We start from the raw sequence: 72,089 nt of genomic DNA on the forward strand, positions 1-72,089 counted from the left end.
ACAACTGCGCAAGCGTGAAATGACACGGAAATTGCTGATCTCTCACTCAGCTCACGGAGGACGCAGAAGATGGATGCGTGCAACTCCGCTGGAAGAATCTGAATATATTCCTATATTCTGAATATATATAACTCCGCTGAAGAATCTGAGTATAAATATTTACATTGTAAATACCCCTTGGGGTCCGTTTACTAAAGCGCGATAAAAATATTCGCACAAAATATAAATTTGCAAATTTTCTTGCGCAAAAATATTTTTTTGCCAGTTATCGCATTCGCTGAAAATAACGATACGTTAACGCCTGGTTTACTATACAGCGAAATGTGCAAAAGACTAAATTTACGCAAGAATATTCACAACCTATGTAGTGGCGTAAAAGTATTTTTTCGCCAGAAAATTCTCAAGGGGCAGGAAATATCCCATAATACTTTTTTTTACCCATCATTCTTTGCTGACAGGAGAGAGATCTGTAGCTATTGCTGACAGGATGTTTTGGCTTCTGCTTCTATCTGTTGCAACAGCAGCAGTTTCAGCTCAGAGTTTTATTATTGGCAGTGGGCATCACAGTCCAAGGACTCTACGCTTTTTTGGTTTCATTGTGATTGGCTTCATTAAACTGTGCATTTCTATGAAGCATAGACATTGCCTGGTATGATTTCTTGTTCATATGATTCTATTGGCAGAAGGGTTTACAGTATATGATGCATACATGTTTCATTGGTGTTACTCTGGTAATGTTGTTGGATAGTATAATCATCAGTCAATAAAGTTTATGAGTTTGAAGATGCATTTCTGGCCATAAATGTCACAGTAAAAATTGCCATAATAACCACCATAAAACAAGACTATTTTATAGCATAAATATTCGCAAAAACGTAATTTGTTGCCAGAAAATTCTCAACTCGCTAAAATTACCGCTAACGTAAGATGGTTTGTTAACGTAGTTACCGCAAGTGATCGCAATGACTTCTGAGCGTATCGCTGTTTAGTAAACGTAATCAATGCGAATATTCTGTCGGAAAAATATTCTCAGTTATAACATGCGGAAACTTAAAGTTAGATTTACCGCACTTTAGTAAACGGATCCCAAGGTGACGTTTGCTATTGTAAATGTAGCATGCAAAGTGCAAAAATTACTGTGTTAAAAACCGAAAAGATTGATTGCACTACTTTGCTGTAGGCATAATTTAGTTTGACTGACCTAATTGCTTAGTTGAGTTCTACCTGCTTTTGTATTCATCAGCACTTCATTTGCATTACACTACCACCAAAATGATGTGTTTGAGACAAGAGTCTATTCTTTTATTTTTCAGATCCCATTTGTGGGTTATGCTTGAGCTGCCTAGTCATACAATCTGTCCCAGACATCTCCACAGTGATAATGAGCATGCTGTACAGAATAAAGATGTCGAAATTCTCAGCACACTAAAAAACTGAAATTATTGCATAAAGATGCAGAGTAGCTGCGCCATAATAAAATGAACATCAGCATCGGATGGTATCCATGCTACACTACAATCTATTGTTGTTTTGTGCTGATCAGGCAAATGTTGGATTGTTAACTTAGCAGAGCTGCTCTACCATTAGTTCCACATTTCTATAATTATTAAGTACAAAACCATCCTCAGCATACTGCTTTACATAATAATTATCCTTTATTTATATAGTAATCACATATTTTGAAGTGCATTACAGCAATTATACATCTTTCACATCAGTCTCTGCCCAGTAGTGCTTACAATCTAAGTTCCCTATTACATCCACACATGCTCAGTAGGAATCAGGTAACCTACCAGTACAGGTATGGGACCTGTTATCCAGAATGCTCGAGGCCTGGGATTTTTCAGATAATGGATCTTTCTGTAATTTGGATCTTCATACCATCAGTCTACTAGAAAATCATGTAGACATTAAATAAACCCAATAGACTGACCCTACTTCCAATAAGGATTTGTTTTATCTTAGTTTGGATCAAGTACAAGCTACTGTTTCCTTATTACAGAGAAAAAGGAAAACATTTTTACAAATTTGGATTATTTGGATAAAATGGAGCCTATGGGAGACTGACATTCCATAATTCAGAGCTTTCTATATGGCGGGTTTCTGGATAAAGGATCCAATACCTGTATGACTTTGAAACATAGGTGCAGGATGATGCATTCCTCTACAGTGATCCTTCTTCCGTTACTTTTCAGCCTTTGCATGATTTTGTCTTTTACCTGTTTTATACAAGTTCCTTTTGTTAAGGATATATTGATAAATATTTTCTGTGTACCTACTGCCAGTCACTATTTAATAGTTACAGGTATATACATACCAGAAAACAGCCAATGTATTCATATTTAAGCTGCAGTTATTTGACTTTAACTAAGTGCAGTAACCCATAGAAACCAATAAGTGATGATAGCTAATGGGTTGCTAATGGGTCACTGTACTGGTGCACAATAACTCAGTTTGAAGTGTGCAAATGAGCTCCATTAGTATATTGACCCATTTATGTAAATACTTTATTCTACAGCACTTTATCCAACTTAATTTTAATGCAGAACAAAGGCTTTGAATAACAAGAAAAGATAAATTCCCTGGGGCGAATTAAATCATTACATTTTTATTCCTGAGTCGGTGCTCCATGATAGCCCTGTTTTGTCAAGACAAATTTAAACTTGACAAAATGGCAATATGAGCAGATGAGACTGCACTAGGCAAATCCATAATGGAAAAGGACCAAGCAATGTCGGGCAGTAGCTGCAAGGGCAAACAAGGTTTTGAGTTGTATTAAAAGGGACATCGATTTGCAGAAAGAGGGGGTTATTCGTCCACTGTACAGAGCACTGGTATAGCCCCATCTAGAATATGCCATACAGTTTTGGTCTCTAGTGCTCAAACAGGACATTATTGAATTGGAGAGGGTCCAAAGAAGGGCAACTAAGCTGATGAAGGGGATATAAAATCTCAGTTATGAGGAAAGACTGGCCAAGTTGGGGTTTATGCTGGAGTAAGGAGTAATATGATAAATAGTGATGAGCAAAATGTTTTACCAGGTTTCTCTGCAAAAAACTGCCATAGATGCCAATGGGTGAAAAAAATTGATGCACATCAAAAAATAAATTTTTTGGGTGTCAAAAAAAATGTTGCCCATATACTTAAATTCATTTGGCGAATATTTTGCTGTTTCGCAAATTTTAGCGAAGCGGGTCAGATTCACCCATCATTAATGATAACCATTAATGGTAACTATGTTTAAATATATCATTATAAATCATATAATAATTGTTTCATTTTCAAGCAGGTCCTTCCAGCAGACATGTGGGCACCCATTCCGATTAGAAGGAGGTTTTGGAAATATATTTTTTTTCCAAAAAAGTGAGAGCTGTGAAGTTGTGGAATTCTCTTCCTGAAGCAGTCGTACAGGCTGATAAATTGGATAGCTTCAAAAGGTGGTTGGATGGCTTTTTAGCAAGTGGCTGGTGCTGTCTGAGTATACTGGTTCAAGAGAACAGTGTAATGTGGACATTGTATGACTTGCACCTAATTGAAACTAAAGCTGAATTCATGGAGCGTGCTGACTAAACTACTTGCAGTAAAGATCGGTGCCTCCAAAGATGCCGCAGTAGCTCCACATCTACTTTTGTGTTGATTTATTGCACATGATCTATGCTGCACACATAAATATAAATGCTACACTATAAGGCTGATTAGTAATTAATACAGATAATTACTACGTGGCAGCACAGAAACCAGTGCAATTAGCCTTGTAGCATCAGCTTATATTACAGACAAACCTCATTTTCTGCTGGATTTGTGACAACCCCTAAGCTTAGCTTCTCAACAGCTGCTCAGAGCCCACTGAGCATGTTAGTGTCGCAGACACTTTCCAAGATGGTGACCCCCTGTGACAAGTTTGAAGTCCTTGATCATTGCTGCTATTGACAAGCTGAAACTTTAGGCTGGTGCAATAAATACAGTATATAAAATATGGAATTTTTAGCCATATTCATTTTAAGGGCTTAGTTCTCCTTTAACGCTCTGAATGCCTGAACCTGAAAGGTGCATATCTCTCAAATTTATACATACAAATTAGAACTTGGATCCAGTTTGGTATTTGGCCATTTCTTTTGTCAAGGATTTAGTATTAGTGAAACAACTACAGGAAGATGTGGTTCCAATCATCTGGTATCTAAGCTGCACAGGTCCATATTTGTGGCAAAACAAATTATATTAGGTTTATTGAAGTTTTAAAAGATTTTTTAGCAAACTTGAGATACAGCGATCCAAATTACAGAAAGATCCGGATATGGAAAACACCAGGTCCCAAACATTCTGGATAATAGATCCCATTTATATAAACTACAGCATAAACTATGGAAACTGCCATTGAATCCCCACGTGGGCTGTAAGGCAACACATTTGCGTTGCAGATAAACTGGATGGAAACAATATTCTTAATATTTAGATGAAGATAAACAATAGTCAAATCTGTCATCACTCTTTGTTTTGGAAACACCTACAGGATGAAACACGCCTTCTAAAAAAACATTATTCGCAGTTTCTTAAAACAAACAGATGCAACACTTTTCAATGGATTATTTTCCCGTCACGAAGCTACTGGTCCTTTAATTGATACTGCGCACCCCAGTCCCCCACCCACCAAACATTGCAGTTTTTGTTTGCGATGAGCCCAAGGCTGAAGGGTTGTTGTGTGCTGATTCCCATTCTTCGCTCGCAGCCAGTCGTATATAGGATGAAAGGCAGGGTCAGGGAGACTTAAGGCGAAAATTGTCCGTCTTGATCATTGGAACGTCTGTAAATAACTACTACCAAAGAAACGTGGGCATTTTCGCTCCCTCCCTTCTCTCTCCCAGAGTCCTTTGCGCCCAGAATATGACATCAGAGCAGCTCTGACAGCGCACCCGGGCTGCTGATGCGAGTGTCTCTCTCTCTCTGCTTGGGCATCCTCGGGCACCTGGATCTGACTATAAAAGCCTGGCAGCATGGGGGCACCTGAACACTGGAGCTGCGACCTCAGCCTACTCCTTTCCCTCTTAGTGATTGTATCTGCGGTGTCTGCGGCGGATCCTTTTGACTCCCAACTGGGGGACATCACCTCCTGCAGCAAGCAGTGTCAGCTCATCGTCCAGCAGCAGCAGCAGAGCTCAGTCCAAGTAAGTGAATGTGGCAGTCCTCACGTGCCCAGTCCGCTCCTTACAATTCCCACCGTATTTCCATCCGTCAGGCTGTGGGGAGGCGGGAGCCGTCATTTGTAATCAGCAGACAACTGCGTGTGCCATGCCATCATCCGCACGATACTCTATTGCAGGGGTGTCCAAACTGCGGCCCGAGGGCCAAATGCGGCCCAGGATGCATATGAATGCGGCCCAGCTTTGTTCCAGAGGAAACGTCATGTTGCAAAGGATATAGGAGGAGGGGGGACTCTGCCCATTGCCCAGTTAGCAATAATAATATAATAATACGTCTATTTAATATCCAGGTGTCCCATATTCCAGTGTATAGCTGGTTATCCAACTGGCATTGTAGTTCTTTTCTGTGTATTTCCTTTTCTTTTACAAATCAAATGTGTTTGTGTATTTCATGTGTGGCCCCAGACAATTTTTCTTTTTCCAATGTGGCCCTGTGAGCCAAAAGTTTGGACACCCCTGCTCTATTGTATGTGACAAGCAGCACAGCTTCCTATTCTCCCTATAGTATTCCATATGGCTATGGTCAGACTTCACAGATCATACAGACACTCATTTGAGAGTAGATAAGGTCTATGTAAAGTTACACATGGTGTCAGGGGAGCCATTGTGCCATAGTCTATAGCAGCCTATCCACTGGCTCCATCTTTTTCTTTTTACACATTCCCCCATCTTTATCCCTCTTCTGCCTCGTTCCTTTATTGTTAGTGCTTGTGTCATTGCACATCTATAGATATGCAATCTCAGCCTTCAGTCACTACATGAAAACCATGCTGCCATTGCATTATCACATAGGCAACAGCTTTTTATCTATCATCTGTTCCTCATCTATGTATCTAACTAGCTTTCATATATCTATCTTTCCAGTGTCGGACTGGCCCACTGGGATACCAGGAAAACTCCCAGTGGGCCCAGGTGTCAGTGGGCGTCTTGTTTCTAAACATTTGGCCTATTTCATGGCCATTTCCAGTGTTGGACTGGGACCACCAAAACCCCAACCAAAAACCTAAGGGGCCCACCAAAAACCATTAGACCCGGGGCCCACCAAAAAACCTTTAGACCAGGGGCCCACGCTAAGTATTAATTTCCTCCTCTCCTCAATCGACCTCTTTTCTTTACATACTATAACCTATTATTCCATCTATTTAGCCTCTTTATTCTGATAGAAAAGGGAATGGCCATGAAATAAGCAAAATGGTTAGAAGCAGAAGGGCCCACTGACACCTGGGCTCTGCGGGAGTTTTCCTGGTATCCCGGTGGGCCAGTTCGACACTGGTCATTTCCTATTTCTTTATGGGGAAAAAGAGGCTTAATAATGGAATTATAGTAAGTAGTAGTGATGTGCAGCCCCAGGAGCACCATCAGAAATCGAAGGGCCCCATACGACAAAATTTCCTGGGCCCCCTGGGCTGCACCCACCGCAACCCCATTACAAAATATTGGTGGCTAGGACTCCACATAAGAAAAGAAAAATTGGTGTCCAGGGCCCCCCCCGCACATTATGAGAAAATTGGTGGCCAGGGCCCCTTAAACGTCCATGCCTTCCCGAAGTCAGCAGCTCTCAGAAAGAAAGGGGTCCCAGCTAATCAAGTAAGTGTGGTGTGGCAGGGCCCCCCTTACCCCCTGTCCCCCCCTGATGGCTGCCCTGTGTGCGGGTCAGGGTTTTGATCCGCACCCGACCCTAACCCACCTTGCTGCAGCCCGCACCCGCGCTTCCGGGGTCCTTTTATAGACCCACCCACCAATGACGTCACAAAAGGGGCAGGGCGAGCAGACGCGAAACTACGAAACTATAAAACCGGAAGTCGGATGCTGGCATTTGAAGGTGGCGGGTCCCGCGGGTATCGGGTCGGCCCTCACTAGTAATTAGATATAAAAGTCTAGGAGAATAAATAGGTTAATTGAGGTAAGGAAAAATAATAGTTTGGAAAGTGGGTACACAGTCTAAGATTTTCTGGTGGGCCCCTGGCATCCCAGTCTGACACTGTATCTGTCAGGGGCTTACGGCTCCACTCACGGAGTAGTCCGGACCAAGGAGGCTTCTTTTAGGGTGAAAGTCCAAGTACACAATAACCAAGGGATAAGGAACAAACGTAGTCAGCAAAACAAGCAATAGTTCAATAGGCAGGCAGCGAAGAATCAGTCCAGAGTTAAGGCAAAGGTCAAAGTCCAGTAATAATTATAGCACACAGGAACTCCAAGGCAAAGCGACCTATATTCAAGCATTGAACCCATGACCCTGGCATCCCTTTATTTTGAATTTTCGCGTAGCGCTGGGCACAGCCATCTTGGGTCCAAAGTGGAGTGCTCCGTGACGGAACATTCACAGCCCTCTTGACACTATCTTTGTCTATCATCTATTTATATCTGTTTTCTGTCTATCCACCTATCATCTATTTATCTATCATCTACAGTATCTATGTTCTATTTCTCATCTATGTATCTTACTATCTATTTGTATCTATCCAACTATCTATTTATTTATATATCATCTATTTATCTATCGTCTGTCTATCTCTCTCTATCATCTATCTACATTTCATTACTCTGTCTAGTCTTGTAGCTTAACTTTGGCTCCTGCACACCCTCTGCTAATTAGTAGAATGATACCTAGTGCACAAAGGTAGAGGATCGGCCGCCTCACAAACAGTCTTAGCAAAAAGAATCCAAAGGCACCCTAGTCTTGTAGCTTATACACACCCACAAACAAACACAAGCATGCACAATTATATAGTAGGGCGATCATGTCTATTTTTTCCTTTGTCAGAGATGGATATGTATATTCCTTCTCATAACAGTTCCACCATGCATAAATTATCTAAGAACTTGCCTCTGCTTTGTACGATATCCAGTTAAAGGTTATGCAGTGAGGAGGTCTCGAAGGCAACATATATATCCACCATTTCCATATTATGAAACTGCAGAATAATTCCCTGCATTTTATCAGATGTGCTTTACAAGCCAGGAGTGAGGTACACATATATACACTGTAGCTAAGGTACAGGTATGATGCTGTCATTGGATAGAAATGTGGTTAAAGCCAATTCAAGAAACGGGAATAATAAGTGGATAATTAGGAGTAGCTAAATGGATACAGGAATGGAAATCTTAGGTAAAACTATAATTGACAAGTTACAGATGTTAGCCAGAGTGCATACTCTTACCATGATTTCTATAGAGTTGCCTGTAAGGCAAAAAACAAGTGTATACAACTCTGTATCAGGTGTCTGCTACAGTCACTTTTATAGGGTGTATGAGAAGCTCCACAGAACATGATACAGTTGATTGTTGAACACAAGCCCTTTTATGAGTAAAATTATCCAAAGAAGATGCCTACAAAATTTCCTAGTCAGACCACAGATTGTTCAGAATAAAGTTGTTAGTTCATGTAGTAAAGTTTGTTCTGTTATTGTGCAGGGTAAAACTTCAATAATGCAATTACAGTCTATGATCACCATCGGCCAGCGTTTGTGGTGTATTTGCAGTATTTCAAGATTAAATATAAAAATTCAACTTAACTTGGCTTAGGTAGCTGTATTCACCACAGTTTTAAGTGATTTTACCCCGAGGGCTGTAGGTCTAAAGTACTTGATCACACACAGGTCTAAATGAATGCATTACTTCTTATTTCACCAGGCTTGATATATGTGATCATAGCTCACAGGGGAAGATATACAGTATGTAAGTCTTTATTTATTTAGTACTATATATCTTATCTAGAGCAGTGCAGCTGCCAAAATTCCGACATTTGTATCAGACTCAGTACAGCAGCAATAAATGTTCTTTGTAGAAAGCAAAGAAGAAATACTATACAAAAAGCTATAAATCTGTTGGGTTCTGGCTATTATGTTAGACATCCAGTCACCCCAGTCTTTATACATTACATTTCTGGCTACATAACTATATTGGAAACATATTTTGCAAAGCCTATCTATTTAAACTGTTTCTTTAAGTCCTTCCCATTCCCCCCACCTGTTTGTTTGCCACCATCCCAAGCAATTCCAGCATTTTAGCCTGTTTCAGTGGCAGTTCTTCCACAATGTTTCAGGGATGGCTTCCCTCAGTGTCTTCTGAACTTAGCAGCTTGACAGTAATGTGCCGATTGTGCAAAACCTGGCAGAAAGGCTCCTGAACTCCCCTTGGGGGTAATGCAATGACGCAACAGTTTTTTCTGCATGATGTGATTATTAAACATTTGTACATAATTTATAACACACATGTACACAACCTACATCTCATTTACTTATGTTATGCATTTAATAAGCTCGTACACAGTTTTAGGATAGTAAACTACAATGTGTGGAGTCCATTTAACACTTTTTATATCTGCAAATATATGTAGCATAACAAAATGAAGGCACCAGCAAAATCATTTAACTACCTTGGTGGTAAATTGTATTTGTACACAAACAAAAATTATAATTCCAGCACTCGCAGGCTTTGTGTAAAAAATCTTTTTTTGGGGGAGATTTAGGTTTCATTCTGTATACCAGACCTTTATCAAGACTTTTATGTTGTGGCCCTGTGCCAGTTTCAACTTGCCTCAGACAGTAGCGCCGAACAAGTTTCCGATTTGATAAAAAGCCACTCCCAACTTTAAAAGCTTTTTTTAAACTGGTACATGAAAGATAAGTGCTAGGGGGTGCGGGGGGGCAGCATTACAGCAGCCATCTCAGGCAGTGGCTTAACTACCAGGGGAGCAGGGGGTGCAATTGGGCCAGGGCCCCTGGCAGCTCGCGTGCTAGATTCCGGACGGAAAATCGCATACAGAGGGGGGTGGGGGGCCCGGCTGCACGTCCCGCGCCAGGACCCGCTCCCCTCTAGTTATGTTACTGACCTCAGGTGGCTCCTACCCTAGAGACGGCTCTTCCTTTATGTACAGTATACATTGGCAGAACACATTACCGTTCATGAAGAAATTAACAGAGGAAAAATAGTTATGGGCAACAGAAAACATTTTAGTTTAGAATTAAGTGATGCTTAAGAAGCAAAAGAATGAACATAACCTTACCATGAACGCATATTCAAGATACTACATTCATCCATAATATTCATTCGTAAAACCTGAAGACAATATTCAGGGTCAATAAATGAATATAAAATGCTGAGTTTTTATTGCTTTTCAGTTTTTTGAACTAAAAAGTAAGTCTCTTGACAGTGTATTTAAGTTTATATAACAGAAAACACTGTACATGTATAGGATCAAGAAAACCATTATCCACGACACTCTGAAAAGACCATCTCCCATAGGCTCCATTTTAACCAAATAATTTTAATTTTAAAAATGATTTCCTTTTCTCTCTACTAATATAACAGAACCTTGTGCTTGTTCCCAACCAAAAATAATGAATCCAAATTTTAAGTAAAACAATACTACCTTTTTTAGACTCCAAATTACAGAAAAATACATTATCTGGAAAACCCCAGGTCCCCAGCATTCTGAATAACAGGTTCCATATTTGTAGTATGTTTCTTTATCAGTCTGCACAGTGGATGATTACTCCTGTTACTGTGGTCACAAAAGAAATCAATAATGTAGCAATTACAGCATAGGCACTGCACTTAATTATGTGAATAACTATATAATTTACTGGTATAAATCTGGGTATACAGAGCTGCTGTGCCCTTACAGAATGTGTATTTACACTTGAGTCCAACTAAAATTCTTTTTGTAAGGGTTTATTATGTTGACAAGACTTACCACAGTCTTCTTGATAAGTATAACAGGAAAGCATTAAAAGTAGTGCATATTCCCTTTACTGTTTTCAAGCACGCCAGACAGCTGTCTGCTATCTAGTGTGTATATATATATATATATATATATATATATTTTAATATTACAAAACACGAGCCTGCTCGGACTTGGAGAACAAGCTCAATTGCAATACATTGAATACATGATGTGCCTTTAGAGACCTTTAGGCTTGAACTACACAATGGGTCTTCCGGAGATCCGACGGGATGAGAGGAAACAGATGCGACGAGACGGATGTGATGAAAATAAGGCAAGTAATAGAAATGTTGGACCTTGTCACTGCGTGCATCCAACACGACTGTCTGATGCGAACGCTGCACATTGCATCTTCGTCTGACTGTCGTGTCGGATGCTCGCAGAGCCAAGGTCTGACATTTCTATTACTTGCCTTATTTTCGTCACATCTGTCTCTTCGCAATACTCTCATCGTGTCGGATCAGACCAAGCCGCGCCGTGCGTTTCAGCCCTTAGTGGTAGAGACCTCTTTTATCTAGGAGCAATGCTTGTAGTACAAATTGAGGAAATGGCAACTTCACATACTTCTGCCAATTAGGACAGAAAGCAAGCTTGATCTTCAAAGCTACAAGAAGTGATGGTTACCTAAATTAGTGCCACATGTCACAAATGCAGTGAAATACCATAAAAATCAAAGCATGAAAAGTAGAGAAAAATAGAAGTGTGGTATGTCAGCACAAGTTTGTCAACAAATGTCAGTTTTGACCTTTAGGTCAGATTAAAATTGTGGTTAAAAAAAAATGGAAAAGCGTGTGGCAATATACAGTATAAATCAGATATCAAAATAAACATAGTAAGCAAAATAATATACAGTAGTCAATTCAGTAGACACAGAAATAAGAGAAAGGCTGCTCAGTTTCCCATAACCACATGGATTAAAATGCTTGTTGAGTCCATAAAACCTGATTCTAATATAGGGAACAATTTTTTCCACTCTCTCATTTTTCCTTCTATCTGTGTCTCCCCAGGAATCTGGCAAACTCAATTCCACTCCTGCAGTCTAAACATTAAACTGTCAACCCCCTATGTTCATTACACTTACTTTATTAGAGAATTAATTCAGAAGCAGCAAGTCTGATGCAACCCAGAAGTGCATATGTTTGTTCCAGGTGCCAGTTTATTATGCTTTTGAATTATCCATAGATCTTTAGAACCGACTTAATGTTTAGAACCACTTTGCTTGTGATAAATTGTCAACAGTTGCAATGATTATTATTATTGATATGGGGCCATAATTCCCTGCAGTACTTTACATTATAGGGATAGAAAGGGTGTCTCCAGGCTTATAAAGACAAGTGTTGGTCCCCCCAGGCAGCAAAAGATGTGCCTGATTTTATCATAAGGCTTTTCAACTTTCTTGATGTAGTCAATACTTCTATGTAAACATCATTTTGTGCACTGCATTGCTTATTTGTCTGGTGTCTCAGTTATAGAGCACTAGCATTTAGCATTGCTGCTCACTGGACCTTGCACCAAATTGAAAATCTGGCGCGAGGCGCATAGTGCAGTGCTGTCGGGGTCAAGGAAGTCCAATACTTAAAGTTGAACTGAACCCTAAAAATGAAAATGGCTAAAAATGCCATAATTTATTTACTGAACTTTACCCCAGCCTTAAAGCAACAGTAACACAAAAAATGAAAGTGTTTTAATGGAATGACAATATAATGTGCGTTTGTCCTGCAGTTGTACAACTGGTGTGTTTGCTTTAGAAAGACTACTATAGTTATATAAACAAGTTGCTGTGTAGACACGGGGCAGCCATTAAAGCACAGGATACACAATAGATCACAGATATGTTTTGAAGAATCCCATTTTATACTACAGAGTTTAACTGTAATCTGTTGAGTATCCAGTGCCTTTTCTCAGCTTTGAATGGCTGCCCCCATGGCCACACAGCAGCTTTTTTATATAACATTGTAAGGTTTACAACAAACAGGGGACCGCTGTAAGGTATTCAGGTATCAAGGTTTTCAGGTATCAAGGTTCAGATCGGCAGGTAAGGAACAAACAAAATACATTCAATGACTCAGCCCTGAGCAAGGTTTTGTGCTGGGATTATAAAGGGAAGGTGATTGGGAATAGGAAACACAAAAGGTTAATGAGAAGGGAAGAGACAAGGGAATAGACAAACTGGGAACAGGCAGATAAACAGGAACATCAAAGACAAAAGTTCAGGATCAGCCCCAAGAGCCCCCAATGACTCCTAAAGGTAAATGCAGCAAACTGGGAACATGCAGATAAACAAGAGTTTGAGTCCCGGGCTGATCCTGACAATGTTGTAGAGTTTCTGAAGTAAACACACCAGTTGTACCAGTGCAGCACAATCAGTACATTATATTTTCAATTACTTTAATACACTTCCATTTTTTGGTGTTATTGTTCCTTTAAGTTTAAGCTTCTCAATAGAAGCAATGATCCGGGACTTCAAACTTGTCATAGGGGGGTCACCATCTTGGAAAGTGTCTTTAACACTCACATGCTCAGTGGGCTCTGAGCAGCTGTTGAGAGGCTAGAGTTATCAAGCAGAAAATTAGGTTGGCCTGTACTATAAGTTAATGTTACAAGGCTGATTATTAAATTCTGATGCTAGTTGCACTGGTTTCTGAGCTGCCATGTAGTAATTATCTGTATTAATTATCAGCCTTATATTGTGACATTTATATTCTATGTGTACTGTATATTGTGAGTCAATCCCTAAATTCAGTAACTGACAGAAGCACAGAGCATGTGCATTGAATCAGCTGGGCAGATTCAGGGAGCTACTGGGGCATCTTTGGAGGAACAGCTGTGGTTGTTGGGCTGGTACAGAAGCCCAAAACATAATTTATAGCCTACTCCTTTAGTTAAGCTTTAGTTCTGTGTAATGATAAGACATGATTCTCCAAAATATGCAAAGACCCATAATCTGAACCCCCCCGATCCAAAGCATTCCAGATAATAGATCTTATGACTACAGTGAATAGAATAGAAGTGGCTCAGCTAAAATGAAGCTACAAGATTGCTGTCTTCACTTCAAAAGGACAACGAGCAAGCAGGCTGTTGGGGTTAGTTAATAAGCCCTTTCTAAGCATTACATTTTTTCAAAGAGCTCTTTTTTTAAATAAATCGAATGGGAAAAGTTGGAACGCATACATTCAGATGATTAGCTCCTAAAAGAAGATTCATACATGCAAATTGCTCTGTTGGCATGATTTACACTGTCACATACAATGGGTTTATTCATTGTGTCTCTGTCCGCAGGATCCCGTCATTGCTGCTTGTTCTAGGGGCTGCCGGCTGTTCTCCATCTGCCGCTTTGTGGATGTCACTGCTGAACTCAACACTACAAGAGCTGAATGCGAGTCAGGTATTATACATGCTTTATGACTGTATGTTAGAATCCGGTAATAGAGGTGCACCAAATCCCCGATTTTTGGATTCAGCCAAACACCTAATACTCTGCAAAAGATTTGGCCAAACACAAAAATGAATGCAGTAGCTTTTGTATTCAGATTTGAGGAAATAAATAAAAAATAAAATAAAAATAATCTGAGAATAAAGATTTGTTGGAATACAATGTCCAGAGCTTTATAGTGACATGATATTAACGGGTTGATGGAATAAAAAGCTTGCCCACATCTAGTAACCTATAGCAGTCAATCAAATATTTGTCTTTAGCTGACAAGTGAATTCTACTTCCTGATTGGTTGCAGTGGGTTACTAGACAAGTACACTGTTTATTAAATCCCCACCCCCGCAATAGTGGTAAGATACATACAAATTCCAAATCAAGTCCTGCATTCTGTGCAGCTCTAATAAGTATGGTTTGAGGTAGTTACGTTAAAAAAATCGCTTTATGTAGGCCATAAACCATTCTTTCCTCAATTGAACTGTGTAGCGATTATAGGTAGTTGGTCCGTGGTCTCACTGGGGAATAGACCTTTGTGTACACTTCCAGACACTCCAAAACAGAGGCACAGACAGTTCAGTTGAGCATAACTGATCTTTGGCCAGTTTATTGGAAGCTTTTGCAAAGAGGCAAAATACAGAAAACAAAAAAACCCAAGCCTATCCGGCTGTAACTTATACACAGGTACTTCCCTGACTAACCCAGGATTAACCCAGGACAAGGGCCTTATGCCCCAATCTCTTACAAAGCAACATGCATAAAACAAATTTATCCACACTTACATGGCAGATAGCACACGGAACAGTAGCCCCTGCTTTCCCCAAGGTTCTCTCTCACTCTCTGAAAAACCCAGCTCCTTTTCGTAGGGAGCCAACCCCTGTGCAGCTGCAGCCTAATCACCATGTAGCTACCTGTCTGGGAACCCAATTCACCTGGAGCGGCATACTGGACTGGAGGATTCACCCACCTTTGTCCACTGACTCCAGTACTTTGTAAGGCAGCTTTTACTTAAGCTGAACAATAGTAAAATAAAACATTTTATTTTTCCCCATTGCAAAACTGACATTTGCTGAGGTTACCACACATATGTCTGGGGGAAATATACACTGCATCAACCTGTTTCCCAGTGCTTCTCTTGCAACTGTTAGGGCTCTTACACACGGCCGTTCCGACCTGCGCTCCCCTGCGTTCTGTTTTTTGGCGTTCAGCCGCAGGGGAGCGCAGGAATAGACGCAAGTCATTATTTGAAATGGGCCTGTACTCACTAAGGCGCGTGTAGGCGCCGAACGCAGGAAAAATGCAGCATGTTGCGTCTGAACCTGCGTTCGGCGCCTACACGCGCCTTAGTGAGTACAGGCCCATTTCAAATAATGACTTGCGTCTATTCCTGCGCTCCCCTGCGGCTGAACGCCAAAAAACGGAACACAGGGGAGCGCAGGTCGGAACGGCAGTGTGTAAGAGCCCTTAGAACTGCCTTATAAACTATAAAGGTTTATTTATGACCTCTGGCTGAATTCCAGGTGTGTCACTCTGGCCATCTGTCTGTAAATGAATCTGTTAAATTATGCTATTACAGGAAAAGCAGATGATTAAGTTAGCAATGGTATATTTTAAATATATATGAATAAGCTAATTTCTTGATTACATTTGCAGTGGATCAAAATATAGGCATACGCTTCTTTTGAGATATACAATTGAGTAAACACTTGTTATTTATTCCTTTTAGCATTTTTTTTTGCTCTTTGCTGTTAGGGTAATCTGTAAGTGACTGTCATATTGTGTTGTAAGGATTTTAGTAAGTGACTGTCATATTGTGGTGAGATTTTGTAAAGTATAAAGTAGCAAATATAAGCCCTAAGGTACACAATAGGCAGCATGGTGGCCACGTAAAAGCACAATTAGTAGGAGAATCAGCCTGACAGATGCTAATATGTTTTGATAGGAGAATCAGCCTGACAGATGCTAATATGTTTTGATGGGGCTATGTTAAGCAAGTTACTTTTTCCTTTAACATGATACTTGACACAACCACATTATATGGCCAAAAATATCCAGACCCTGCCTGTCCAGCATATTCTTAGTATCCTGCATAAAGCTGGGAAAAAGAATGGACTATCTCTAGGCAGTCCCCATGCAGTATGAACCAGAAGTTGTCATGGTTAGCTTTCACATGGAACCACTGAAACCCTAGGCTAAACCCAGGAAAACAGTCTCAGACCATTATTCCTCCACCACCACCAATCTTTAAAGTTATAACAAGTCTAGGTTTGGTATCCACCAAACCTAAACTTGTCCATTAGACTGCTAAATCTTTTCATACAAATAACTCTCTTCTACTGCACTACCTGCCAATTACTAGTTCTTGAATTTGTCCGTAAGTACTAATACTTAAAAAACTACTCTTCAAGATTTTAATGTACAGAAAAAATCACAATCATGTTGTACAGGTATGGGATTCGTTATCTGGAAACCTGTCATCTAGAAAGCTCAGAATTAAGGCCATCTCTATTTTATCAAAATAATCCACATTTTTAAAAATGTTTCCTTTTTTTCCTTTTTCTCTGTAATAAGAAAACAGTACCTTGTACTTGGTCCAAGCTAGGATATAATTAATCCTTATTGGAAGCAAAACAGCCTATTGGGTTTGTTTAATATTTTCATGATTTTCAAATAGACTTGAAGTATGAAGATCCAAATTATAGAAAGATCCATTATCTGGAAAGCCCCAGGTCCCAAGCATTCTGGATAACAGGTCCTATACCTGTAATTTTTACTTAATGTTTCTAAACCTGTTTTGCCAACCTGACTGTCTCCCCTCAACTTATCAGAGTTTCTAATGGTAATAAACTACTGCTGCACAAATATGGCAGCCCCTTGTAGAGGAACATGGAAGATCAATTAATACCAAAATTATAAATAACATGCTAAGGCAATGTTATTATAGATTATCATTCCTTTCTGTGAGTTTGTGTGACCTCCCACTACTCTTAAGCCTTCTTTTCCCTAACCCTTCTGCTGCTCATGTTATATTGATTGGATGAGTTGATAATAAGTGAAGCACTGTTATTAGTTGAGCTATTATTGATCTCACATGCCTGGTGTGCTACAGTTAAGCAGATATAGGGCCTCATTTCTGCAAAGTACAAAAAAGTGAGTACAATCCACCTTTTCCAACATTTTAACATTTTTATTTCTTTGTCACTAATGGGAGTTGACTCAAAATGTTTGTGGGCAGCTTCCAAGCACCAGTCACAATCACTTTGCATTATACGGGACCACAGTCAGTCCACTTCATGCAAACTCCTCAGGAAAGTCAGTTTTAGGGGTTATTTATTAAGCTCCAATTTTTTCTGGTTAGACTTTTAAAGGGGAAAAAACCTTGAACCTAGCTTTCGGGAAATTTTAAAAAAAAAAACAGTTTTTGTTTGCAAAATCTGAAAAAAAACATAGGATTTTTTTCAGATTTTATTGTGACTTTTTCTACACAAGAAAAATTTGTGAAAATGTATTCATAAATAGGGGGAAAGTACGTGCGGATTTGGTTGGAGTCGTTTTCAGAAAATAGTGAGAACTAAAGATTATTGATCGAGAACTTCGGATTTTGATAAATAACCTCTTTAGTGTTTTAGAGTTACCATTCATCCTCTCAGTTACTATGAAAGGCTTGTGGGGATCAAAATACATTGTACTACAATATCCTTAGCAGATATAGTCAATGTTTCCGAAAACAATAAATCTAAAATGGAGTTAAAAACAAGAATGCAAGATAGAAGGAGGCGATATAAAAAGCTAAGGTCTTACACAAATGGCACTATATGTCTCAGAGTGCAAAAAAGCTTGTGGTTTCTTCCCAAATTATTACAGGTTGGTTAACCAGTTGATAACCAATCAGAAAGACTTTAAATGTGTAATATTTCGATTGTTAGATAAACTATGCATAACGTTTCTAATCCTTCATACATTTGAAACTTTGTGTTCTACAAATGATGCTTTCACTTGCAAAAACAGTGTGGCTTTATGATGCCTTGACTCACTGGAGCTCATTTATAATGATAAATGGTTTGCACAATGAACATATTTGCCCTGCGCATTTTCATATATATATATATATATATATATAAATATATATATATATATAAAGCTGGGTATGATTGGTGTGTTTAATGTGCAAACATAATAGCAAATTGTCATTTGTGTTGCAAATGTCCTTAAGAGCTTTATAACTATACAAATATTTATGGGAACGCTCTTCGTTCGAGTTATGCCATAACTTTGGTGAACAAAATATTCGCAAAACAGTTTTCGCAAATCGTGAATTCAAACAATATTTTCGCACACAACAACCTTACACAGTGGTCACACATCCATCTCATTTGCGAGTCATTTGTGATGAAATTGCGTGCAATGCAAATTTGCAAAATGAGGGGCGTTTACACAAATATGGGAATTCAACCATTAAACCATTAGCGAATAAATGCACTGAGCGAATGTTATAAATGACCCCCACTAAGAAAATATTATTGCAGTATGTGATTGAGCCCTTCACTTTCTGCCTTATATGGATCATTTATCAGCCATATTTGGTATATTTTACAGCCTGCATTGAAGCCTATGCCAAAGCTGATGAACAATATGGATGTATCACTGGCTGCAGAAAACAGCTGCCTGAAGTTGAAAACCAGAAAGAAAAGGTATCAGTTGAGTGCATCAAAGAAATTTGCATTTTATCCACATTGCCAACAACATGAACTAAATGAGATGTTTTACTGTAGGGTTAATGCAGTAGATGATGCGTGATACACCTTGGCTGCAGTCTTTATAAAACTGGAAGTGGCATCTGGGAACTGTAGTTTTATAATGGCTGATGTGCTGAAGGATGATTAACCATGCAGTTAATAAGAAATAAATTGGAACAACTGGAATTGTTTCATTAGGCATTTCTCATATAGTTACATGGGACCCAGAACAAACTTGCAAAGTACATCCAAAATATGTCTAATATTGCTATGTGGTACAGATGCTACTAATACAGTGAAACGTTGCTACTAATGTCATTGTGTTTTTGGTGTTTATATATATATATATATATATATATATATATATATATATATATATATATATATATATATATATAATCCAACAAAATGGAGTGGAGATTAACCCTGGTCTGTGACCTAGTCCAAAGGACAAATTATATATCAATCAAAAAATCCAGACAACTTGCTTTGTGATCAAGAAAAAACTTTTATCAAGCAAGTATTAAGTACAACGTTTCGAAGCTCCCGCTTCTTTATCAAGCAAAATGATTTGCTTGATAAAGAAGCGGGAGCTTCGAAATGTCACAAATTACTGTAGGTTGTACATCTGACTTTAAAGGGGTTTTTCACCTTTCACTTTTTTTCAGTTGAGTTGATTTCAGATTGTTCACTGTAAATAAAGACTTTTTTTCAATTGCTTTCCATCTTTTATTTTTTACAGTTCTCCCAAAATCTAAGTTTAAAGTTAAATGTTTGTGTCTCTGGGGTTTCAGTCCTGCAGCTCAGTAATCCCGGAGCATCTGAATTGTTACCATTTGCTACATTTAGTTCATACATTTCTCAGCTGTATCTGTGGAGTATTAGCAACTATTGTATCAATTGTAACAACTGCCTTTAATGAAACTCAGGGATTCTGCTCAGCAGGGACAAAGATCACAAATGTATCAACTAAATGTATCAATTTAGAAGAATTAAAGAGTCTGCGACCCCCCTCCCAGAGCTGCTTAAGAAGGTGAAAAATATTTCTTCAATATTAGAAAAACTGTCACAAATAGAAAATAGAACATAATTGGAAAAAGTATATTTCTGGTGAACAATCTGAAACTAATGGAACTGAATAAAGTTTTTGAAGGTGAACAACCTTTTATGAGAGCTCTTTAAGTCGTGCATCTGATTTTTAGAGAGCCCTCGCAAAAGTTTTCTAATAGTGTAAAATGTTGCAGCGCTAAATAGTAGTGCTCATCCTTTGAGTATTTGATAAATAAGTTAACACATTTCCCCAGAATGTACACCATTTTTCATCTGGTCCGCCCCAGAAAAGCAATTTCCTCCTTAATAATATAAACAGATTTTTTTTACAAATGGTGAAGAACCAACGTTGATGGTTTCAGAGTAGTATATCAATTAGACTGATTTCACTTTAATCAAAGGACTGAATTAGAATGTGAATCCAGCTCCTTTTGTTTTTTTACTGCTTAGTATGCTTTAAATTTGTATTCACAGCAGAACACTCACTGGCCATGGCACGAAACACCACACCATTAACAACTGTCAATAGCAAGCTAAAGGTTTCTGTTGGCAAATCACAATGGGGAACTGCTGGAGTGTGTGAATCCTCCATCCATCAACATGAGAGACAAATCCGATTGCAGACTTTGGCATTTACTCTAAACAATAACTCTGCATCACAAGGCTTTTGGCTTGCACATTGCCATGCAGAGCTGGCATTAGAGAACACTGATGTGTGCTGTAGAAATAGCAAAGAATAAAAGGACTAAGCAACATCTCTAGAACAGATTGTACTGTCATTATTATAATAAATATATTTTAGTGCTTTGTCTAACAGACTTGTTGGCAAGAACTGAAGTTTCTAGCAATATCTTGCTTTTTATATATGATACTTTTAGGTTTTGTGATGTCTTCCTAGGTGCAATTAATTGTAGAGTGTCTTCATCTGTAAGGAAGGAGAAGAACTGGCGTATAGGCCCATCTCTTATAAAACGATGCCAAATATTGTAATTTGTTTTCCCAAAAGATAATGCCTCTGATTCATTGTGAATTCATTCACAAGTTGGGTTGTACACATATTGCCAAACCCTGGCATTATGTGTGCAAAGGGCTAAAGCAATTTCTGTTATTTCAGCACCCATGCCCTAATCCAAGATGAAGGCTGTCCTTTTACCCCATTATTGTTTGCCTTGGTAAGAAAACTATTAGTGATTTTATTACATAATGCCACAAACACAGATTAATTCAAGAAAAGTGTATCAAAAGTTCTAAATCATGTGTCTCAGACTTGGGAAAGAAACACTATAACAATGTGTAGTGACACAAGAGGAGGTTTATTACATCCAAATAAAAATGTCATACATATTTAGTTGACATATACTGTAACATTGAGAAATGTTTTGGCCTCAATCTAGAGTAGTATTAGTCCATTCTCGTATCTATATGTTTTGTGCTGTCATTTCTTTTTCCATCAGTGTTTTTTCTAGGCCTAAAAGTTAAAGGTATATTTCCCTAATCTGAATTCATCTGGTCAGCTTTTTGGGGCAAAACTCGTAGTTTGTTGGGTTTTTTTTAGAAACTTGAATTTTTCAAGTTTTACTATAGCCCAATGCTGAAAAATCCAGAATCCGAAATTCCACCATCTCAGACCTGGGGAGGTTGAGTATAATTCAGTGGCAGAGGTCCTTGTCCTATTTTGTAGTTTCTGTGTTCTGCGCTGGAAAATCAGACCTTTTTTGGGCAAAAGTCTGAAAAATTTGGGTTTTTCTGAAGAAATCCTGAAAAAAATCTAGCGATTTGGGAAAAAAACATCAAAAAAAGTACGATTCGGGTTTTCACTTGATTTTATCGAGTTTTCCCCTGATCCAATTAAATCAAACTTTTTTAATAATTAATAAGGTAAAATTGGAGTTTGGTCATGGTTGTTTTATTTAAATAATTAGATAAATTTGTTATAATGCCAGTGCATATTTAGTAATATAATTATATAGTTGCATAGTTTATTTGAGTTGAAAAAACCCAAGTTCGCTTATATACAGACCTACCTATATACACACATATTTAAACTATATACCAATACCTGTAACAAAAACACAGTATATACTATATATTACTCATGAAGTGACATGACATACTCCATCAGACATTTCTATTTCTATGAAGGCTGAGCTTTTTGAAACCTGCTTGAAGACAAACACGTGAAGATGAATTTATCATTAAGACCTAAACAGATGCCATATTCAGTTATTCCTTTGACTGCATTACAAATAAGAAACTTACAGTTTAAAAAATATTACCGGGGAATTTCTGGACCCATGCAACATTATTAAAGGATTAGTTCACCTTAAACTTTTAGTATTTTATAGAATGTCCGATTATCAGCAGCTTTTCAATTGGTCTTCTTATAGTTTTAATTATTCGCCTTCTTTTTCTGACCCCAGCAGCCAAAAGCTATTGCTCTTTGAGGCTACCATATTTTTGTATTGCTACTTTGTTTATCTTCTATTCAGACCCTCTCCTATTCACATTCCAGTCTCTTCAAATCACTGCCTGTTTGCTAGGGTAATGTGGACCCTAGCAACCAGATACATGCTGAATTTTCAAACTTAAGAGCTACTGAACTGAATATTTCAAAGACCACAGAAAATAAGTAAAAATAAGTGAAGACCAATTGCAAATTCTATCATTCTCTACATCATACTAAAAGTACATTTTAAGGTGAACAACTCCTTTAAGCCTAATACAATTGTTATTACATATCCCTCACCTTTATCTGCTGCCTAGCTGGTTGTAAATTCATCAATAGATGGGGTAGGATATGTGATTTTGAACGGGAGTTCTTTTAACTTTTTCCCATGCCAATGCAATTGTTAATGTAAACTGTTAATTTTGAAAGGGCTAACTCAATATCTTTTTATACCTTTTTATATGTAATGAACAGTAGCCATAGGGATACCTTCTGGACAATTGGGGTAAACTCTGTTTTCAACTATTAATACAGGAGGAATAACCTAAAATAACTTTATGGATATATAGTAGCTCAAGCGAATGTTCAGGGAATGTCATTACTAATTTCTGTTCTATTCAGTGAGAATTACAATTTTTTTTTTGTCTGGGACAGATGGTGGATCTCAAGCTTCCTTCATATATTTCCGTGTTTGACCTCATATCTGGCTTCTGCAGTGACATTGTCAGCTCAGCCCAGAGTTTTATTTCCTCTACTTGGACCTTCTACCTTCAGGCAGATGATGGAAAGGTGGTTGTTTTCCAGGTAAGAAACAGTGACAGTGAGTCAGCCATTGGATTTAATTAAAGGAAAACTCAAATTTATGCAACTGTTGCTACTGCCAGAAACCACTATTCTTATATCACCTACACTCAGGCACTGTAGAACTTCTGATTTCTTCCTTTGCAGAGATGCACATATGTTTTCTTGTTATTCATAGAAATCATTTTATTTTGGTGACTAGTACAGTACCCTCACAATTTATTGGGTTAAGCAATCTACTTTGTGGCAACCTGCAGCAATGTATCCTTAGACATAAGTCTAAGTTTGTTGGCAAACCGAAAATGTACTTGAATGTGCACATTGTTATGGTTTCAGTTTAAACTAACACCTTCTTCTGAGGAAGTATACATTAAATTACCCTTGCACCTAGCTAATAACTTTCTTTATGAAGTGTGCAATTTGTGCTTAAACTAAAGTATTATGCTTTACAGAAAAAAATGGTGCCAGTCATATAAAAAGTTTAGAAAAAAAAGATTCTTCCCACACTGTCTTAGTTCGGGATACACGTGACATTGACCTCCCAGCCTTAGCTCAGTCGTTCAGGTTCAGTCTCACTTCTTTAAGGAGATGTCTGATCCTGATACCCTGGTATGTATATAATCACATTCTATCCTCAAACATTGGCTCATTTGCCCCTTTACAGGCTAAAAGTACACATGCTCCGAACCCACGACTCTGGCTAAATTCACAAACCAGGTTCTTACGCACCTGTACAAGAACTGATGAATATATGTTGAAAAAAGCCTGTATGCAGGCAGAGTTTATTCACTATAAATTTCTACTGTCATGCCTCAATTCTGCCTTGTCGAAGGCCAAGCAAGAGTACTACTGTACCCTTATAAACAATCACAAATCCAATCCACGGCACCTGTTGTCTTTATTCAATACTCTTCTCCATTCCTCATTGACAGTATTGGCCAACCTGACACACTCTCCTGAGGACTTTGCTGATTTCTTTAAAGACAAAGTAGAGTCTGTAATCAGATCCCTACCTCGACTAATACAAACCAGCTCCTCCTTCCTATGCCCCCTTTTGCATGTCTTAATTTGTTCCCTCCGGTAACAATGTCTGAAGTCTCTAAGCTTCTCTTGTCCTCCCCACTCACAATTTGCCCTCTTGACTTTATGCCTTCTTCTCTGCTCAAATACTGTGTGGCAGAGCTTACGCCACCACTTACTTTTAAATTCTTCTCTGGCTTCTGGATCCTTCCCTTCTCCTTACAAACAGGCCTGTGTAAAGCCTATTCTTAAAAAGGCCACGCTTGACCCATCCTGTCTGTCAAATTACAGTCCTGTCTCACTTCTACCGCTTGCCTCTAAACTCCTAGAACGTATTGTGTTCTCCTGTATTACTAACTTTCAACACACCCATGATCTGTTGGACCCTCTGCAATCTGGTTTCCGGCCACTCTCTCCTGATGCAGATTCTGTATTCACTCTTGAGGCTGCATCCTGGCTTTCTTCTTACCTTTCTAACTGATCATTCACTGTCTCTTATGCTAACAAAACCTCTTCTCCAGTTCCACTTAATGTGGGGGTGCCACAAGGCTCTGTATTTGGTCCGCTGTTGTTCTCCCTGTACACTCTGTCTTTGGGAGATCTCATCCGATCATTATTTATCCACCCCTTCATTACAGCTGAAACAGGCTCAAATCTATAACTGCCTCCTAGCTATCTCAAATTGGATGAACCAGCGTCAACTCAAACTCAACCTAATAAAAACTGAACTAATCATCTTTCCACCTAAGCCTGGTCCTACTCCCCTTTTTACTATCTCTATTGATGGCTTGCTCATTAACCCTGTCAACTCAGCACACTGTCTGGAGTTAATCTTTGACTCTCTCTCCTTATCTGATCATATTAACAACACTGTCAAAACCTGTCACTTTTTCTTATGCAATATTGCCAAAATTTGTCCCTTCCTTTCACCTGCCGCAGCCAAGACACTCATGCATGCTCTCATCCTATCCCGACTAGATTACTGTAACCTTCTACTAACTGGCCTCCCTAACTCCCATCTCCCCCTCTACAGTCTGTATTAAACTCTGCTGCCAAAATTATCCTCCTCTCATTCAAAAGAGTACAGACCCCTCCCCTGTTGAAGTCCTTATCATGGCTTCCTATGAATCAAAGAATGTCTTTTAAACTCCTCATCATAAACTTCAAAGCATTCCTCTGCACCTAATTACATCTCATGTCTTGTTTCTATATATGTTCCTGGCCGAAACTTCCACTCCTCTCAGAGAAACCGATTGGTTGCATACCCCTGCTGAAATGTTCATGCAGGAGACACTCATATAAATCAGTTAATAGATCCCAATATAAACAGCCAATGTTACTCTATAATAAGCACTCAATATAAATAGTTCAGTTGATTAATGTGCTAAGTCAGTTTATTGGGGGTCACGCCTTCCTGCTCTGTGCTGTCATTGCTTGATATGGAAGTTTCTACAAAAGTTACACAGGTTTTTCCATAAGTTATGTAAATTGCATGCATTAAGGGGCCCATCTTGCTCTGGAGCCCAATAACTAGTTGCTCCACTGATGAAAAGAGAAAGTAGGAGATGGTCATATACTATAATTCAGTAACTAGATGCCAATATAAACAGTAAGGGGGTTATTTATTAAAGTCCGTTTTTTTCTAGTCAGACTTTTAAAGGGAAAAAACATTTTTTCATTGAAAAAAACTAGATTTTTTCGTGTTGAAAGTCTGAATAAAAAAAGTACTCAGACCTGCCGAGATCATGTAGAAGTCAATGGCAGATGTCTAGTTGACATTTTGAAGATATCCTGATCCGCTCTGAGTTTCGTTCAATAAAAGGAAGATTTTTTGGTTTTCGGGCGAAAATCCAAAAAATTCACAGTTTTTAGATGTCAAATCCAAAAAAATGGTACGATTCGGATTTTATCCCCCAACTTTACTGAGTCTTTTCCTACACAAGAAATTTTCGTGAAAATGTATTGATACATGGGAAGGGGGAAAGTCCATGTGGATTTGGTCTGAGTGGTTTTCAGAAAATATTGAGAACATTTTGGATTTTGATAAATAACCCCCTTAATGTTACTTTATAATAATCCGTTTATATAAATATTAAAAATAATTAATCAATGTGCTGATAAATCAGGCAGTTCATTTGGGGTCAGGTTTCTAGGCAATTCAGGGCGATTTTTGCAGAAGTGACAAAATTGAGTACTTTAATACACAAATTGCTTAACTTTTTGCAACAGCCCCCCTTTAGCATGCAGGTTTTTCAGGACAACAGTACCCTCTCTCTGTATGTATGGCATACATTATCAAATGGCCTCTCCCCATTGCATTCCCTTCTTGTCTGTTCTTTTACCTTTGCTCTTTGCCTTTGTTTTTCTACTTTAAAGACTACTTTTCCTTTTATTAAATTTTGCCACCTTTCCTCCTAGCCACCTTTTCCATCCCATCCCTCAGTGATTCTTCTCTTCCCCCTCTATACTTTTCCTATTCTGATGTCCCCCGTCTTTTCAATTTTCTCCTTTTGTGCCACTATTTTGTGCCCTACCTAATTTTCTCTCCAAAAACTATAAATAATTAAGACTAATTTAAAGGTGCTAATAATTAGCCATACTACAACATACTGAACATTAACTTAAAGGTGAATACTCCCTTAATTATTATAAGACCCCTGTATGTTATAAATAAATGTAATTTGCCTGATTACTTGCTGGTGCTATGTAAATAAATGATGATGATTTAACAATGAAATGCATGATGCAAGTCTGTAAAAAACTGTTTTGCTCTAAGTTGATTTACGTTCCAGCATCTTCATCTTAAAAAAACTGTGACATTTGCAAAAAAACACAATGGCCATCATAAGGGAATACAAGCATAAGTATATCTTTTTAAGCATATATCCATCTTTTTCTTTGTTTTATCTAAGCAGAGTAAAAAACCTTCTAAATTAATTACAACTTTCACAGCTGTCTTGTTGTGCACTTCATTTCAAGCCCTCACACCCACATATTCTTCCTCAGTCACTGCACATTAACATCATTCTCTTGTGTTCTGCAGTTTTCCACACAACAATAACATAGAATTAACTGCAGAATGATCTTTAAAAATTTAATTAACCTTTTGTAATCAGACAGATACACTCAACCTCATGAGATTGATCTATTTTCTGTTCTTCATGTAGGCCATATTGCACTCTTTCTTAGAACAATTATGCAATTTTTCTTCAATTTGCTTTCCTTCATTTAACATATGTGGCATCGGGTCATCCTTAAGAACATCAAGGCTGATTTATAATGTCCCACACAGAAGGACGCAATAAAACATTTTTGGCCTCTATGTGGAGCATTTTGGCTTCTATTTGGAGCATTGTGCAGATAGCCACATGACCCCTGCAGACTGCAATCTGAATCTAGTGCGCCCTCTGTTAGGCTTTGCTAGATTCAAAAGGAGCGGGAGGGGAGAGGCACAAGGTAGGAAAGGCAGGATTTTTTAACTCTCATTAACTTCTACATGAACTCTTAGGGGAAAATTCACTAAGCGCCGAAGCGCCTAACGCTAGTGTCAATTTGCTAGCGTTGGTCATTTTCGTTACTTCGCAAATTCACTAACGAACGCTGGCGTAAATTCGCTAGTGTTACTTCGCACCCTTACGCCTGGCGAATTTTCGCAACGGACGTAACTACGCAAATTCACTAACGCGCGAATTGTACTGAACGCTACCTTTTACGATAGACTTCCTTCGCCACCTCAGACCAGGCGAAGCGCAATAGAGTAGATAGGGATTGCTTCAAAAAAAGTTTTTTTTCTAAGTCTCAAAAAACGCTGGCGTTTTTCTATATTATGGGTGATGGGCTGAAAAAGATCGAAAAAATTTTGGGGCTCCCCACCCCTTTTTTGGGGCTCCCCTCCTTCCCCTACATTTCCTAACTCATGGCAACTTAACTATACAGTGGACACATGTGTAGGGCAAAATTTATTTGATGTTTTGAAGGTTTCCCAGGCATTTGTAGTGCTTGTACGTATTCCTCCACTGAAATTTGAATTTGGCGCCGTATGCAAATTAACCATCGCTAGCATAACTTCGCTTCGCTTAGCGAATCAACACTAGCGCAACTTCCCAACCTTACGCTACCCTTGAGCGCAACTTCGGATTTTAGTGAATTTGCGGAGCGCTGGCGAAACTACGCCTGGCGAAGTGTGCCGAAGCTACACCTGCCGCAACTACGAATCTTAGTGAATTTGCCCCTTAAACTTTTAGATAATGATGTTTTAAATTTGAGTTATTTAAGCTTAACAAATATTGAACATTAAAGTTTTTGAAATCATAATCTGAATACATGACTTTTGCAGCAAAAATGTTTGAAACATTGTAAAAAATCTAATTTGAACACTTCTGCCTGGGTCTGGTTGTCCTCTGCACGTCACACTGGATAAACTGCCCACCTCCCTAACATGCACTTCTTAATAATACACAAATTAGGGGATCGGTGGGGGCAGGCAGGGGATGCCTTTTTGTCTCTCCTACTTGCCCCCATATTAAAACTATTATTTAATATTTAAATATTTTAAGTAGATTTGAGGGCAATGGCACTAGGCCAGACTGGGAAATCTGTGCTACTTGCAGACAACTAATCTCCTGAGAATATCTTAATATCTCTAATATTGAGTCCATAGCATGTAAAACACTTTACATGTGGCGGTCTGGCATTACGTTGGTTGAAATGTTCTGCATGAGGCATTCCCAATATTAGTTGAGAGAAAGGTATTTTTAGGTGATTTGTCACCCATGAGTATCACAGATTTCCTATGGACGACAACTCTCCTCGTGTTATTGCTCTAAAGCATTTGCTCCAAAATATGTAAAAACTCTGTATCCAGGAAGCCCGAAATCTTAAAACTTTGATTGAATGAAGTGCTTATCCATAATGCCCATATATAAAAAGAACAAATGTTATTTGCGTTACATCTAAATATATGTTTGTGAGAAATGATTGACAAACAGTCTGTTTTAAAATGATACTGTGTTTGTTTTTCAGTCTCAGCCAGAGATTGAGTTTCCAGCTCTAGAGCTGCAAGCTCCACGATCAGATGTCACAGAGAAAACATGGATTTCATCCAAAATCAAGCCACATTCAGGTACATGAAACATCACAAACGCAGGGAAATGTTGCAAGCATAAGATAGGAATATAACAACTGGCTTGAGAAATTTAACTATTCCCAGGCCCGGATTTGTGGAAAGGCCCGGCCTAGGACGGCAGGATTTTAGGGGGGCGGCATGCTGCCCAACCACACCCACATTGGTTCAAAAACACTGGAGATGCGCTGGAAAAACAATAATTTTTTAAATTTCCACATTGATGATGAAAATTTGCACGAATAAAGGGGAGGGGACGGGCGATGAACGGCAGTGGTCCTAGGGCCGCCCTCTATGTAAATCCGGCCCTGACTATTCCTGACATGCATCCACAGTATCTGTTGTTAGTGACATCCTTTTAATTGACAGACCTTTTCTACCTTCTACCTCTTCTATTGCATGTCAATAAAAGCAGTGGAGGCTATTTTCTCTCCATGCTTTAATGCATAATCACACACTTTAGGACTTAATTATGAACATAAATGCAATATGCTATCCAACGCAAATCTACCCCCTGCAGTGCTTAGTGCAATTTGTAAGTATCGCATATGGAAGCAATGGGAACTGTGTCCAAGCTTATGCAGTTTTGTGCCTATTTTAAACACCTTGCACTGGTAATAATATGCAAATAAATTCACAAAAAAGTTGCAGGAAATACAGTATATTTTCCTTCTACTGCAGTGTCCACCACAGTTTACATACAGTATACAGTAACTATATACAGTAAACTAAAGAGGATATAAAGTGAAAGTGCCCATTCAGCTGGGAGCCACTATTTCATTTTCTTGCCTTTCTTGTTAATATCTAAATGTGACCCAATCAGATATCGATCAAGGGTTGGTTTGACCTTGTACACTAGTTTTCTGACTTGGTTAATTAAGAGTTGCTGAGATGTCAGGCAAAATATGCCTGTTTTTGGCCACCTTCATTTAAACACAGTCAAAGAGTGCCAAGTTAGGTAGTTATACAGATAAAATCATTGCTTATAGGACTGTCACAGTCTTCTCTTAAGCAGTCCAACCAGTACCTACCAGCAGTGAATTCTATATCCTGCCAAGCACTGAATTATTTATTTTACCAGCAGTTTTATTTCCCCCAACCTTAGTAGTGACAGCTTGTGCACTATCACTCCCCCGTATCAGTTCATCCTTTGACTTTCCACTAGCAGTATCAGTTCCTACTCATTCCCATACAGTTTTTCTATCATTCCCCCCCCCCCCCTCCAACTTTGAATATTACATACTCAGAAATAGGTGCTGAACTAGGTAGGATTGCTGCACAACAGGGAAGTGTATGGTTAGCAAAGTTTCCTAACTGATGCTCAATAAATAGCAGAGATTTTTTTATGCATTGGGAAACTCTACAGTACATTGTTTCTAGAGGAAGATCAAATCATGAATTTGAATAGTGACTGATTTAGACATTGTTTAGACAACAGAAAGAAGATGGTGGAGCTAGTAGGAAACCTACTGCAAAAAAATCTGAAATACTTAAAAAATATGTGTACTGGATAAAGTAAAAATGTACTATAGAAATGAACAATGTTCATTTGTTGTGTTTCTGGTCAAAGTTTTAATATATCTTTATGTTTTAAAGGCCTACGAGACAGGACAGAGAAACCACAAAGAAAGGAGTCCAAGATGAAACATAAATTGCCTCATATGGAGACCCCACAATCCGAGCACGATTTCTTAGGCTGCATGTCCAAGTAAGTCAAGAATCTGCATCCTAATTCCTATGTTTGCACAAGGCAACCTTCCTAACTCCCCAAGTAAGCTGGCTGCCAGATCATTCTTTCACAGGAAAAATATTCTTTTGTGCCTGACCCCGAAATGTATTTAAATTCCTGAAGCAATCCTTTCTGATTTTTTTTTAAATGAATACTGATCCATTTCCTGATATGTCATCTCAAAGACCATATTCCTTGGGGAATCACAGTATTTTTTAAAATAAGTTCAACAGTTGCTTATATTTTATGTCCAAGTCATTAATAGAAGTTGTGTTGTCTATTTCCCTCTGAAAGCAAGAAGCAGCCTGACTTCCTAAAGTCTATCCACCATTGTATTCATATGTCTTAGTTTTTGCACGTGGATATGTCTGGTGCACAGCTACACCTCTTATAGGTTAATTTAACAGGTTAAGAACAAATTGCAACAATGATTATTCTTATTTTTATGGCACAAAGACATGTTCATATCTTTCTGCAGCTGTGTAGTTAAATTATAGTTGAAGAAGAATATAAACTACATACATTATCAAAATGCAGAAAAAAATCAAATATCTATGAGACTTGATGGATGAACTCTTGCTCTGAGATATTATGTAAAAAGCAGGGTTGTTCAGCTGGAGGCATACAAACTGGATGTGGTCCTCCACAGTATTTTTATTGCTCCCAATATGCTCACGGGCTCTATACATTCTTTGCAGGGCACCATTATTTAAATATTATCTGTCCCTTAAATGTACAGCACTAATTGTTACTGTTGCATTCTTTGTTTATCTCTAGTATGAATAATATATAGTCCACATGCAGAGCTTCTGTGGATCTCAAAAAAAGTGCATTTACTGTTCTGATGTCTCTGAGTAATCTTGGGAACCTTTCATTACATGCAGAGTTTTACGTTTGATTCTGTAATTAAACAAGATAAGTGATATGCTTGGGAAAAAAACTTTGTCTATTGAAATCTCCTCATAGGCGCTCAGGGTTGCCACGCTGGATCTTGGCTGCTTGCCTCTTCCTCTCTGTCATTGTGATGTTGTGGCTCAGCTGTGCAAGTCTGGTGACTGCTCCTGATCAGCACATAAAGGCACAGGTACTATTCTGCAAAACAAAAAGTCTAAATATATATATACTAAATTTAAAAGCAATTGTATAGATATTGCCAAATTAAATGGTGTAACTAATCCATACAACACCATTTACTTTTTTATTTATTTATTTATTTTTTTTGCAACTCTTTTTTTTCTCATGTGTGCTGTAATGAATTGCAATGGGCACAAAGTATTCCTGGAATCACTGGCAGTCTGGATTTGCTGGTAATCCCAGGGTTCCTAATTGACTCGTACTAAGTCAACTGGACACAAAATGCCATCATTGGGGCATATTAATTTATGTGTGAATTTTCACTACAGAAGGCTCTGCCATAATTTGCACAACTATCAAACGCTATTTTGTGGCAAATATGCATATGAAGGTACAGTGGACTGTACACTCTGGGATGCCCTTAAGGCCCACTTAAGAGGGATGCTGCACACTGAAATATGTGCCTACAAAAAGCTTATTAGCTAATAATACACCGCATAAGTTTAGAGAACTCAAAGAAGCTCAAGATAACTACTCCCATTTATTTCGGGTAAAATAAAAATACTTCTGTGGAAAACCGAGTGTACTAGAGCATGGGGAAAAAGCTGGTAAAATGCTGGCACACCACACTAGACTCCACTTTATACCTCCTGCGATCACTCTCCTAAGAGATACCCAGGGCTCCCTCATCACAGACCCACAGATAATACAGGATACCCTTGCCAAATTCTACGGTAAACTATACAAAACCACACTCAAGGACTCAGAACTCCAATAGATTTCTTGAAGGAGTGGGCCTACAACAACAACTGAAGATTACCAAAAATATCTAGACTCTGAACTATCAGTAGCAGAAGTACACAAGGCCAGACATAAGACGAACTGTCGAGAGAAATATATAAGAGACACAGCAGTACGCTAGCTCCCCTGCTTCTTAAAGGGATGGTTCACCTTTAAGGTAACTTTTAGTATGTTATAGAATGGCCAATTCTAAGCAAATTGGTTTTCATTGTTTATTTGTTATAGTTTTATAGTTATTTGCCTTTTTCTTCTGACTCTTTGCAACTTTTAAATGGGCGTCTCTGACCCCTTCTAAAAAGCAAATGTTTTGTAAGGCTATAATTGTATTGTTATTGCTACTTGGTATCCCTCATCTTTCTATTCAGCCTCTCTCCTATTTATATTCCAGTCTCTTATTTAAAGCAGTGCATGGTTGCTAGGGGAATTTGCACCCTAGCAACCAGATTGCTTAAAATGCAAATTAAAGAGCTGCTGAATAAAAAGCTTAATAACTCAAAAACCTTAAATAATAAAACCATTTGCAATTTGTCTCAGAATATCACTCTCTACATCATATTAAAAGTTACCTCAAAGGTGAACAACCCCTTTAAGTTTACAACCATGCATTACAACCCACAGCCCTCCCAAATTCAATGTATGAAGCGGCAAAACCTGGCAATGAACCAACATTGTCAGAGTCATACCGACCTATTTCGCTATTAACAGCGGATGTTAAAATATTTGCTAAAATAATAGCAAACCGCCTGAAAAAGGTTATACATGCACTCATTATTGACGACCAGTTGGGTTTCATGCCAGGGAAGACCACGGCACTCAATATCAGGCACCTGCTACTCAACCTCACCATGGACTATGCCAATAAAGGTACAAGGGCTGTATCGGCACTAGACATAGCCAAAGCATTTGATACAGGCAGGTATTAGAGTCTATTGGGTTTGGACAAGGGTTCATTTCCATGGTACAGTTGTTATATGTCAAACCGACCGCTGCACTAAGGCTCGTAAACTCCAACTCACCATTATTTGCTTTATCAAGGGGCATTAGGCAAGGCTGTCCATTGTCGCCCCTGCTGTTTGCCCTGGCAATAGAGACATTTGCAGCATCAGTTAGACAGAACCCTCGAATAGTAGGCTGGATCTCACAAGCAGGTACAGACAAGATACAGCTCTATGCAGATGACATTCTGGTATATCAGATGACACTCCCTGTTATATACGTTTTGGTCATGCAAAGAAATACAACCCCACTGGAATGCAATATTGGGTATATTAACGGAGGTTATAGTGTCAACAATAGCACCAGATCCAATCATCTGTCTCATGGGCATCTACTCAGGACTTCAAACACCCCCTCACCATAAAGCCTTTCTAAATAGAGCCATGTTCCAGGCTAGGAGACTCATAACTTTAAATTGGAGATACGACAGACCCCCCCTTCAGAAATGTTGACCAGTATTATCTCCAATTTGGGCACGCTGGAATACTTAATCCACAAAAAGAAAGGGCAAACAGCCTACCGGACCTGGACCCCCTGGCTAAAACAATTTCCCCTCTCCAATATACAATCCCGAGAGAACCTCCCGGTAATCCAATAAGGTATAATAAAAGAGAGATAAAGGCACACAAGTAGATTTTCTTCAAAATTTGTCTTTACTGCAAATGTTATTACTGTTGTACTAAATGCTGCACATACTGTGTACCAGTGAATGTTATCTGGCTTGTAATGCAGATGTTTTACCTGTTAATAAACTTAACTGAAAAAAAAATGCCCAAGGAAACAAAATAAAAACAAAAGAGATCCTCTTTTGTCCTAAGGTCCCCATAGACGCGACGATTCTTCTTTGGTGAACGACCGATTTCAGTGCAGTCCGACCAATCCGTCAAATTATTGTGCGGTTAGTGGGATTCAAACGATCGTACATCCTACGATGTATATTGCCTGAAATGGTCTTTTTAGTTGATGGACACAGCTACCCCCAGTCATGTGACTTGTGCTCTGATAAGCTTCAATCACACTTTACTGCTGTACTGCAAGTTGTAGTGATATCAACCCCCTCCCTTTCCCCCCCCCAGCAGCCAAACAAAAGAACAATGGAAAGGTAACCAGATAACAGCTCCCTAACACAAGATAACAGCTGCCTAGTAGATCTAAGAACAGCACTCAATAGTAAAAACCATATCCCACTGAGACACATTCAGTTACATTAAGAAGGAAAAACAGCAGCCTGCCAGAAAGCATTTCTCTCCTAAAGTGCAGGCACAAGTCACATGACCAGGGGCAGCTGGGAAATTGACAAAATGTCTAGCCCTATGTCAGATTTCAAAATTGAATATAAAAAATCTATTTGCTCTTTTGAGAAATGGATTTCAGTGCAGAATTCTCCTGGAGTAGCACTATTAACTGATTCATTTTGAAAAAAACATGTTTTCCTATGACAGGATCCCTTTAAGTGCATCTAGCTGTTTGATACTATTGTACAGGTACCATTCCAGCAAATTGCTTTATAGAGCAGACAGTTATATATACAGGTATGCTGACCCATTATTCAGAACGCTTGGGACCTGGGGTTTTCCAGATAACAGATGTTTCCGTAATTTGGATCTTCATACCTTAAGTCTACTAGAAAACCATGTAAACATTAAATAAACCCAATAGGCTGGTTTGGCTTCCAATAGGATTAATTATATCATAGTTGGGATCAAATACAATGTACTGTTTTATTATTACAGAGAAAAGGCAATCCATTTTTAAAATGTGGATTATTTGGATAATGGAATCTATGGGAGACATCATTTCCTTAATTTGGAGCTTTCTGGATAATGAGTTTCCGGATAATGGAGCCCATATCTGTATATAAAATTAGATATATAGATATAGACATATGTGTATGTTATATATGTATGTAATTTGCATATATGAAATTAACAATGGATCAATATAGCAATAATGTTGTTGCTGTTGTCGTTTTCCTGTAGCCCCTGAGTATAAATGGAGACAAGGAGTACCTTGAAGATATTGAGAAACCTGCCCCCTTTCCTCTACAGCCCGTTGTTGCTGTTACTATTTGCCCTACAGAAGAAAGCGAGGAGGCAGGACCTCTCCCTGTCAAATTGGACATGGACAAAACCATCATCTAACGGTCTTTGATAAACCTGTAATGCTATGGGGGGGGGTGCACCACAATACATCTCCTGTAGCATTAGAGGGGGTAATTGTCTTGTTTCACTGGTCTCTTTTGCTTCCTTTTGTTGCAGAGCATCAAGATGGTTTATCAGCAACAGAAAAACAAACCACGATTGGTCTAATCCTTGTGGTATTTTCTTAAGAAAGTGAAAGGTTTTTTGATCACTTAGGCCCAGGGAGCCAGTATGTTACAGCTCTTCAGTAGCCTCTCCTAGAGCTCAAGTGAAATGTGCTAAGACTGTTTCTATAGGTGTAATCTTCTCTTACAGCAATGTTCTATTGTATCTTCTTCATGGGTAAGAAGACTTTAACTACAAAAGGCACATGACTTTGTATAATATAATCTACAAGATACAGCAATGAAGCATGTCCGTGTTGATCCATTCAGAAGTATCATAGGCTTTGAACTAATCTGTAAGTGTGTATGAATTCCCCTCCTCTAAATACCTTCGTACATCAGGAATTCTATTACAGTTAAAGTCTTTGGTGAAAATTAATAGGTATTCATTTTGTATGTAAAATATTATTCTGCAAAAATGTATGCTTTATGCTTAGTGAATGGGTCTTTGACATTAGGGAATGTGATACAGGTTCTTATTTATACTGTGTAGTCAGAAACGTTGCTTAATTTTCTTCATGACCTATAGCCCAGTGGTGTTTGTTATTAGACTGAATGGGAAATTGTGGGCTAATACACAATGTATTATGTATAATGAAAAATTGACCATCTATATCTCTGTCGTTGTAGGCTTATTAAAGTGAATTTCTAACTCTCCTAGAGATGTTCTGAAATTAAGGGCAGGGTGTTCAAAAGTTGGAGTACATATATTGCTAAGTGACAATTTCCATAGTAATCAATGGACAGACTAGACTAGACTAGTGATTTCCAAATGGCAGAATACATGATTTCACAGTACCCATCACTGACACACGTTTCCCCATTTAAGTGTATTGAAGAGTAAGGAAATACCAATCAGAAACTTGCTTAAGTATAGCATAATCACCCCCTCCCTGGATTAGATGTATTTACCAGCATCCTCATTTATCTGTTAGCATTACCCTGGTATAATATTGATTCAAGATGCTGCTAGGCAATGCACATTTCCAAAAGCATAGATTCTATGTTGGTGGTTATCTACTTGCAAGATATATCAAATCTCCATTGTCAACAAGGAAAGGTTTAAACAAAACTCATTAGTTACTAAGCTTAAAGACAATCTCATTAAAGGGACACTGAAGGAAAATGCTTGTATATAGGAAGTCTATTTGTACAGTGTTCTTTGTGAACATTTGTCTTTAGAACATACAATGGGAACCAACACTCCATTAAAGGAAGACTATCCATCACATATTTAAGATATAATGGCCATATTTCATTTTCCATTGCAAAGTAATCAGAGTCCTCCACTCCACACCTGAAAGTTCTCCACTAAGAGGCTCCCTCCCCACAAAAACAAGGTTTGCATTATTGTATTTCCATGTTTGTATTGTGGTTGTACATGTACAACCCAAAAGGCGTACAGTATGTGTATCAATTCCAACGTCTCCTTTAAGCTCCCAGCATGCCCATGTAATATGTCATTGCAGGACATGATATTAGAGTCTTATTATAGAATAAGGTGTGGGCAAGAGTGTCAACAGAAAGATGATCAAAGATGGAGAAAAATTACTTTTGCAGCATACATACATACATACATAGTATATGGATAGAGGCAGGGGGGTGGCCTAAACATTTTAAAACTGTGATGTGGTTTTACATCACTTTTAATAGCATCAACGTATAATTTTGCCAGAACCCAATTACTATTTCACATTATATTTTTTCTTCTCATAGCCATTGGGATCCCCACTATCAGAACAGTGTAGCCAAAGTACTTGGTCTTATATGTGCTCTATATCAGATCAATTTGTTTTAATAGATACATTGGCCATAGATGAACTAAAGGCTGCTAACGTGGACACTAAATTGTATTTTATAATAAACAAGCACTGATCAATGTTAATTTATTATGTCATATTGTTTAATATTTGTTTTTGCTTAAAAGCAGGAGAAAACCATAGTTTAATGTGAAGGTTCCTCTACATCAGTGATCCCCAACCAGTAGCTCATGAGGAACATGTTGCTCCCCAACCCCTTGAAAGTTGCTCCCAGTGGCCTCAAAGCAGCTGCTTATTTTTGAATTCCAGGCTTGGAGGCAAGTTTTGGTTGTATAAAAAACAGACGTACTGCCAAACAGAGCCTCAATGTAGGTTGACAATCCACATAGGAGGCTACCAAATGGCCAATCACAGCACTTATTTGGCACCCCAAGAACACTTTTCATGCATGTGTTGCTCCCCAACTCCTTTTACTTCTGAATGTTGCTCACACGTTCATACGTTTGGGGATCCCTGTTCTACACACTAAGGCACACAAGCGGATGTCCACCATCACACTCATGTAATTATGCCACTGGACTGATCTTTTCTCAGGCACTTACATGTCTCCTTTATGAGCTCCATTGTCACACTGTACAAGCTTCTAATTGTAGGAAGTCTATCAGAATACTGTCATAAGCTAAACTGCAAGTAGCTTTTCTATCCTTTGCACTAATGCCAGTCAGGATCTGTGTTGCTAGAATTCAATTGAGTGCATGGCTACAGTAAGTACTGCTCTGAGCTACTGAAATAAAATATCAAATAATTTGCATTCTAGAAATGGATGGAGCTCCTTTATGGTAAGCATGGATACAAAATACTGTATATCATATGACATATGCAGAACATACCTTTAAATTTATGGTTGCTTGAATATTGTTTTATGGCAGCACAGGAGCTGACACGGCTTAAATTTAAATATGGAATTGCCTCTCTTTTGGCAAATAAATCAATATATATATATATATATATATATATATATATATATATATATATATATATATATATATATATATATATATATAAAGAGTGGCAAATAAAAGATAATAAACCCAATGCTATAGATGGTATATACTGTAACAAACTCATGAAGAATTGTTATAAACATTGGTATTTTGACATATGTTTTATGTTTTCGCATATTATTTCAGATATGTCATACTTTGTATATACTGAAGAATATGAAATATTTCATTATAGCACCTAGCAGGCCATAAGCACATGTTCCAAAAAGGAGTTCAGCCACTGGTGCACCAAACTGTCCAATCATTCTGACTAATTGCCCTGCAGTCCAAATTGGTTATAATGGTTCACTTTGACCATCTACATGTGGGACCAGTTTGCAGTAACTACTGTCCTGTCATCACATGTAACAGTTGGTGAGATATTTTACAACACATCGCATGTTTATTCAGCGTTCTTCTGCTGGTTTCCCTACCTACTGTATGTAAATATAATCATGCATTGCTGTGTCACCCTGCTTTTAACATAATTTCTCGGGGAAAGAAAAAGAGCATTGTGATCTGCTTAGTACTTGTATAATATCTCAGCTGGGATAGGGAGGAGATTTTGGCAACTAAGTTAACTCTGGATAAAATAAAGTGTAAGGAAATATATAATTGTAAAAGAATTCTGCTTATATGTATGCTGACTTTGAGAGTAGTAAAAAACCGCTGTACAGTAGCTACAACTCACCATAATGTAGGAGATTTTTTAAAATAAACTGTGATTTATTGGCCCTTCATACATTCAATGTGGTGATTTGAGTTCAGTATCCTTTTCTCAGTTGTCGCAGGGATGTTTTAGCAGTTATTTTAAATTAATTTGCCTTCAAATAATTCAGTACTTTGTTAAAGGGGTGGTTGACCTTTAAGTTAACTTTTAGTATGTTATAGAATGGTCAAGTAGAAGCAACTTTTCAATTGGTCTTCATTGTTTATTTTTTACAGTTTTTAAATGATTACTTCAAAACTGTTGCGTGCACTTTCACAAACCAGAGACCAGCGGTCTCTGGTTTGTGAAAGTGCACGCAACAGTTTTGAAGTGATTGTCGGCCAGGCCTCCCTATGCTACGGGTTCGGGGCGTCGCGCCAGAGCCGTGGAGCGTTGAGTAACCTGATTTGAATGCCTATGAGAGTAACAATTTAAGCGACTGGTCCGGGGCATCTGCACCTGGACACACCCAGTTATAGGGTGAGCGATCATAAGAAGGATTTTTGGTGTGTTACCTCATTGTATTAAAATTATTGGCCGAGGGGCTAGAGCACATCCAAAAAAGTATTTTTAAATGATTTGCCTTCTGACTCTTTCAAGCTTTCAAATGAGGGTCACCCCATCTAAAAACAAATGCTCTGTATAGCTACAAATGTATTGTTATTGCTATTTTTTTATTACTGATTCTTCTATTCAGACCCTCTCCTATTCCAGTCTCTTATTCAAATCAATACATGGTTACTAGGATAATTTGGACCCTAGCAACCAGACCAGAATTTACAAACCGGAGAGCTGCTGAATAAAAAGCGAAATAACTTAAAAAACAAAAATAATAAAAAATGAAAACCAACAGCAAATTGTCTCAGATTGTCCCTCTCTACAGCATACTAAAAGTTAACTCAAAGGTAAACAACCCCTTTAGTATATTAGGATGTAAAAGCAAATCCTGCTGTCCTCCTCTTTCCGTATAATGGGAAAATATTATTAAAAACATGGCAGCATGATATATAAATAAACGATGTACAACACACTAACTCCATGGAGCCTTAAGGAAGGCTGAAGACCCCAACATCCCTTGGAGAAGTATGCATATATAGGAGAACTAATAAGATTAGATAATTTCAAAGAAACAGGCTTTAATATTTATGGTGGTAATTATCACATTTTTCAACTAATCTAGTGGATAAGTGAGAGATAACAGGTCAGTTTACTGTAAATGTGATTAGAATTAAGTCTTATGTCGATTTGACTGTCACTTTTGGATAACCATGACAAGTTTATGTAGAAAAAGTCATCTTTAACCATGAGACATATAACTAGCTGGAGTCAACAGTTACTATAGTAATGTATAAATAGGGTTCTATACAGCCTAAGGTGGCCATACACAGGAAGATTAAAGCTGCCAATATCGGTCCTTTAGACTGATTCGGCAGCCTTTCTGCCCATGTGTGTGGGCTCCAGACGGGTCCTCCCGATCGATATCAGGCCAAAAATCGGCCAGATATTGATCGGTCAAGTTTGATTTTTTGTAGGCAAATTGATGAGGTCCTGCGACCCGTCGGAGCCCATCTGATATTGCCCAGCCATTAGTGGGCATATCAGGTTAAGATCCTCTCGTTTGGCGACCTTGCCAAACAAGCGGATCTTATAGTGTATGGCTATATGTATGTAGGTGATCTACATAAACAAGCAGATTGATCTTGAGGAAGTTCCATTCATAACTGCCATAAATCATATAAGAACCTGAAATGCTTTTAAATATCAAGAAAATAATTAATGTAAATAATAAGTTGACAATATATAAAATGTTATATGTCCTGGTCCCCTAGGAACATAACATTAATCTTTCATTCCACGTTCACCGTGACCCCATGTGTACAGTTAATGCCTATTTAAAATAGTCCACACTGGAATTTTCAATATTGTATTAGCATCTATTTTATGTAAGTATTGCCGTTCCAGTGTTGGATTTTTGTTGCTCAAGCAGTCTGTTTGCTGTAGCAGTAATTAGGTATTGGTCATGTAGTTCTGTGGTATGAACCTTATATGCAAACGTAACTGCTTTCTAACTATAATTGTGCATACAGCAAAATAACGAATCATTTTTAGAACTGTTGAGAATCGAGGGTTCGTTAAATACTGGATATTGGAGAGCCATAATCTTGTAAATTCTTTTTATGTGAATACATTGTGCAAACATTTTGTCAAGAAAAAAGGCATAATAAAGATTTATAAAGAAATGTGATGGTTTTATTCTTTCTTTGCTTAATCAATGTTGCAGAGTTGTTCATTCATGCCTTCATCCTTTTGTTGTATGCACAGACAAGGCTGTATGCACTGATTTTTTTACATTAGCATGTAGCACATCGATCTGATATGTGACACTAAGGGGCACATTTACTAATGGTCGAATATCGAGGGTTAATTAACCCTCGATATTCGACCCTCAAAGTAAAATACTTCGACTTCGAATATCGCAGTCGAAGGATTTACCGCAAATACATTGATCGAAAGAAAAAATCCATCGATCGAACGATTTTCCTTCGATCAAAAAACCCTTAAAAAGTAATGGGGAAGGTCCCCATAGGCTAACATTGTAGCTCAGTAGGTTTAAAGTGGCGAAGTATGTAGTCGAAGTTTTTTTTAAAGAGATAGTACTTCGACTATCGAATAGTCTAACGATTTTTAGTTCGAATCGTTCGATTCGAAGGTCGAAGTAGCCTATTCGATGGTCAAAGTACCCAAAAAAAACTTCGAAATTCTAAGTTTTTTTTCATTCGAATCCTTCGAGCTTAGTAAATGTGCCCCTAACTAAACCCTAAAAATGTATATGGTTAAAAATGACATATTTTACATACTTATTTTTTTGTACCAGCTTAAAGCTTCAGCTTGTCAATTGCCGTAATGATCCAGGACTTAAAACTTGTCACAGGGGGTCGCCACCTTGAAAAGTGTCACATGCTCAGTTGGCGCTGAACAGCTGTTGAGAAGCTAAGCTTAGAGATCGTTGCAAATTTACAAGAAGAAAATGACGTTTGTCTATAATATAAGATGATGCTACAGGGCTGATTATTACATTCTAATGCTAATTGCACTGGTTTCTGTGCTACCATGTAGTAATTATCTGTAGTACAATCAGCCGTATATTGTGAGTTATATTCTGAATAAACAGTATATTGTTAGTTGGTCCCTAAGCTCACGTAACTAACAGCTACACAGAGCATATACACTGAATCAACAGAAAAGAAGATGGGGAGCTACTGGGGCATCTTTGAAGACTTAGATCTTCCTTGCTAAAGGGTTGTGGGTTACTTTTGGCTGATACAGAAGCTACTTCTTTTGTTAAAGGAAAACTATACCTCCAAAAAAAATACTTAAGCAACAGATCCAACTGTAAAAGGAAGAAGTGTGGAAATAAAAGACAGAAATCTTTCTGTTAATTGGCTCATGTGACCTAACATGTTTGGTTTGTTTGTGTGCACCATGATACCAGGGGGCAGCCCTTATTTTTTTTTTTAAAATTCTAGTTAGGATTACCCAATGGCACACACTACTAAAAAGTATATTATTATGAAAATGGTTTATTTACATGAAGCAGGGTTTTACATATAAACTGTTTTATGCAATATATTTTTATAGAGACATACATTGTTCCGGGGTATTATTTTCATTTAAAGTAAATAAGTCTTCATTGTTTATTTTTTGTAGTTTTTTAGTTATTTGCCTTTTTCTTTGGATTCCTCTCAGCTGTCAAATGGGGGTCACTGACCCCATCTAAAAACAAATGCTCTGTAAAGTTATACATTTATTGTTATTGCTACGTTTTATTACTCATCTTTCTATTCAGGTCCTCTCCTATTCATATTCCAGTCTCTTATTCAAATCAGTCCATGGTTGCTAGGCTATTGCTGAAACTGCAAACTGGAGAGCTGCTGAATAAAAAGCTAAATGACTCAGAAACCACAAATACTAAAAAATTAAAACCTATTGCAAATTTTCTGAGAATATCATGCTCTACATCATACAAAAAGTTAATTTGAAGGTGAACAACCCCTGTAAGGATGAGTACTACATTCCTATCATATAGAGCTGCTCTCCAGGGTTCTGAATCGTTCTAGTTGCATGGAGCACAAAGTACATTGGGCTCCAAAGCAGAGTTGTTTTCTAGAGGACATGTTATCTGTAGGTAAGTTTGTTTTTCCTACACAATAACTCTAAAGTGTAACGAATACAATGGAAACTGGATTCTGAATTTGAAAATGGAAATGGCAGATATTGGTGCTGTCAGACATGGATCACTCTCTCTGGAGGCCTCTTCTTCATGCACGCTGCAACAGGTAGACAACTTAAAGCAAATTTGCTCTGTGTTAGTAACTTTTTTGTTGTACATTTTAGAATGAGATGGTAAAAAAAATCCATTGCACGCCTGCAGCCTCTTTACTTTCATTTCAATGGAAGAACATACTGCCTACTGTTAAGCAGAAATCATTTGGAATCCCAACTGAACATGGAAGTAATAGTTCTAGGCAGGGCTGAGGTGCCCCTAGGCAGCACGATCCTCGCGCCCACCCATCCAACTTTGCGTGTATCCCACCTCCCAACGTGCACATCTGCTGGAACACTGGGGAGCTGTGCATCTCCAGTGCTTCCTTGGGATGTCACTGGGGGCATTGTGCCCCTAAAATTTTGCCACCACGTTCTACACTATGCACTCCATGATCTCTAGTGTTGCTGATCACAGACACCTGTATTGATAGGAAGGTGTAGCTCATGCATTTCATTCTAGTGTTTGAGCAAAAAAACGGAGCATTCGGGGTGATATGTTAAAATCTTCAAATTTTAATCATCCAGGTAAAAAGACATAACAGCGTGTCAAGTTCAAAATAGCGGATGATCTGATGTATTTTGAACTTGACACGCTGTTATGTCTTTTTACCTGGATGATTAAAATTTGAAGATTTTAACATATCACCCCGAATGCTCCGTTTTTTGCTCAAATTCTATGGATTGATCCGGAGGGGGACGGATGCTACGTGCAGCATGGAGGTGAGAATGTGATTGAGTTGTGATGCTCCCCGTACCTGGCTCGTGTGTATTTCATTCTAGTGCAAATAGAGGTAACCTTCAGATTCAAAACTTGGGGCTTTCTGTTTTGCACCCTGCCCCAAGGTTTGAACCTGAAGGAATAGCTCTAGTAGTTAACAGACAGTAGCAAATTAGTCTGAGCAGACAAAAGACTTATTCATCCTGAAAGGACAGTTTCGGGTTGCGGCTTTATGCTCTAACCCTAAAAATGTTCCCATTGTTTTTCAAATACTGACCAGCTTTATAGAATATAATAGATTTTATGATCTAAGACAGAAGTTTCCAAACTGTGGGAAGTGGGGGGGGGAGGAAGCTGAAATTCAAGCATGAAAGTCAATATGGGTAAGATTTGGTATGAACTTTTATTTGCTATCCTTGATATCCTTCAAACAATGACAAAAAATATATACGCAACACTGCAACTTTATTGGAAAGTTCCACATCTCCCAATCACGTAAAAGCCAAATAAGTACTGCTATGAAGATTCCTGAGTAGTATTGATTGAAAAAAACCAAAATATATTGATATATTTAAGGCTAAAAAGTAAAAAATATATACTAACAGTAAAATTTTTGGAAGTTTTAAATGCCATTCAAGTATAAGTGGTGTATGATTAGTATTAATATTTTCTCCTCCTTTGGAGTCCTCCATTTGGGACTGATCTGCCTGACTTGAGGACATTGGTATATATGTGCTACAAGCTGTTTGTATGGCTCTTCTTTACTTATCCCAAAATCTGTTGCATGATCACTTTATTAGTGGAATCTGAAGCCCTCTTCTGGCCAGTCATGGGAAAAGATTGCTCTGATATACCCTTAACTTCTTACTTTCTGTCTCTGGTTCTAGTCTCTGAACTCCAGTTTTTGTGAAAAAACTTTTTACCATATGATATGAAGCAGAGAAGAAATTAGGAGATGGGTAATATATATACAGTATGGGGCACATTTACTAAGGGTCGAAGTGAATTTTCGAATTAAAAAACGTTGAATTTCGAAGTATTTTTTGGGTACTTCGTCCATCAAATAGGCAGAATTCGACTTCGAATCAAAGTGAAAATACTTCACAAATTCGACCATTCGAAAATCGAAGTACCGTCTCTTTAAAAAACTTCGACTTCGTCACTTCGCCGCCTTAAATACTTGTAAGGTAAATTACAGCAGTCCATACAGTCAGTGCCGTTCAACATATTAAGCTGGGGTCCCCAACCTTTTTTACCCATGAGCAACATGCAGATGTACAATGAGTTTGGGAGCAACACAGAAATGAAAAATGTTCCTGGGGGTGCCAAATAAGTGCTGTGATTGGCTATTTGGTAGCCCCCTATGTGGACTGACAGCCTACAGGAGGCTCTGTTTGGCAGTACACCTGTTTTTTCTGCAACCAAAACTTGCCTCCAAACCAGGAATTCAAAAATAAGCACCTGCTTTGAGTCCACTGGGAGCAACATCCAAGGGGTTGGAGAGCAACATGTTACTCATGAGCCACTGGTTGGGGATCACTGTAAGCTTTGGTCTCACCAGGTTCCCCCAGCATATTGTATTGTTTTCACATACAAATGTTTATGTAAATACATTTTCATACACAGGAAGCACAGACAGCACAATCCAGTACTGCCAAACCTACCTCTATGTAAATGAGAACTGTTTAGACTTTTCTTGGACAGGCTATTTTAACTTTAGAAGATTAGGCCTAAATGCATTCCGGCTTACATATCATGGTTCACTGGAAATCCTTTCATGTGGCACAAAACTCTATTCAAGTCTTCTGTGTATGACACATATTTTCCATTGACTGGTCTCCATTATTTCTGGGTCCTTAGTAATTGTTTTACAACCACTAAATGGTGTTTTCTATTTTATATACTATTGTACAAGACATTTATATAACAAACAAAGGTTACCTAGTTAAATATTTTAGTATTTTTTGCAGTATGAGGTTTGTACAATGTGCTGAGAGGCTGCAATCAAAGGCTCATCCACTGATCCAATTTTGGATGGAATGAGTTAAGTTGGTCAACTAATCTGCTTGCTATTGCACTAGAAATACCTATACGAATCAGAGGGATCACTGCAGACTATTGCAATCTGAACGTCAAAAGTAAACTGAAACATGCAGCAAGTTTGCTCATCAGTTTGTCATATAAACCAGTCTGGTCTGAATCTAGTCACCCCTACACCCACATATTTAGTATATGTTAAATTATGCCCTGGATGCTGACTGCTTTAAGTAATAAATGTGCAGTATAATTGTTTTCATTTGTATCCAGCTGCTTTATTCCTAAAGGGGTGTTTCACCTTTAAGTTAACTTCTAGTATGTTATAGAATCATCATAATTAATTTGTTTTTTATAGTTTTTGCATTCACCTTCATCTGACTCTTTCCAACTTTCAAATGGGAGTCACTGATTCCATCTATAAAAACAAAAGCTCCTGGCAACACATTTATTGTTATTGCTACTTTTTATTACTCATCTTTCTATCCAGGTATTCTCCTGTTTATATTAGTCTCTAATCTTAATCACTGCGTGGTTGCCCCTAATATGGGCCCTAGCAACTAGATTGCTGAAACTGGAGAGCTGCTAAATAAAAAGTGAAATAAAAATAACTCAAACCCACATATAATAAAAACTTAAAACCAATTGCAAATTGTCTTGAAATATCAATCTCTGTATCATACTAATGCAAAGGTCAATTGTATCTTTATTTGTATTTACAAGCTAATTAAAAAAAACACAACAAAACCGAAAATGAAAACCAACTGCAAATTTACTCAGAATATCTCTGTCTTCATCATACTTAAAGTTCATTCAAAGCTGAGCTACCACTTTATGATATTATTGCTGCAACAGTTGGTGTGGAAGATGAACATATAGCAGTAATGCTTACTGATGTCAGTTTTGTTGACTCACTGAAACTTGTGTATTTAACCCTTTAAGTGCCACAGAACGTAGAATCTACGTTCTGTGGAAAAGTAACTTGAAATGCCACAGAACGTAGATTCTACGTTCTGCAGCACTTCCAGGTTCTGGAGCGGAGGAGCGGCTGTTAGAGCCGCTCGCTCCGTTCCGCTTCGATCCCCTGCCCCTAGGCAACGAGCAGAGCAGGGGATCGAGTGGCCCCTGGGGCGCGATCGCCCAGGGGCCCAAAAACAGCAGCAGGCACGTGTCACTTACGTGTCCTGCTGCTGCAGCCTGCACTGCGTCGTCGATCTCCGCCCCCACAGCACAGAGACAGGAACCACGACGCAGATGTCTTCCAGGGGCTCTTCCTGATCGCCTGCAACAGTCTCCAGCGATTTTTTCAGGTTAGTGCAACAATTACACACACAAACACACCAACACACACTTATTACAGTAATACACACTTAATGACACATGGGTGATATGGTGCTGGGAAGTTGAAGCTTTGAGGCAATTTTCAGATATTTCACCAAAACCGACAACTTTGGGAAAGCCTTGCGACTCAGTAGTTTGGAGCAGAAAGGCATGGGTACCCATTTTAGATTCTGTAGAATGTGTACTTTCCAAAAATGTATGGGTTTGGGGGGTAAACATATATTTCTGTGTTTTTACCCCACAAAAATGCAGTCAATGTGTTGCTCTTTCATTAGCTGAAGTTACCCACAGGACTATTTGTATGCACTAACTTCATTTTGGGGCCCCTAAATGCCAGTTACTTTGGTAAACCTATGAACAATGGCCACCAAACTGTTCGGAGGAACCCTGGCAATCATATTTAGGGTGCTTTTTCTTGGTGCATAACGATACATGGGTGATATGGTGCTGAGAAGTTGAAGCTTTGAGGCAATTTTCAGATATTTCACCAAAACCGACAATTGTGGGAAAGCCTTGCGACTCAGTAGTTTGGAGCAGAAAGGCATGGGTACCCATTTTAGATTCTGTAGAATGTGTACTTTCCAAAAATATATGGGTTTTGGGGGGTAAACATATATTTCTGTGTTTTTACCCCACAAAAATGCAGTAAATGTGTTGATCTTTCATTTGCTGAAGTTACCCACGGGACTGTTTGTATGCGCTAACTTCATTTTGGGGCCTCTAAATGCCAGATACTTTGGTAAACTTATGAACAATGACTACCAAAATGTTCAGAGGAACCCTGGCAATCATATTTAGGGTGCTTTTTCTTAGTACGTAATGATACATGGGCGATATGGTGCTGGGAAGTTGAAGGTTTGAGGCAATTTCAGATATTTCACCAAAACCGACAATTTTGGGAAAGCCTTGCGACTCAGTAGTTTGGAGCAGAAAGGCATGGGTACCCATTTTAGCTTCAGTAGAATGTGTACTTTCCAAAAATATATGGGTTTGGGGGGTAAACATATATTTCTGTGTTTTTACCCCACAAAAAATGCAGTCAATGTGTTGATTTCTCAGTAGCTGAAGTAAAGTCCTGAACAATTTGGATGTGCTAACTTCATATTGGTGTCTCTAAATGCCAGATACTTTGGTAAACCTATGCATAATGGGTATCAAACTGTTCAGTGGACCCCTGGCAATCATATTTCAGGTGCTTTTTCTTGGTACCTAATATAGTTTGGGATATGCGGAGCAGCAAAATAAAACCTTTGAAATGATTTTTCAGAATTTTGAATTTTTTTTTGAAAAACCGCTATGTTCAGACAAGCTTTTATGTTTGGTAGTTGGGAGTAGAGAGACATAGTTACCCATTTTGTAATCGGCAGAATGTGTACTTTTCAAAAATGTATGGTTTTCTGGGGTAAACCTACGGTTTCAGGATTTTTTGCCTTGGAATCTAAAGCATGCCGTTTTCTGCCTTAGTGCTTTCAAAATTCGGTAATATACTGCCGGGAGTTTTTGCTGTACAGAAATCCTAAATCTCCCTAAAACTATACATATCTGGTATTGGCACATTCGAGAGACATAAGGCTTTCCAAATCAGTTGGATTTTCATCCGTAACATGAAATATTTTTCTGGTATAAATTGATATACGATGAAAATGGTAATTTTTCATATTTTTTTGGTATTTAGTACTATAAATTTTTTTGCACAGGTGGAAATAGATGAAAACTCAGGCAGATTTAGAAAGCTCAGTTTCTCCCGAAAAAAACAATGTATAGTTTTCCTAGGTAAACTATAGGTTTCCCCTCAGAAAATGCCCCTAAAGTGAGAGAGCACAAAATGTTTCAAAAACGGCTGGCATTTCGCGTAACCAAAATGTGAAATTCTGCTGGCACTTAAAGGGTTAAAACTGAGACGGAACAAGGGGTTAGGCACAATTCCATAGGAAAGCAAGAATGAATTAACGACCAGCGTTGGGTTTGTTAGGGAGTTCACAAGAATTTAGGCAGGGGTGCAGGGAGTTGCCTGTAAATTTGCATTGCATTGTCTCAAATTTAAAGGGCAATGTAAAGGCAATTTTGTTGTGGTTTTTTTTATTATTATATCTGTAGTTCAAATCTTTAAATAAATGTACGTGCTTGGTAAATGCTTGCAGTCTGAGTAATGAAAACATTGGCAAGACTTTCTTCTAGTTTCTGTTCAGTATCTTTATACATTTCATATATAACCATATATGTACATACTGTACTAAAGTTCTAATTATAGCTCTTTCTTGTCACACTAGTGGAAATGATAGGGTAATAAACTGCCCTATTCTGTCTATATTCCCAACAGAGGGAGAAACGTTTACTGCACCTGGCTGCCAGAGAAATTGCCTTGTGCCTTAAACAGGGTGTTTAAATATTTAGCAAAGATGGCTGAACTATTTAATAGCCCAATGGGACCATGCACAAAGTGTTTATGGTATGTATCTTGCTGCAGAGATTAAACAAAGCTAAACGAATGTCTAGGGACAGAATTGACTAAATTAAAAAAGAAATAAGCTTAGACTCTAATTTAAATACAACAAAAATGTAGTATTTTATTGTAAATCTCTTTGACATAGTGTTTTTGACAACCCTCCACAGAAGGTTGGAGTATTCTCAAATCAGCAAACAGTGCAAAGTGTACTTTCCCATCATGTGAACATTCTTGTTAGGCAATAACAATAATAAGTCTGAAATGATCCCCATACCGCATACGCTGTGCCCATGTTTTTTTCCCCAGGCAGAACTTTAATAAATAGTGTATGTGCTCTAAAAAGTATTGAAACTTTTTCTTCATTAACATTATATAAATGTACTAATAGGAGTTTTTTCAATAATGGCTCATGGTATTTAATACTCTGATTAAACCCAATAGCTCATTGCAATAATTTGATAAAGAACTGCATAAAAATATAACACAAAAAACTGTTCTACTGTTGAGCCCAATGTTGTATGTTGAGCCCAATATAGTGTAAAAAGACAGCTTTATAACGTATAATTGTGTATAACAAAGCTTTGTATCATACTGTAGTATACAAGACGGCTTTATAATCTATAATTCTGTATAATGAAGCTTTGTGCAAGAGAAATCATGGGAACTAATCAACTCGATGACCTAATACTTGTTCTTTATTCTTATTCTGGATATCCTTATATGTATTCTCTAATATGTGTATGATTTCTGAAGTCGTTATTAGACTCTTCTTTATTATAGCTAGGGGCACAATATGCTATTCAGCAAGGTCTGTTATTAATCAATTCATTATATGAGTTATTGACAAAATCACTAAATGAGCTTACTGTATTAGAGCATATATAAACTGGGGGTCTCCATCCGGTCAGTTGAGATTCGCTTGTGGGGTTTATGTGTGACAACTACAAGGCCTGTGGTATAGCCATAGGACTTTTGGAACTGTTTAAACCTCGATCTGCGGACTGTTTTGTGGATCTCCTAGTCTTGAAGGCAGAGAGGGGTTGCTTGCATACTTTGCTCACTTGGTAATGTATATATTTTTCATTCTATGTATGTAATAAAAACCTTTGCTTATACGTAGCCAGTGTGTTTTTATTATTTCAGAGAGACTTATAGAACCAAAATTAAAACAATAACTAAAGCCAGTCCAGAGAATAATATACAGTATTTAATGGAAAGTCACCCTTAAAGGGACCCTGTCATCAGAAAACATGTTTTTTTCAAAATTCACCTGTTAATAGTGCTACTCCAGGAGAATTCTTCACTGAAATCCATTTCTCAAAAGAGCAAAAAGATTTTTTAATATACAATTTTGAAATCTGACATGGGGCTAGACATTTTGTCAATTTCCCAGCTGCCCCTGGTCATGTGACTTGTGCCTGCACTTTAGGAGAGAAATGCTTTCTGGCAGGCTGCTGTTTTTCCTTCTCAGTGTTACTGAATGTGTCTCAGTGAGACATGGGTTTTTACTATTGAGTGTTGTTCTTAGATCTACCAGGCAGTTGTTATCTTGTGTTAGGGAGCTGTTATCTGGTTACCCTCCCATTGTTCTTTTGTTTGGCTGCTGGGGGAGAAAAGGGAGGGGGGATATCACTCCAATTTGCAGTACAGCAGTAAAGAGTGATTGAAGTTTATCAGAGCACAAGTCACAAGACTTGGGGCAGCTAGGAATTGACAATATGTCAAGCCCCATGTCAGATTTCAAAATTGAATATAAAAAAATTTGTTTGCTCTTTTGAGAAATGGATTTCAGTGCAGAATTCTGCCGGAGGAGCACTATTACCGATTAGTTTTGAAAAAAAACATTTTTTCGCATGACAGTATCCCTTTAAAGTAACATTTAATTGATTATACAAAGTCCTATGTTGAGCAAGTTTTCAACCCGTCTCAATTTTTTTTTGTTTCAGCTTTAAAATTGTGGCAGCCAAAACACTGTGAGGTTACAGTTTGATTGTTATTGTTACTTGTTTTTCCAATTCATCTTCTTGTCTCTCATTCAAATGACTAGTTGCTCAGGTGTAAGTAATTATTGTTAGGGATAATTACTCATTTGGAATTCCTTTTGGACTGTGCTCAATGTATAACAAATATGCACAGTCCTACACTGGATTTTGCACTTCTGCATGATTTGACTCACAGAGGCAGCTGTAGAGGGAGCATGTGACCAGTTAACCAGGAAGCCAGACTGCCTGTAAGGAGGAGATGAGGTGAGCAGCCCGAGTTACAAATATGTGTGGAGCTTGCAGATCTCTTGTGAGTTGCTATAAGAAGGGGAATGACAAAGCATGCCTATGTTCTATTTACTATGCCAGCATTGCTTTCTTTTTATTGACTTTTTGAGGAAAGGAGTACTGAGCAGCCAATACAGGAACATTTACATAATACATACTGTTTGTTATATAAGTGATTCAACACAAAACTTTTTTTTTTGGCTTGGAACTTTTGTACAGAGTTTTATTGCCTGGCGTATGTCCACTCGCTGGCTATACCACATAGTCAGCATTTATTTGCACCCTGCTTACACAGAGAGAGTGGAAAAATTCACGTTGTCAAAAGCAACGCTACATCTGATTCCCTTTAGCTATAGTTGGTGTGTTGGTAACCCTACCCACAGGAGTGGGCTTGCTATGTATTTATAGCATGTTCTTTATTATCACTGTTAAAAAAAAGTGTCTTTTATTAGGTGATATGAATGTGATAAGAACAGAATTTCAATCGTGACCGGAGATAGAGGAATAGGATCGCTTATCCAGAAAGCTCCAAACTACAGGAAGGCCATCTCCTATAGTGTACATTTTAAGCAAACCATTTAAAAGTATTTCCTTTTATTTGTAATCATAATCTTATTGGGTTTATTTAAAGCTGAAATCCTTTTTAATAAACTTAAGATACGGCAATCCAAATTATGGAAAAACCCCTGACCCCAAGCATTCCACATTATAGATCCTATACATGTACTACTTTTATTTAGGATGATGACCGCAGCCACATCCCCTAATTACCATGTTCATTTTACAAAATTTGGCAGGTTATGAAATTCTGAACATATTTCTGTGTTTTTTTTCCAGTTATTACAGTTTTGCTAATGAAGGTGAATTGCCCTTTAAGCTGTGAGTCACAGTTTCTGATATCTTATATTGTTACAATTACTTATTTGCTTATCTGAAATTGTTACAAAAGTTTCAAGTGCACCTGGTGGCTGTTCTGGGCTCTCCACCAAAAGCCAATTAAGTTAGAATCATTGTTTCTTTTTCTGGCTGTTCAGTGCAGAGAAAAACGGGACTTTCCAGTACAAACGAGGGACTGTGGGCTGAGCTGTCAAAAAAACGGGACAGTTGGGAGGTATGTTTTAAGTAGGAAATTAATGGCTGCACCTTTGGTGCATAACTAGATTTATTGATAAACATTTACAAAACATATATACCACCCACATAGTCTGCTACATTTATAGTTCCCCTCCCCTTTATCCTGCTCATTCTGTGGGACATAGTGTGTTAGTGCCCTGCAGGAATACTGGCACTAGGAACCTTTTATCTGATCTAATTACTTTGTGACTCCTATGCATACGGCAGCAGCCCATGTTCCTCAAGATATACTGTAAGCCATTGTCCAACTATGAATGCAATGGGATTGGCCACGGGCCTTTAGCTAAACTACATCTACATATGGCTGCAGTATGTGAGATAGAGTAGAGATCCTGGGAAAGCACATTATAGAGAATGAACAGGATCAAATGACACAGGTAGAACAGAGGTAACGTCATGATCAAGTGAAAAGTAACGTATCCAGAGAACAAAAATGTTGCTTTTTAAAAATTACTTTCATCTAATGTTTTAGACTGCATTGTAAAATAAATAACACATATTAGTCTGCACAAAGAAGCACAGTTGTCTGTATAGCTGCTTTAGTAATTAATGTAAGCTGGAGCTGCCATACATCTTTGCTGTGATAAAATTCACTTTAGTCTACATATTCCAACACTGCAGAATAACTTTGTAAGTGAAGAAATAAAATTGTGAAAAAATATAAAGAATGATTCAAATGTTTTTATTACTCATACAAGGGCTACATCACCAGTGCACTTACCTTTATTTAACTGCTTGTACTAGACTCATCATTCTAATTGTCGATTGGCTGGTATGGGTAACTGTGCTGGTGCAATTTAAGCCTTATGTAGTAAATGAACAAATGAAAAACAAAATATAAAAACATATGGAAACATTTTTGTAACAATCGAGTTGTTTTTACTAGATATAGAATAAAGAGCTGTTGGTGATGTCTTTTAAACACTCTACCTGAGTGGCTTTCTACCTGGTAAACATGGCGGAATCCGGCGGAGGTGAATTTATCTCCATCCGGCAGAGCAGGTGAGAATACATGGAATAATATTACTCATTAGCTAAATGCTTTCGCTAATTAACATGCGTGGGTCATGGGTGATTTGCAAGCATGAATCCTTGCCAGCCCATCTCTCGCGCTCTCTCTCTCTCTCACCCACTTCTGTGATGGCTGAAACTGCAGGCCATCACATCAATGTATGGACTTATTTGTTCGGAGTTCTTTGTATATGTGGATTACTTGGGTTGTTACCAAGATCTGGTGTAAATTTAATGTCAATAGCCCCATTAGAAATATATTTACTGAGAAAAATCTTGACGTGTTCAATACTTATTTTCCCTGTTATAAATCATTGCAGTGGTCCAGTCAGTCTCACATTGGTTGAGGGCAGGTTAGGGTTAGTGTGGGTCAAAAAATATTCAACCCACAAATTACTAGTGTGTTGCCAGTGAGCATTCCTCTGAAGGGGAGCTGGTCAGACCTTCATACATACATGGTTTTGGCTTTCTCTCATTACTATAATTATGGTTGTTAATTGCTTGTTAAAATGGCAATAATTAGTTGGATCTCTAATTATATTAATGGAAATGTCATAATTAGTTAAGTTTAATCAAGAAACACCATGAGAGTGGTTTAGAGATACCTGTTGCATTATTCCTTCTATTCACTGCAGATAGTTCCTATTTTAGCAGTGTATTTGGGATTGCTTTCATGCTACAAATGTATTTGTAACTGATTAGACACCTCCCTGATGCTACTGCAGAATGGAAAAGAATATGCCTGTACTACAAGTGTTTCATCCTCTTGACCAACTCCATGTGCAAAAATGCGCCCCCATCCTTCACTGTTGTGTGCAAACATGAATTTGTGTATAACTCTTTAGCACTTTATTGGACATCTTGCCTTCTGTTAGAGTCCAAGTTTGCACTGGTCATAACACAGCAGCTTCTGCCATTTTTCTGAACTCTGTCCTTGTGTTCTTATGCGTAGGTAAGACACTTGGTTTTCCTTATACTTTGGCAGAATTAATTTTTGGTTGTAACTTTTTCTGGAAAACTGGTGTTTAAGTGCAGAGAGAACTGTGTATAGGCTCAAGTACATTAATGAACATTGCTGGAACATTGTCAGGAAGTGCAGCACTCATCGGGGCCCTGTCCTTAACTACTAGATGTAGTTTTGTTTTCACACTTTAAATACATTGATTGGGTATTTTTTTGTTCTAGTAACCTAACTGAACCTAAACTGTTTGGTTTTGTCCATTTTGCAGAATAGTTGGTGTTGTCAGCAAGCCCTGTGTCAAAGGACAGAGAAGAACTGCAAATCAAGTTATGGTCAAAAATAGACTGAATATGCAAAATAAAATGGCACAATCTGCTATATTTTGCACACTGAGTTTGGGTGTGCACAAAGAGTTGTAGGGCTCTTCACTCCATTTTGGAGTGCAGCAACCTGACTAAGTTAGTAAGCACAGGATCTGAGAGGCAGATAGGCGTCTTCTCACCTGTTCCCCACTACTCATAATTTGTGTGTCATTTATATGCACAAGTTAGTTAGTGTCAGGAAGTGCAGCACTCATCGGGGCCCTGTCCTTAACACTTAATAGAAGATCCCTGGGTGCAAGTTACTTACTTAGATGAGCCATATGCACTCAAGCACTTGTGCCCAGGGGCTAAATAAATGACCCCTATATCCTTAATCAAGATATACCATTTAAAAATGTATGTTTTTCACATTAGAAACATTTAATTCATTTCCAATTCTCCTCATCTACGACGAGTTTACATGAATAAAAACAGTCACAGCATACTTATTTTAGGTACTAATGTTTGCAATGTGCAAGCAAAAATATGATAAAGATGAACATAAACTATTCAACATTTTTACCATATATAAAAATAAAACTTTCATGTAAATTATTTGAAAGCACTTTGACATGAACAGTTATTTGCTATAAAAATCTTTGCATACAACATTTATTATTTTGTTGCTAACGATAGTTATGGCTATGTCTTCTTTTTAGTATGGCAGATAAGGGCAGCAGTGTGAAATGTACCTTTTCTGCTCCTGGCCACAGCACTACTCTCTTACAAGGACTGACGACACTGCGTGCTCAGGGCCAGCTGCTTGATGTGATTCTTACAATAAACAATGAAGTGTTTCAAGTTCACAAAGTGGTCCTCGCAGCTTGCAGTGACTACTTCAGGTGAGGTTGGGAATGTACAGTAATTCTTTAATTTTTGTTATCTTAACCAAGTTTTGTCTTAGTTGTTCCTTTATCGCAGAAATTATGGGGCAATTTACTAAACTTCGCCGTTTTACTAGCGGGTGCTGGCGTAAATTCGCTAGCGAAGTGGACCTACTCTAGCGCTACTTCCCACCCTTATACCAGGCGAAGTTGTGTTCTGGCGAAGGGATGTAACTATGCTAATTCACTAAGTTGCGGATTTTCGTGAACTTACCTCTTGCGCCAGACTTTACTTCGCCACCTCAGACCAAGCTCTGTAATTAGCATATATTTCAGCTGTGGGGAGGCACCTACCATCACTCACATTCCCTTAAAATGCCAGGGTTTTACTTAACAAAATGCAAGGCAAAAGGGGTGCAGAACATGCATGTTAGCTTCAAAATTCGGATTATATTTCAACTTTCTATCTAATAAACCATATATTAAACTGGAATTGTTCAAAAAAGCATTCAAAAGCAGGGCCGGAACTAGGGGTAGGCAGAAGAGGCACATGTCTATGGCGCAACAGTGGGGGTGCTTGGCACGTACCTCTATCGACGATTACCCCTAGTCTGGTACCATGTCCCTTTCTGACGCCTGCTTGTTATCCCACCACTTGTCGGTAAACCCCCTTCTGCCTGCTAGTCAGCACACGCTTGTGCACACATGTCGGCGGTGGGCAGTAGTGATGTGTGGGCCGACCCAATACTCGCGGGTCAGACGGGTTTGGACCAACCTCGCACCCCCATTTGCAGGTCGCAGGATGAGAATCTTGCCTCAGGCGGCACAGAGCGGCCAGTTACCAAGGGCGACAAAAAGCCCCCTCTGTTAACTTTAACTTAAGTTTTTTAAAACGGAAATTCAGCTCTTCTATTCTAGTGCTATAGGGCTCACTTCACTAGTGATGCGGCCCCTCCTCCGCCCACTCCGACGCTGGAAGCTAGAAGAGCGGAGCAGGAGGGGGGCGGCATTGGGGCTGCTGCCTCAGGCGGCAGCAGCCCCTGAAACGTGCCTGTGTACATGCCACAAGATAGCAAATAACTTGTGTGGTGGGCCCACATGAAATATTTAAATAGAGATGTGTGGAGAGGAACAGAAAATTGAGCAAGGACTGTGTAGGGCATGTATGAAGATAGGATCCAAAGTTTGGCAAAGGATAAGAAGGTCACAACATAAAATATAGAGTTTAATTTTTTCTTGGGAAGGTGATTTGTAATGCTGTCAACATCATTATTTATTCATGTAAGTAAAATGCATCTGCTCACGTTAGCATTTATCTTATTGTAAAGAACACTGATATTAAGCGTATAAACTGTTGTGTTTTCTTCTTTAGGGCAATGTTCACTGGAGGGATGAGGGAAGCAAACCAAGATGTTATTGAGTTAAAAGGCGTCTCTTCTAGGGGACTTAGACACATAATTGACTTTGCATATAGTGCAGAAGTAACTCTTGACCTAGACTGCATTCATGATGTCTTAGGAGCAGCAGTATTTCTTCAGATGGTACCAGTTGTGGAGCTTTGTGAAGAGTTTTTGAAGTCTGCAATGAGTGTGGAAACTTGTTTGAATATTGGACAAATGGCTACAACTTTTAGTTTGGCTTCTCTAAAAGAGTCTGTTGACACATTCACATTCAAGCACTTTCTTCAGATTGCTGAAGAAGAAGATTTTCTACATTTGCCTTTGGAAAGATTCGTTTTCTTTCTTCAAAGCAATAAGTTAAAAAGCTGCAGTGAAATAGATTTATTTCATGCTGCAATTCGTTGGCTGCAGTTTGACTATTCCCGCCGAGCTAATGCCAGCCATGTCCTTTGCCATATTCGTTTTCCATTAATGAAGTCTTCAGAATTGGTGGACAGTATTCAAACAGTAGATATAATGGTAGAGGATGCATTATGCAGGCACTATCTTCTGGAAGCTTTCAACTACCAAATATTGCCATTCCGGCAGCATGAGATGCAATCTCCTAGAACTGTAATTAGATCCGATGTCTTTTCACTCATTACATTTGGCGGCACACCTTATACAGATAATGACAGAACAGTGAGTAACAAGGTGTACTACTTACCAGATATATGTTCTCGACAATTTAAGGACCTAAATGAAATGGAAATAGGATGCAGCCATGCCTGTGTTGCAGTGCTCGATAATTTTGTCTATGTTGTTGGCGGACAGCTTTTACAGTACAGAAGTGGTGAGGGAGCTGTTGATGTCTGTTTTCGGTATGATCCCCATTTAAATCAGTGGTTGCGCATTCTGGCCATGCAAGAGAGCAGAATTCAGTTTCAACTCCATGTTTTGAATGGAATGCTCTATGCCACTGGTGGGCGAAATCGTTCTGGAAGTTTGGCATCTGTGGAGAGGTACTGTCCAAAAAACAATGAATGGACCTATGTTTGTTCTCTTAAACGAAGAACATGGGGGCATGCAGGTGCCACACTTGGTGGAAGACTCTATATATCCGGAGGCTATGGAGTATCTGTTGAAGATAAAAAAGCTCTTCATTGTTATGATTCGTCTGTAGATCAGTGGGAGTTTAAATCCCCGATGAATGAACCAAGAGTCCTGCATGCAATGGTTGGAACAAAAAATAGAATTTATGCTCTTGGTGGACGGATGGACCATGTTGATCGATGTTTTGATGTGTTGGCTGTTGAGTATTATCTTCCAGAGACTGACATGTGGACAACAGTGAGCCCAATGAAAGCTGGGCAGTCTGAGGCAGGTTGCTGCTTGTTGGATAAAAAGATTTATGTTGTAGGTGGCTACAACTGGCACTTAAACAATGTGACGAGTATTGTCCAAGTATATAATATAGAAACTGATGAGTGGGAAAGGGACCTTCACTTTCCAGAATCATTTGCTGGAATAGCATGTGCATCAGTCATACTACCACAAATTATAAATCAGAGGTAACCAAATAGGAAGTAAAAGGTATAAACCTTCAAATCTATGACTATTTTTTATATTCTTAATATATTGCACATTAAATGCTAAACAACGTTTACGTTATGTGTGGTTCTATTCAAATGTGTCTTACCTTAAGTGATTTAGGTATGTTTTGTGGACCAGACAAATAGAATAAAGTGTAAGGGGGAGGATTGTGTTTTGAGAACATGCAAACTGACATTTCTACAGTATTTGAAGGGAAACTGCTCATCGTAAAACCAAAACAGCTTGTTGCATTCAGAATAGAAGGTTGACTCTTCAAGAGAAGAGACTACACTTGATATCTAAAACACTGGTGCTTCAACTTGTAGACTTTTCGCTTTGTGTATTAATGAGATGTTTTTAGCTAGTTATCCACGGAAAGATCCACTTGTTTATCAAGGTTCAAACAAAAAGGTAATCATTGACTAATTTAGTACAACTAGCTAGCCAAAGGGCCCATGTTATCCCGTTTATATTCTCTCTTGTTTGTTAAATTATTGTGAGACCTTTGTTATAAATCAGTGTAAAATGCTGTGTAACTTGCTTGCAGTATCAAATTAACTGAGCATCATGATCCATGTGGCCTGGTTGTTACAGCCATTAATTAGTATACCTGGGAATCAGGTAATGCAGTGTTCCTTACTTACGTCTGACTTAATGCCCCTTTTGACACTCATGCTGGGTTTTTTTTTGATAACCAGTAATTTTACAGAGCCCGCAGGAAACATGCTACCCACATCTAAACAAGCACTTTAAAAGGTGCAGTACTAAATAAAATTAAGCTTTTCCTAGCAAATACAAAGGGTCTCTTAATCCTCCTTAGTAGGGAGTTCTCATCATGAAACAATCCTGGATTACAGTAGACTGTAATTCGAATTTAAATTTAAAAAAAATTTTTGGTGTCAAAATTCACACATTTGAATTTTAACCCCCCAATTCAAATGTGAGTGAGATTTATCACAACTCGACCATGGAAACAGTTCTAATTTGAATATTCACCACTTAAAACCTACCGACTTCATTTACAAGTCAATGGAAGAGGTCCACTTGAGCCATTCGAATACATTAATTGCCTTCCTTCGAGTTTTTTGAGTCGGGACTATTTGATTGAATATTAGACGTTCAATTTTTTTCTTAAATAACCTCCCATTCGAGTTGCGAGTATATTTGAATTTATTAGAATAAAAAATTTTTTTTACATAAAATCGAAAGTCAACCTTTTATAAATCAACATGTCATTTAAAAGCCAAGAGTTTAAATATGAAATTAGAAGGGGTGTCTACATACTTTCTGCCATACAATGTATATATAATCTATTGTGTTTATACATAATGGAAAAAACCACACTGATCTGTATTATACATACATTTGTTTGTGAATAAAAGCACAGTTGTTATTCTGTTTCTTTGGAAACGTAAAATCCATAACGTTTAAATTAAAAAAATGTATACATGTTGTACATGATAAGCAATTATCCATTTTCTTTTTCTGCATTCTACTTGTCATATTGTCTTTATGGTTTAATGTGAAAACTCAAATAAAATATTTTAAACCTGATAAGCAATTATAGGTGTTGGAAATGCAGGGAAAAACATGTTTTCCAGTTCTTAAAATATGCACATATTGTGCCAGACTTAGATTAGAAAACACAAAGCCATATGCAATTCATTGAGAAAAAATTAACTCACTGTTTATCACATGAAAAGTCTACTTAAGTATATAGGACAAACTGGAATTAAATGTGGATAAAAGTTGTTTTCCTTCTTGAATTGATTATGACCCATCAGTTTTTATGTGATAAACCATAAAGTAACATTTTATCATTGATTTGATTTGAATCCAGTCCATTGTTTTAGTCCATATGCAGTGGTTTCTTTCAGCTGCATACTGTTACCTATATTTAGGTATATACTGTATATTATAATACTGTGATCATTTTGTTGTATTTGTAAATGAATCACTGACGTGAGCACAAAAAATGAATCCAGCTTGTTAAAGCATTTTTCTATTCAAATATCAGTATGATTTTATCCATCTGGTGACCGAAAAGCCAAATGTGCTGCAATATTTTGTGTTGCTTTTTATTTAGGAGCACTTAACTCTATGAAACTGTATCTGTGGAATGCTGGTATTGCATTGGCCTGCTGTATACTTACTAGTAAAAGTAAAACTATAGGCCCCTTCTGCAGTCTCAGCTTCTTCTATGTAGCCTCTATTGCAACTTCCATTGTTACTGATATGACATCTACATGTACATATACAGTGTGACATTGATGTTTGCCTTTCCAACATGGGCAATGCATAGGGCCATCATTTTACTACACAGGGCTGCTGTTTGTGAGTGTTTATAGCAAGTCATTTGTATTGCCAAAAAACTAGCTTTAAGGCTTTCATTATCTTTTTCACTTCTTCCATTATTTGATCTGTGAAGTATTCTGTATAGTCCTGTCTATGTCATGTAACATTTTAAAGATCCTTACATAATATTCACTCTGCTATTAAAGATAATTTATGACATTAAAGCCTAAAGAGTAGTGAATGAAGCATTGTAAAGCAGCACATCAGCTGACAATAAACACGTTAAAAAAATTGCTGCATTTCATTGTGATTTGCTGTATTTTGGGAAGTTTCTTAGGATGCATAACAAATGATATCTATACAATCAATGAGTATCCACTCACAGTCCCCTCCAGTGTGGCCAGCAAAAGTTTAGTATGAACCATCAGCAGTAAAACATATGAATCACGTATTTTAACTTTTATAGGATTATTTGTCAAAAACACAAATTTGTGAAGTTTTAGAGGTTTTGAATGTTTGCTTATTTATTAAAAAATAAAAAACTTGATTGAATAGAATTGTGTAAAAAACTTGAAGACATCAAATTTATAAGTTTTTACAAGCTTAAAAAACCTGAATTTGTGACTTCACAAGCTCAAAAAAAAAAACTTGAATGGCTTGAATTTTTCCTTGAACAACTGCAATTGACTTATACATGAACTCACAAGCTTTTATATGCCAAAGTTTTTTTTGTGCTTAATAAATACCAACCATTTGAGTTGTGAAAAAAAAATTGTGGCAAGAATTCAAACTGAAACCTTGATAAATCATTCCCTTTCTGTGTTATAGAAAAGCTAATTGGAAGCAACTTTTCAATTACTGTATTATTAAGTTTTTCATCTAAAAAAACAAATGCTCTCTATGGCTACAAATTTATTGTTATTGCCACTTTTATTACTCATCTTCCTAGTCAGGTCCTCCCCTATTCATATTCCAGCTCTCATTCAAATCAGTGTATGGTTTCTAGGGTAAATTGGATACGTTTAACAAAAAGAGCGATTTAGGGGGTGATATATCAATGTTGAAATTTGAATTTTTGACATAATTTGAATGTTTTTGCGCAAAAACTCACAAATTCAAACTATATTTTCTAAAGCTCAAATGTTTGGTATTTATTAAGCACAAAAAACTCAAATGTAAAACTTCAGCATCTAAAAAGCATGTAGAAGTCAATGGGAGTTGTCCTAGGCAAAAGCTATTTTTATATTCCAGAGTTTTGACTCTTTTTTTGACAAATTCTTTTTGTGAACTTGTAAACTCACAAATTTGATTTTCTTTTCGTTTTTTTCACGACTGTATTCAATCAAGGTTTTTATATTAGTATTTTTTAATAAATAAACAAACATTCAAGTTTTTTTAAAAAATTTTGAGTTTATTTGAAGTAGAAAAAACCTCACAGGTTTTTGATAAATAAGATCATCAAAGTAGTTTTGTTGCTGTGCTAAATTTGTAATATGATTAGCCAATCTGAGTAGTTTTTTATTTCAGTGCTTTTATTACACTGTATATGAAGGGGCACATTTACTTAGGGTCGAATATCGAGGGTTAATTAACCCTCGATATTCGACCGTTGAAGTAAAATCCTTCGACTTCGAATATCGAGGGTTAATTAAGTAAATGTGCCCCTTCATGTACAGTATAATAAAAGCACTGAAATAAAAAACCGAATATCGAAGTCAAAGGATTTACCGATATTCTTTCAATCGAACGATCAAAGGAATAATCGTTCGATCGAATGATTTAATCCTTCGAATCGAACGATTCGAAGGATTTTAATCCATCGATCGAACGAAATTCCTTCGATCAGAAATTTGCTAGAAAGCCTATGGGGGCCTTCCCCATAGGCTAACATTGATGTTCGGTAGGTTTTACTTGGCGAAGTAGGTGGTCGAAGTTTTTTTTAAAGAGACAGTACTTCGACTATCAAATGGTCGAATAGTCCAACGATTTTTACTTCGAAGTTCGATTTGAAGTCGTAGTCGATGGTTGAAATAGCCAAAAAAACGTTCGAAATTTGAAGTATTTTTTCCTCTATTCATTCACTCGAGCTAAGTAAATGTGCCCCGAAGTGTTAACTATGATTCAAATCCACTATATGGAATTTAGGTTTCCCCTGTGTTAAGTCTTTAAATAAGATCTAAAGCTCAACAAGAAATTAGGCTACACAGGTTCTTCATTATCTTTTGGGCAACTATACCAGCCCAGATCAACCACAGGCCATTAGTAGTAAAGAGCTGTGCCTCCAAAGATGCCCCAGTAGCTCCCCATGTTCTTTTCTGCTGATGCCCTGTGCTGCTGTTGTTCACCTGAGCTTAGAGACCAACTCACAATATACTGTATTCATAGAATGTACTGTAATTGTTATAGTACAAGACTGTTGACTACTTAATTCAGATGACATGGCAGCACAGAAACCAGAGTATTTTGTGTCAGAATGTAATAATCAGCCTTGTAGCATCATCTTGTATTACAGGCAAGCCTCATTTTATGCTACCCTACGCTTAGGGGGTTATTTTTCAAAATCCATAAATTTCTCACTACTTTCTGAAAACGACTACGAAAAAATCCCACATAAAATTTCTCACAAATTTTTCTTGTGCGGGAAAATCTGAATCCTGTGTTCTTTCTGGATTTTGTGCTCGAAACCTGAAAGCTAAGATTTTTAAGAAACCCAGCGCAACTCAGAAAATCTTCCAATTGTTAACGGGACATCTGAAATTGACTTTTACATGTTCTCGGTCTGAGTTGGAGTACTTTTTTTCATCAGACTTTCAACATCATAGGACTTTAATAAATACCCAAAAAAAATAACTTTTTTTTTTCCTCTGACAAAATTATATTCTTCCCTTTAAAAGTCCGACCATAATAATTCGGACTTTGGTAAATAACCCCCTAAGTGTTACTGAAAGTGCTACCTATATCCAAGATGGTAAGATCCTGTGCAAAGTTCAGAAGACCTAAATCATTACTGCTAATAGGTGCTGAAACTTTAGGCTGGTGCATTGCTTACCATATCTTTTTTTTTTTAAATACTGCAGCTAAAAGAAGGGAAATCTATGATATTCTGGAAAATGAACTTTTCCAATTTTTAACAGAAAGAGGTTATGATTAAAGCACTGCATCACGTCAGTACCATATAAATAAATGATAATCATTGTCAAAGTCTTATCCTGTCAAGTTACGCAGTCTTTACTTGGAACTTCCTTTCATCATGATCTTGATTCGAAAGGGGTGTTGAAAAAACCACTTAAAACCACTTCAGTATTATCTGTACAGCACTAACCACACAGTCCCATATTCCCATAGACTCAGAATAGACCCTTTCTGCTTAAAAAGGCAATTTGATACTGTACATATGCCAGTATTTGTATGCTTACAGTCCTAAACCACAATGTTTATATAAGCATAGTGTAAAATATCAAATCATCACTATCATTACTATGTTTTGATTAGCAAGACCATAGAAATCTCACAAATCTCTGGCTCTGAATGAACCAATCAATACTTTTATGTACTGTATTTGATGCAATTACTCTCAGTACTGACAAATAAGATCACTTTTCTGTGTATATAAGTATTTCTCCTTTTAGCTTTTAACTGTATTCAATATTCCATCTATTCCGGCTTCCAGACAGTGATAGAGAGAATGCTTAGAAGTATTTATGGTTACTTTCTTTGGTTAGCCATTGAAATAAATCAGAGGCCTCTCCAATTTGCCTTGGGGGGATACATACCTGACATTTATTGTATCTGCCAATAAAACTGCTCCAATTCTACAACTTCTACTGGTGAAGTATCAGAGAGTATATTCCCAGTGTATATTGTGCATAATTGTCATATCACCCCCCCCCATATATCAGTTCAATTGAATAAGGCTTGTACAGAACATACTTTTTGCCTATTTCTTTGTGCAACAGGTACCTACCTCAATCGGGCACCTCTGCAGACTGGCAATGGGGAAAAATATGCACCTTAACATCAGAATTTAGAAATAAAATTGATCTGTACGATTCACATTTCTCTGGGGGCTTCCCTGATTTAGGGATTAGAGTGATAGTGGCTACCTGAGCTCTCTGGTAGGCAGGCCCCAAGCAATATGGAATTAAATAGGGAGCAGATCCTAGGTGCCACTATTACTTTATGTGCCTTATGCCATTCAATGGGAAGTCCATCCGGACCTGGGGACTTTTTTGGGAAATTCATTGGTGGCCTCAGTAATTTCCTACTGTGTAATTTTCTGGTTAAGGAGTTCGGACTCTTGCAATTTAAGCCTGGGGAGTGAGATTTTATCTTAGTAATTACTGAGGGATTTAGGGGAGCACTGGCCTTTGGAAAAAATCCTAGAAAGGAGGCTACCCTGCGGAGTACCCACTGAGAGTATTTGTGGACATAGGCTAGGTTGAAGTCCGTTTGAACTAGCGCAGGGGCTGCAAATCAAGGTTCATTTGGGTCTTTTGCATACTCTTTTTCAGTCACATCTAGCTTATCAAGCAAGGATTTCAGTTTTGTGTCCTTCATGTTCATGGCATTCTTAATCAAAGAAATATAAAGTTCCCTTGCAAATGCTTTACTAGCATCCCAAGCTATCTATCCTGTGTAGTGCCCTCATTCAATGACCAAAATAGTGTCTTAAAAGACTCTTATATTCAGCTGAAGAGGAGCATGGTTGGAGCAAATTCTAGAGGTGAAAGAGATGGAGTCTTTTAATTGCAGCCCCAGGTGGGAGGCTAGGGCCAAATATATTTAGGAAAGGGCAAAGGTGGATACCGTGTAGCATGAGTATTGGCGCTCCAAGCATCTGTTAAATTGGTAGACTGAAGCCAGTCTCCCAGTGCTCCTGAGTCATTCTTAAGTGGACCTGTCGACTGCAGGTGTTCCACATGGTGTGGATATGAGTAAAATAGACTTATTTATGCAGCCTATTGAAAATTGTCACGAGATGCAGCCTACTTCAACCTGGAGAACCATGCACAGATTACTTTGACACTGAGTGCCAGAAATTCAAACAACAAAAATTTTCAGCGCTATTGAGTTCAATTTTTGTCAACATAATTGCATCAAAATTGCACCAAGATCAGCTTCCCTGGCAGGAGCAGAGGCTCTGAAATTCTGTGGGGAATATGCTACATTGTGGGTATAAAAAATGGTCACTAGATTAAGGTAATCTCTAAAGAAATGTGTTTTAAGAGATCATTTAAAGACCGAGAGATTAGGAGAAAGTTGGATGAAAGATAGGAGGGAAATCCAAAGCCTAACACAGTTTTGAATATGAGCATGTAATGAGGTAATAATTGAGGTGTTGAGTAGTTTACAGGAAGAGCATAACAAATCATTAAGTGTGTACGTTCAGATATGTAGATGCAGTGATGTCACTTTGGTTGTATTATAAACCAGCCACTTTCCACCCAAGACATGCCTGTTCTGTCCACAGACAGGCTACGGGCTAATCCAGGCCACCCCCTCAGCCATGCTCCCTGCTCTTCCAATTTTTGAGCATTTAGGGTGCATTTCAGTGCTTTTCAATGGTGGTGGGTAAAATTCTGCTAGCAAGTAACTTGGCAGTACTGATAAGAGAGGGGACAGTTCAGGATGACTCCCTATAAAGGGAGTACAGTGGATGTGAATTATAAGGTCTTTAGTTTGAATGTAGCAGACGTCACTGATATCTTTCCCAAGTTAACATAACTCCCTGAAGCTTACAATCTAAGGTCCCTACCATATTGGCATACACTGTGGTCAGTTTTAATAGGCACCAATTAAAATGCTGGCATTTGGGAGGACCCAGAGGAAGCACATGTACTGTACATAGAGCTCTTGCTGGATTTAAACCTGAACCCCCAGCTGTGCTAGGCATCAGTGCTAAACATTAAACCACCTTGCATATCTATGTTTATTTTTCTTTACCAATGATTACATTGCAAGTACAATCATAGGCCATGGCTCAGTACACAAGACGTGCATACACAAATGACACTGTTTTAAGAAACACAGAACCTAACAGATTCATACACATTTGACACATATACGCCTTGTAAAGAGAACAGAAATGATATCAGAACACACTCCAATTATATTAACAAACACAAATATGTCATACCACCCACAACAGATATTTCTGGGATTTGCTGCATAATCTGAAGGAACTTTAAACATTCCTAGAAACAGAATGGCAGACTTTCTAGGGCTATAACAAACAAGGAATCAAGAACTGTTCTGGGAATCATCAAAAGCAGCGGTTAGGGCCAAGATATAGCCAAGGCAGCCAAACACAACAATGAAAGAAAAATATAAATTATGCAATCGACTTTCACAACTGCCACAAAAACATCAGCACACAAAGCAAGCGCACGCAAACGAAACAGTTTTATAACTCATGCCGGATAGGGAAAGGCCAAAGATATATAACATATATAACATACAGTATGTAAACATATGTTATAGGAATGAAAATTGGTTCCAACACATATCCTTTAACTATTTGATTTGCACTTATTAAAAAAAGCAGAGAGACTTACCAGCCCAGACTGAAAACCTAAAATGCTGTTTCTCAATCAGATGTGTCAGTGTTGCCCAAGAAACACAACCAGGTACTTCCATTGCCTGCCTATAGCTAGGGCTGTTTATCTGTCAGTTAGGCTTTTGACTGCCAATACAGCCAAACAATGTACAATGAATATCAATGGCCTTTGTTAACAACCCCGCATACTCACCTGTGTGTATATCTTTAGACTTTGCTTGTTTTATTGACAAAATTATATAAAGCTACCAAAAGGCTTCTGTATTTGTACCTTTCATACTGAGAAAGCTTGACCCACAAAGACTGGAATACAGTTGTTATACTGCCTGCTAACTTGAGTGTCATCTAGTATTCAGGATGTGCATTTTAGCCAGTGGTCTAGTAAGTAGCCATCTTCACTAAAGTGTTACGCAATATTTGTGTCTGCATATTTGCAGTGGATGATGAAAATACCATATTGTACATACAAATGTCGTTTGAAGAGGTAACTTTGGTTTTAAACTATGGTTTTAGCAATTCATTTTTCTAAACAAGGGATATACAAAAACTGCAACTTCTTTCATTTTCCAGCTTCCTGGTTCTTGCAAGCAATTATGGGAGGAGCACAAGGTCATTCATCAAATAATCAGTGCACAGATTAATCCCCTGAACAATGGTGTCCACCAATAAGTAAACCAGAGTTAAGTATCTCAATACTGCTAATTTAAAGGAGAAGGAAAGGTATAATCACTGGCGGGTGCCAAGTTGTTAAACACCCTCCCTATTGATTCTATCTCCTACCGTGGGCTGGCAACCCTCTTTGCTGAAAAATGGACTGACCTAAGGTTACTATTATACAAAGCACTACAACATCATGTATTCATTGTTCCCATTGATCTCTTTCTGTCACCTTTCGCTCTGCACATGCACAATAGTGTAAAATTGGAACTTAGAAGCTAGTCTTTGCATTTTTCAAGGAAGAGAAACACTAACCCAGAGTCTGGAATAAGCAATTATAATCAATGGGGGTGCCTATGAATTGGCTTTACCAATTTTAATTTCCTTGTCCTTTATGAACAGATCATTGCAGTGACTTAAGCTGATCATACACTTAAATTATCAACTTGTTTGTCAAGATTGCCAAATCAGTGGATCTTTGTCCTCACATACTCTAGGACAAATATGAATAATCTGATTAGGCCTACAGAGATCCATCTGGCAGGTACTGCATCAACAAGCACCAATTACCATGTTAATTTTACAAAATTTGGCAGGTTATGAAAGTTTGAACACATTTATGTGGTTTTTATGTGTTATTACAGTTTTGCTAATGAAGGTGAACTGCCCTTTAAGCTGCAAGTCACAGTTTCCCCAAGAGACCGGCTTATCTTAAATAGTTACAATTGTTTCTTTGCTTATCTTAAATATGTATTGAAGTGCACCTGCCGAATATTCTGGGCTCTCTGCCAAAAGCCAATTAAGTTAGAAACATCTATCTGTTTCTGGCTGTTGCAGGAGATCAAAAAGACATTTCAGTAACGATCCGGGAATGCGGGTTGAGCTGTCAAAATTGGGACTGTCCCGCGAAAACAGATAGTTGATAGGTATGCTTTTATGTCTTCATATTTTGCAGGAGGCACTGCATTTTTCCTTTCAACATGAAAATGTAATATATTTCATATCACAGTGTTTTTTTTTATTAAACTACCATGTCAAAATTTAAAATTCAAATTTATTTTACAAAAATGTATTTTTTTTCACATGGCAATAGTGAGAACTATGTGTTTCTGTTTGTATTTTGTAATTTAAAAACAGAATTGTAATAACTTAATAATAAGCTTACCTTTAAGTAGCAATAAAGAACATGCTTTTATAAGCATTGCATGTTTGTAGGACACTGCATTTTATTTTAATAGAACACTCATTCCTTGCTTTGTCTGCAAAACTGTGGGAATAACCTTTGTACGGTCTACAGTATTTTAATGTAGAACAAAATGGCCCCAAATCAGTATGCTGAATAAAATGTCCTTGCTTAGAATAATGCAGGAGAAATAAAATGCCATGTGCTTGTCACTACAAATGACACAACTTATTATTTTTGCTTGCAGACTTATTCCATCTACTGGGTTTAAATAGAATTCTGTTTTACAAATTCTTTTATGTTGTTGTTTACATCTATATCACACAAAAGATCAGCTTTAAACCATCTGTTTGAGTATGTTTTCAATTTCAAACGGATATTTGTGTGTTCGGTGTTTTTTTTTTTACATGGGTATAATAAATATAACTTATTTATATTTGCTAAGCTAAATTATAAAATATAACCAAAACTTTTCAACTCTAAATACTCTAAATATTATTTCATCCCCACATCGTGCCCAGATTGTCCAAAATGATTTCTATTGAGATAGAAATTTGCCATATTTTCTAGATTCAAAATATTTGCTTTTATATACGCCTTTATGCAACCTGCTGCAAATTTTGCTTTGGGATCATGCTAGTTATTATAGATTCACAACATCTGAATGTTTTACCTGGTGCTGCTGTAGATGTTTTTATAGCCAGACTCTCAGTAAGGGCTCTTACAGACGGAGCGGTTTTTCCTGCGCTCCCCTGCGTTGTGCTTTCTTCCGCTCAGCCACAGGGGAGCGCAGGAGTAGACGCACTCAATTATTGTGTAGGAGGCTGTACTCACACAGTCGCATGTAAGCGCCAAACGCAGGTGGGATACAGCATTTTTCATTTCACCTGTGTTCGGTGCATACATGTGTCTGTGTGAGTACAGCCCCCTTCACAATAATTGAGTGCGTCTACTCCTGCGGCTGAACGGAAGAAAGCACAATGCAGGGGAGCGCAAGAAAAACCGCCTGTGTGTAAGAGCCCTTATATCCAAAGATTCAGAGCCTTACCTGTTT

At 38.0% G+C, this 72,089-nt stretch overlaps 2 protein-coding genes across 4 annotated transcripts; both read left to right on the plus strand.

Annotated features, from left to right (window-relative positions):
- The first annotated feature begins 4,647 nt into the window (after positions 1 to 4,647).
- tmem59l.S (transmembrane protein 59 like S homeolog) lies at positions 4,648 to 38,316 on the plus strand. The gene is made up of 8 exons (XM_018243704.2): positions 4,648 to 5,162; positions 14,206 to 14,311; positions 18,950 to 19,044; positions 23,240 to 23,389; positions 29,429 to 29,528; positions 31,125 to 31,236; positions 32,224 to 32,341; positions 36,108 to 38,316. The coding sequence occupies exons 1-8, from the start codon at positions 4,992 to 4,994 to the stop codon at positions 36,267 to 36,269; spliced, it is 1,014 nt and encodes a 337-aa protein (XP_018099193.1). The 5' UTR covers positions 4,648 to 4,991; the 3' UTR covers positions 36,270 to 38,316.
- Positions 38,317 to 52,919: 14,603 nt separating this feature from the next.
- klhl26.S (kelch like family member 26 S homeolog) lies at positions 52,920 to 60,990 on the plus strand. Of its 3 annotated transcripts, none has more exons than XM_041579948.1 (4): positions 52,920 to 53,056; positions 55,101 to 55,216; positions 57,208 to 57,390; positions 58,745 to 60,990. In XM_041579948.1, the coding sequence occupies exons 2-4, from the start codon at positions 55,170 to 55,172 to the stop codon at positions 60,324 to 60,326; spliced, it is 1,812 nt and encodes a 603-aa protein (XP_041435882.1). In that variant the 5' UTR covers positions 52,920 to 53,056; positions 55,101 to 55,169; the 3' UTR covers positions 60,327 to 60,990. The 3 variants fall into 3 exon arrangements, with proteins under 3 accessions (XP_041435882.1, XP_041435881.1, XP_018099194.1); XM_041579947.1 differs by lacking the exon at positions 52,920 to 53,056 and adding an exon at positions 54,132 to 54,191; XM_018243705.2 differs by lacking the exon at positions 52,920 to 53,056 and having other exon boundaries at positions 54,212 to 55,216.
- Positions 60,991 to 72,089: the final 11,099 nt, after the last annotated feature.

Source organism: Xenopus laevis, chromosome 1S (genome assembly GCF_017654675.1).
Source record: "Xenopus laevis strain J_2021 chromosome 1S, Xenopus_laevis_v10.1, whole genome shotgun sequence".
NCBI lineage: Eukaryota > Metazoa > Chordata > Amphibia > Anura > Pipidae > Xenopus > Xenopus laevis.

Coding starts and splice junctions, on each gene's coding strand:
- tmem59l.S (XM_018243704.2), top strand. CDS start 4,992: ATGGGGGCACCTGAACACTGGAGCTGCGACCTCAGCCTACTCCTTTCC. Junction 29,529..31,124: donor CAAAATCAAGCCACATTCAG/GTACATGAAACA, acceptor TATGTTTTAAAG/GCCTACGAGACAGGACAGAG. Junction 32,342..36,107: donor ATCAGCACATAAAGGCACAG/GTACTATTCTGC, acceptor GTTTTCCTGTAG/CCCCTGAGTATAAATGGAGA.
- klhl26.S (XM_041579948.1), top strand. CDS start 55,170: ATGGCGGAATCCGGCGGAGGTGAATTTATCTCCATCCGGCAGAGCAG. Junction 55,217..57,207: donor ATCTCCATCCGGCAGAGCAG/GTGAGAATACAT, acceptor TCTTCTTTTTAG/TATGGCAGATAAGGGCAGCA. Junction 57,391..58,744: donor GCTTGCAGTGACTACTTCAG/GTGAGGTTGGGA, acceptor TTTCTTCTTTAG/GGCAATGTTCACTGGAGGGA.